The sequence below is a fragment of the Desmodus rotundus genome, chromosome 5 (assembly GCF_022682495.2).
Source record: "Desmodus rotundus isolate HL8 chromosome 5, HLdesRot8A.1, whole genome shotgun sequence".
NCBI classification, from domain to species: Eukaryota; Metazoa; Chordata; class Mammalia; order Chiroptera; family Phyllostomidae; genus Desmodus; species Desmodus rotundus.
In genome coordinates, this window is record NC_071391.1 from 43,098,523 (window position 1) to 43,170,611 (window position 72,089).

Here is a 72,089-nt window from a genome sequence, read left to right on the forward strand (position 1 = left end):
GGTCTGGCGGGAATGTCCGACCTTTTGGCGTCTCTGTGCCACACTGGAAAAAGAAGAGTTATCTTGAGCCGCATGTTAAATGCACAAACACTAATGAATCCTGATGAGCAAAAAAAAAAAAAAAAAAAGATTTTAAGTAAATTTATGATTTTGTGTTGCACTGCATTCATAGCCATCCTGGGCTGCATGTGGCCTGCAGGCTATGGGTTGGATACCCCTGGTATGGTTTTCTGCTTATAACCAGTGAAAAACAACATTTAAGAGTAGATTATCCATTTACACAATAGATTACAGATCAGTAAATCTTGGGTCCTAGTGGTGCCACTTGACACTGAATCCTCTTCTAGAAATATCCTAAGGCAAACTCTCAATTGTCAGGTCTCGATTCTCAGCTCAGTATGAGACCTGTTTGTGACCAGTAGCACCACAGTAGCCCAGGCTTCACCTACCCTCAGTTTCTGGAGCGGCAGAGGAACTCTATAATCCCAAGGTAAGATCAGGTGATAGTATCCTTTGGAGATGTGGAAGTCATGGGATCTGCCACTCCTTTCTATCTAGGTCTTCTAGCTTCCCTTCCCTTCCATCTGAGGCTCCCCAGAATGTCCTTAATGTTCCATAATGCTCTGGGGCATTGGGAATCCCCAATCCCTAGGTTAGTGGATGTTCTGGTACTGAGGTTGTAGACTTAGGAGAGAAATTGTTTTCCTTTTGTATTATAATAGGATCTAGTAGAAGTCAGGTTCTGTTGGCGGTACAAGGTAGATTAGACTGAGTTTTTATCAACTCTTTATAATGTTGCTTGCTCTTATCCTTTTCCTCCTCCTCTGCATCTGGATCATTTGTTTGGACTGACTCCATCTTTGACCACACGTACTCTTGTTGGGATTTTGATAGGATTGCTTTACATGTATAGATCAATTTGGGGATAATTGTTATCTTTCATGTGTTCTGTTTTTTTAATCCATAAACACAGTTTATCTCTCCATTTGTTTAGGTCTTCTTTCATTTTTTAATAGTGTTTATAATAGTTATCATATAGATTCTATGCCCATTTGAGGTTTACATAAGTATTTTGTTATTTGGATGTGATTGTAAATTATATTGTATTTTTATTACTACTTTATTGAGGTGTGATTGAGTTAATAAAAAGCATATTTAGTGTATACAACTCAATGAGTTTGGGTATAAGTATACACTCATGAAACCATCACCACCATCAAGGTCATAAACATGTCATCTCTTCCCAAACTTTCCTCTTATCCTCTTCCTTATTAATATTATTGTTATTATTATTCTTTAGTGATAAGAACATTTCACAGAAGATAGACACTTAGCAAATTTTAAACATAGAAGACAGTAGCTATAGGTACTGTCTTGTATATATTATATATGCTGCGAAGTAGATCTCCAGAATTATTTATTTTTTATAACTGAAACTTTGTATCCTTTGACTGTCTCCTCCCCACTTATCTCCCCCCCAGCCATTGGCAACCACCATTCTACTCTCTGCTTTTATGAATCTGATTAATTTATTTCTAAATTATTTATTTATTTATTTATTTATTTATAGAGAGGGGAAGGGAGGGAAAAAGAGAAGGAGATAAATATCTATGTGCGACAGAAACATTGATTGGTTGCCTCTCGCATGTGCACCAACAGGGGACCTGTCCTACAATACACGTATATGCCCTGACCTGGAATTGAACCCTCGACCTTTCTCTTTGCAGGACAAAGCCCAATCAAGAAGCCATACCACTCTGGGATGAGTTTGATTATTTTAGATTCCACATATACATGAGATCATACAGTGTTTGTCTTTCTGTGGCTGCTTATTTCACATAGCACAATGACCATCCATTTTGCTACAAATATAAGTGTTTCTTTTTAAGGCTCTGTAATAGTCCCTTGTATGTATATACCACATTTTCTTATTCTTCCATCTATTGATGAACATTTAGATTGTTTCCACATTTGGCTATTGTGACTAATGCTGCAATGAATATGGGAATGAAGATATCTCTTTGAGATACTGATTTCAATTTCTTTGCATCAATATCCAGAAGTAGGATTGCTAGATGACATCGTAGATCTAATTTTAATTTTATGAGGAACCTCCATAAAGTTTTCATAATGGCTGTACCAATTTACACTCCTACCAGCAGTGTACCAGGGTTCCCTTTTTTCACATAATTGCCAGCACTTGTTATCTTTTGTTTTTATTTATTTATTTTTTAAAAGATTTTATTTATTTTTTCCATTTTTTAATTTTATTGTTGTTCAGTACAGTTGTCTGCCTTTTCCCCCACTCCTACCCCCTACCCCAGCCATCCCTCCCTCCCTCCCCTGATTCCACCACCCCTTTGGTTTTGTCCATGTGTCCTTTATAATTGTTCCTGAAAACACTTCACCCTTTTCCCCCCATTATCCCTCCCATCTCCCGTCTGGTTACTGTTCATTTGTTCTTAGTTTCAATGTCTCTGGTTATATTTTGCTTGCTTGTTTGCTTTGTTGATTAGGTTCCACTTAAAGGTGAGATCATATGGTATTTGTCTTTTACCACCTGGCTTATTTCACTTAGCACAATGCTCTCCAGTTCCAACCATACTGTCGCAAAGGGTAGGAGCTCCTTCTTTCTTTCTTCTGCATAGTATTCCATTGTGTAAATGTACCATAGTTTTTTGATCCACTCATTGGCACTTAGGTTGCTTCCAGTACTTGGCTATTGTAAATTGTGCTGCTATGAATATTCGGGTGCATAGGTACTTTTGAATTGGTGTTTCAGAGTCTTATGATATAATCCTAGCAGTGGAATTGCTGGGTCAAAAGACAGTTCCATGTTTAGTTTTCTGAGGAAATTCCATATCCATGCTGTTTTCCACAGTGGCTGCACCAGTCTGCATTCCCACCAACAGTGCACTAGCTAGGGTTCCCTTTTCTCCATATCCTCTCCAACACTTGTTGTTTGTTGATTTGTTTATGATGGCCATTCTGACGAGTGTGAGCTGGTATCTCATTGTGGTTTTAATTTGCATCTCTCTGATGGCTGGTGGTGCTGAGCATCTTTTCATATGTCTCTGGACCCTTTGTATGTCCTCCTTGGAGAAGTGTCTGTTCAAGTCCTTTGCCCATTTTTTAATTGGGTTTTTGTTTTCCTGGAGTGGAGTCAGGTGGATTCTTTATAAGTTTTGGAGATCAATCCCTTGTCTGAGGTATCATTGGCAAATATGGTTTCCTATACGGTTGGTTCTCTTTTCATTTTAATACTGTTTTTTTTAGCCATGCAGAAGCTTTTATTTTGATGAGATCCCATTTGTTTATTCTTTCCTTTATGTCCTTTGCTCTAGAGGACATATCAGTGAGAATATTGCTGCATGGAATATCTGAGATTTTCCTGCTGATGTTTTCCTGTAGGACTTTTATGGTGTCATGACTTATATTTAAGTCTTTTATCCACCTTGAATTTATTTTTGTGTATGGTGTAAGTTGGTGATCAAGTTTCATTTTTTTGCATGTAGCTGTCCAGCTCTCCCAACACCATTTGTCGGAAAGGCTATTTTTGCTCGAATTTATGCTTCTGCCTCCTTTATCAAATATTAATTGACCGTAGAGACTTGGGTTTATTTCTGGGCTCTGTATTCTGTTCCATTGGTCTATGTGTCTGTTCTTATGCCAGTACCAGGCTGTTTTGATGACAGTGGCCTTGTAATACAGCTTGATATCAGGTATTGTGATCCCTCCTGCTTTGTTCTTCTTTCTCAAAATTGCTGCAGCTATTCGGGGTCCTTTATGGTTCCATATAAAATTTTTGAAGTGTTTGTTCTATATCTGTGAAATATGCCATTGGTACTTTAATACCAATGGCATATAATAGGGATTGTATTGAATCTATAAATTGCTTTGGGTTGTATGGGCATTTTGAAGATGTTAATTCTTCCAATCTATGAACATGGTATATGCTTCCATTTGTTTATGTCTTCCTCAATTTCTTTCTTCAGTGTTATATAGTTTTCTGAGTACAGGTATTTTACCTCCTTGGTTAGGTTTATTCCTAGGTATTTTATTTTTCTTGTTGCTATATCAAATGGGATTTTTCCTGATTTCTGTTTCTGATATTTCATTGTTTGTAGAGCAGCTCTGGCCTGCAGAGCTCTCCCAGCCACCAAGGATGAGAATGAATCTAGCAAGACATGATCTGCTTGGGGAGGAAATGTTGGCCAATCTCTCAGAGGAGAAGGGCCTTGAGCCTCTTTCTCAATAGGAGTACAGGGCATATATGTAAAGCTGATCAATCATTGTTAGGCAGTAATGATCAAGGAGTACATAACATTCAAAGAACTATAAGGGCTTATTCTGAGTCAGGGTCAGATACGATAGAGTGACAACAAAGGGCCATAAAACTTTGGGAAACAAACTCATTTTATGCTTGGAGCCTTAACATTTAAATTGAGGCCATTCTTAGCAAAGCAGGTTTCACAGATTTTATGCATTCTTTCTTAGGCCTGATCACCAACCCCCACCACCGGACTGCTTGTTTAGGCACAGGGCTGCACAACCCTCTGGCAAGGTTTCTGGCTTGAGTCAGGCAGGGGAAACAAAGCAGCCAAGAGATTAGTAGACTTTTTACAGATAGAATGAGGACTCAGACTATGATGAAGCTGAGGGATGAGGGTCTTTTGTCCCTCCTCCACAATTCCCTAAGTCCTTCCCTGATGGCCCCTTCACAACTCTGCCTGTCTTAGGTTGTTCCTTCCTTGACGAATCTTACCTGTCACTGACTATCTAGCCATCCTCCAGGGGCCAAGCAGGGTGAAGTAAAGGGGGAAGAGGCTGAACCCCTTCCAGGAGGATAAGTTTTGTCTCCTTAGTGGCTTATGGTCCCAAGGTCCCCTAGCCATGGGGCCTTTTCACCTCTCAGTGGGGTACAGCTTCTGAAACTAGGCAGGACAGTTCCCCAAAATTTTTGGTATTAAACAATTAATGGGACAAGAATGAAATCAAGGAAGAAATCAAAAAGTATCTGGAAACAGATGAAAACGAACTCACAACAATCCAAAACTTATGGGACACAGTGAAGGCAGTCCTGAGAGGGAAGTTCATAGCAATCAATACAGGCCTATCTAAAAAAAAAAATAGAAACATCTCAAATACACAACCTAACCCTACACATACAAGAACTGGAGGAACAACAACAAAGATAGCCCAGAGCAAGCAGAAGGAAGGGAATAACCAATATCAGAGCAGAATTAAATGACATAGAGACTAAAAGCACAATTCTAAGGATCAATAAATCCAGGAGCTGGTTCTTTGAAAATATAAACAAAATAGACAAGTCTTTAAGCAGACTCATGAAGAAAAAAAGAGAGAGGACCCAAATAAACACAATCAGAAATGAAAGAGGAGAGATTACAACTGATACCACAGAAACATAAAGGATTGTAAGAAATTACTATGAAGAACTATATGCCAAGAAATTTGAAAAACTAGGTGAAATGGACAAATTTTTATAAAAATGTAATCTTCTAAAACTAAATGAAGAAGCAGAAAGTGTGAACAGACAAATAACACCTGATGAAATTGAAACAGTAATCAAAACAATTCCAACACACAAAAGCCCCGGACTGGACAGTTTCACAGGAGAATTCTACAAAACATTTAAGGAAGAGCTAACCCCTATCCTTCATATATTTTTCCAAAACATCCAAGAAGACGGAAGACTCCCAAACTCTTTTCATGAAACCAGCATTGTCTTAATCCCAAACCAGCTAAAGACATAACAAAGAAAGAAAACTTCAGGCCAACATCACTGATGAACATAGACACTAAAATCCTCAACAAAATATTAGCAAACCTCATCCAGCAATACATTAAAAAGATCATACACCATGATCAATTGGGATTCATCCCAGGGATGCAAGGATGGTACAGTATTTGTAAATAATAAATGTAATACATCACATAAACAAAAGAAAAAGCAAAATCACATGGTCATATCAATAGATGCAGAAAAAGCATTTGATAAGGCACAGCACCCATTTGTGATAAAAGCACTCTGCAAAGTGGGAACAGTGGGAGCATTCCTTAACCTAATAAAGGCCATATACAAGAGACCCACAGCCAACATCATACTCAATGGGCAAAAAATAAAAACTTTCCCACTAAGATTAGGAACAAGACAAAAATATCACTTTCACCACTTCTATTCAACATAGTATTAGAAGTCCTAGCCACAGCAATCAGACAAGAAAAGGAAATAAAAGGCATCCAAATTGGAAAGGAGAAAACAAAACTGTCATTGTTTGCAGATGACATGATAGTGTACATAGAAAATCCTATAGACTCCACTAAAAAACTGCTCCACCTAATTAACGAATTTGGCAAAACAATGGGACACAAAGTTATCTTTTGTTTTTAAAATAATAGCCATCTTAACAGGTGTGAGGTGGTATCTCATTGTGGTTTTGATTTGCATTTCTCTAATGATTAGTGATGTTGAACATCTTTTTCATATACCCATTGGCTGTTTGTATGTCTTCCCTGGAAAAACATCTATTCAGGCCATTTTTAAATTGAGTTTATTCTTTTGTTGTTATTGAGTTGTATGAATTCCTTATATATTTTCTTATAAACCCTTTGTCAGCTACATGGTTTGCAAATATTTTCTTTTCATTGTGTTGATTGTTTCCTTTGCTGTTCAGAAGTCTTTTTTAAATTCTTGTTCAAGTACAGCTGTTTCCATTTACCCCCCATCACTCCTCCCCACACCACCAATCCCCACCTCTCACCCTTGATCCCACGCCCCCATCTCTGTCCATGTGTCCCCTATATATGTTCCCTGATGACCCTTCCTCTGTTTCTCCCCATTATCCCTCTCCCCGCTCCCTTCTGGCTACTGTCAGTTTGTTCTTTATTTCAATGCCTGTGGTTATATTTTATTTGTTTGTTTGTTTTGTTGATTAGGTTGCACTTATAGGTGAGATCATATGGTATTTGTCTTTCACTGTCTGGCTTACTTCACTTAGCATAATGCTCTCCAGTTCCACCCATGCTATTGTGAAAGATAGGAGCTCTTTCTTTCTTTCTGCTGTGTAGTATCCCATTGTGTAAATGTACCATAGTTTTTTGATCTGCTCATTTACTGATGGGTGCTTAGTTTGCTTCCAGCACTTGGCTATTGTAAATTGTGTTGCTCTGAACATTGGGGTGCATAGCTTCTTTGAATTGGTGTTTCAGGATTCTTAAGGTATTCTCCCAGCAGTGGAATTGCCAGATCAGTTCCATGCTGGAACCCTGAGTTGCCCAGTCTGTCTCACTCCCCAGTTGTTCTTCCTGGTTATCTGCACACAAATGTGGGATCTCCCAGTCCACCAACCACCGCCTTGCCCATTCAGGTCTGCCAACCACTGCCTCGTTTGCCCCATCCTCCAGTCTCTGCCTTGCTTCATGTCTTCTCCTCCCCGGCTTCCTGTCTATGCCCCTCCTACCAGTCTGAATGAATGTTTCTTCTTTAACTCCTTGGTTGTCAGACCTCTGTACTGTTTGATTTTCTGGCAGTTCTGGTTATGTTTTGTTTTTAAATATGTTGTTGTTCTTCTTTTGGTTGTGTGAAGAGGCAAAGTGTATCTACCTATGCTTCCATCTTGGCTGGAAGTCTTGTAGTTTTCTTTCTTTGCTTTGTCTTTACCTGGTTTGGGGATTAGGATAGGATGAGCCACATAAAAAGTGTTTGGCAATCTTTCCTCTTCATGAGTTTTTTTGAATAATTTCTGAAGGATTGGTGTTAGTTATTCTTTGAATGTTTGGTAAAATTCACCTGTGAAGTTATCTGATCCAGGCTTTTGTGTGTCAGTAATTTTTTGATTACTGCTTGAATTTTGCTACTTGTTATAAGTCTATTCACGTTTTCTGCTTCTTCCTGATTCAGTTTTGGAAGATTTGTTTCTAAAAATTTACCCATTTCACCCAGGTCGTCTGATTTCTTGGCATGTAGTTCATAGTAATTTCTTACAATCCTTTGTATTTCTGTGGTATCAGTTATTAGTTCACCTCTTTCCTTTCTGATTTCATTTATTTGGGTCCTCTCTATTTTTTCTTGATGAGTCTGGTTAATGGTTTGTCAATTTTGTTTATCTTTACAAAGAATGAGCTCCTGGATTGATTGATCCTTTGAATTATTTTTTTAGTCTCTATGTCATTTAATTCTGCTCCCATCTTGATTATTTCCTTCCTTCTGCTTGCTCTGGGCTTTGTTTGTTGTTGTTCCCTAGTTCTTTTACATGGAGGTTTAGGTTGTTATTTGAGATTTTTCTCTCTTCTATAGGTAGGCCTGTATTGCTATGAGCTTCCCTCTCAGTACTGTCTTCACTGTGTCCCATAGGTTTTGGGTTGTTTTGTGTGTATTCATTTTCATTTGTTTCCAGATACTTTTTGATCTCTTTCTTGATATCATTGTTAACTCTTTCACTGTTTAATAACCTGTTATTCATTCTCCATGAATCTAAATATTTTTGACTTTTTTCCATCTTTTTAAAAAATTGTTGTTCAAGTACAGTTGTCTCCACTTTCCCCCTTGTTGAATTATTTTCTTGAGGTTGGTTTCTAGTTTCAAGCTGTTGTGGTCCAAGAAGGTGCTTGATATGATTTTAATTTTATTGAATTTGTTAAGGGTTCTTTTGTGTCCTACTGTGTGGTGTATCTTAGAGAATGATCCATGTGCAATTGAGAAGAATGTGTATTTTGCTTCTTTGGGTAATTCTTAAGTAATTCTGATATAGAGTCTTGTTCAGTTCTGCAATATTTCTGTTGATTTTTTTGTTTGTTTGGAAGACCTATCCATTGTTGTCAGTAGAGTGTTTAAATCCCTGCGATGATTGTATTACTGTTTCTCACTTTCTTAAAGTCTCCAATATTTTCTTTATATATTTAGGTGCACCTATATTTGGTGCATATATGCTTATAAGAGTTATATCCTCTTGTTGGACTATTCCCTTAAGTATTATGAAATGACCTTCTTTGTCTCTTGTTATGGTCTTTGTTTTGAAGTCTATTTCTTCTGATATAAGTATTGTTACTCCAGCTTTTTTTTCTTGTCCATTTGTGTGGAATATTTTTTTCCATCCCTTCACTTTCAGCTTGTGAATATATTTTGTTCTGAGGTGGGTCTCTTGTTGACAGCATGTACGTGGGTCGTTTCTTTTCTGTTTAGCTGCCCTATGTATTTTGATTGGAGAATTTAATTCATTTACATTTAAGGTTATTATTGATAGTTACTTACTCATTGCCATTATTTTGCTTTGTACCTGTCTTCTTCTCTCTCTCTAAACCTTTTTCTTCTTAAAGCAGTTCCTTTAACATCTCTTGCATTGCCGACTTGGTGGAGATGTACTCTATTAACCTTCTTTTGTCTGAGAAGCTCTTATTTTTTCTTCCATTTTACATGAGAACCTTGCTGGATAGATTAGTCTTGTTTGAAGATCCTTGCTTTTCATTACTTGGCATATTTCTTGCCACTCTCTTCTAGCTTGTATTGTTTCCATTGAGAAATCCACTGATAAACTTATTGGAGCTCCCTCGTATGTTACTATCTGCTTCTCCCTTGTAGCCTTTAAGATTCTCTCTTTGTCTTTAAATTTTTCCATTTTGATTGTAATGTGTCTTAGAGTGGGTTCTTTGGGTTGATCTTGATTGGGACTCTCTGTGCTTCTCGGACTTGCATGAGTTTTTCCCTCACCTAGTTAGGGAAATTTTCTGTCATTATTTCTTCGAACAGGTTTTCTATTCCTTGCTCCTTTTCTTCTCCTTCTAGTATCCCTATGATGTGAATATTATCGCATTTTATGTTGTCCCAAACCTCCCTTGGACTATCCTCATCCTTTTTGAGTCTTTTTTCATTTTGTTGCTCTGACTGTGTGTTGTTTTTTACCTTGTCTTCCAGTTCACTGATTTGATCTTCTACTCCATTCATTTTGTTAATTCCTTCTAGTGTGTTCTTCATTTCAGATATTGCATTCTTCATTTCCAGTTGGTTCTTGTTCATGGTTTCTATGTCCTTTTTCATGCTGATGTAGGTCCCACTAAGTTTCTTGTAGTTCTCACTAAGTTCCTTGAACATCCTTATAACCATTACTTTGAAATCTATGTCTTATATGTTGCTTGCCTCGATTTTGCTTAGCTTTTTTTTTCTGGAGATTCCTCCTTTTCGTTCATTTGGGGGTTATTTCTTTTTATCCCCATTTTCATTGTCTCTTTGTGTTTGTTTCTATGTATCAGATTGATATGCTTTGACTCTCTGTCTTGTGGAGTTGCCTTGTGTGTTAGGAGTCTTTGGGACCAAGTGGTGCAGACTCCTTGATCTCCTGATCTGGATGCTCTTGGAATGAGCTGTGTGTGGGTTTTGTAGACCCTCCGATTGTATTTGAGTCCTGATTATTATTGGTCTTTTTGTTATTCAGGGCTCCCTCCATCTGGCTGGCTAAGAGGCTCAATCCCCTCCATGTATTGTATGTTGTTGTATATGTGCTGGCTGAACAAAGCAAAACAACATCAAAACAACACCAAAACAAGCAAACTTCCATGCCCAACTTGGCAATATCAACAACAAGTGAGCAAAGAATAATAAAAGTGAAAAGAGAATGGAATAGTAGAGAAAGGGGGAAAGGAAAAAGAATATGAGAAAACCAAAGGAAAGAAAAGTGATTGTGAGAGGAGAAAGGGAAAGAGAACTACTACTACTCTTAATGAATTGAAAGAGGAAAACAGGGAAAAGGAACATGGTAAAAGTAACAAAACTAATACATGCAGAGAAGAAAGGAACAGTGGAGTACTCTAAGATAAGAGAAGAATAGGAGATATGCAAGAAAAATTAGAGCACCAAAAATAAAAGAAAAAAATAGATAAAAAATAAAAAAGCTATGAAAAGGAAAATAGCTATGCTATTGAAAAAAGAACCAAGTGGATTTGTCTCAGTGCAGTTTAGATCTTGTCTTCTGGTTTCTCCCTTTGGATACTGCTCTGATGTCTGAGTCTGGTGTAAGCCACTGTCAGGTGCTGTCCACATCTGGTCCCTGGCTGCCTTTTCAAAGTTACAGGTGGTCCACAGTTTATGGCTGATTCTTCTGGGCTTGGCTGCTTCCAGGTTAGGCCAAGCTGCTCTGTAAAACTGGATTTTATCAGCACTGGGTCCAGGGGTATGTCAGCAAATGTCCCAAGTTTTCACAGGATCCACTTCTGCCAGTCTCTGCCTGCTGGCCTGCTGTCAATCTTAGACTAGTCGCAGATCAGACTATTTCTGGAAGGGCTTCTGGTGGAAACAAGGAGCTGTGATTCCTGGTTCTCCCATGGCAGATGCCTTTCAGACTTCAGGGAAGGTGGTGGGTTTGTTTCACTCCCCCAAGCCACTAGTCTGAGTCTGTCCAGGATTATCTTCCTTACTCAGCAGGGTGGGGCCCCTACTAGTGTTCCTGAGCCCAGATTTTGGGTCTGCTTGATGCTGGGAGTGTTTCTGTGGCTCTTCCATGAGAGGGGAGCACCAGTCTGTTTCCCAGAATAATGTATGGATTGACTGCACCCTGCTGCCAGTCTCTGACCACGCCTGAGTCTGTTTATGTTGCTGTCCCCTCAGCAAGGGTTAAAATGCAGGATGGGAGAGAAGGCAGGAAATGCCCCACCCCCCAAAAAATAAAACACAACAAAACAGAACACCAAGACAGAGCAAAACTGAACAAGAACAACAGCAAAAAAAAAAATATGCTTAGAGGAACGAACAAGTTTTCAGAGGTTGTGGTGAGGGGATTTCTGGGGCGTGGGGAGTGGTATCCCAAAGGATAAGTCCAAAAACTTTTTTGACAAATGCAGACACCCATGTAACTCACATTCCTTTCAATATATGAAATACTTCCATCAAAGAAACTCTTTTGCTTCCACCTATGACAGATTAGTTTTTGTCTGTTGTAGACCTTGATGTAAATAGAGTCACACAGTGTGCAGCCTTTTGTATCTGGCCTTTTTCACACATATAATAATTTTGAGTTTCTTCTGTGTTGTTGCATGTTTAGTAGTTTGTTCATTTTAATTGCTAAATTGTATTGCATTGTATGAATATATTACAATTTGTTTATACATTCTTCTTTTGATGGTCATTTGAGTTGTCTCCAGTTTTTTGGCTACTGTGAATTTAATTGCTATAAACTAAGAGTAGAATTGCTGGGTTAATGTCTTTTTTTTCCTTCTTGGGTTCCTAACAACTTCTTTGCTTTAAAAGTTACAAGATGAGTTGGGAAGAATTACTCTCTTCCCAACATTGTTAGAGTACTTTATTTAAGGGCCCATATGAAGTAAAATCTGTTTTCAATGGTGTAAAAAATTTAATCAGCTATTCATTTACTCAGTCCCTTTTTTGTTCTTGAACTTATGTTGAGTGATTGAGCTTGCAGGGTTGCTTCAAAATGATCCCTCCCTTGTGTCCTTTATAGTAGCTCCTATAGACCCCTCTCCCCACTATCCCCTCCCCACTCCCCTGTGGCTATTGTTACAATGTTCTTAATTTCAATGTCTCTGGTTATATTTTGTTTGCTTTTTTCTTCAAGGACAAAATCAAGGGGGAGGATAGAGGTGGGGGAAGGAAGTAGGACTCGCTGGGGTGGGGTGGAGGGAAGGGGAGAAAATGCAGACAATTGTAACTGAATAAAAATAAATAAATAAATTTAAAAAAACAACAACTCCAAAATGATCCCTCCCCCTTAATCAGTGTTTCTGGACTGAGTCTGAACACTTCAACATGCTTACCTGAGGGCTTTTGTTTTCTCTCCTAACCAGCTACTTAGTCTCTAAACTCCTATTTTCTCATCTGCCAATGAAAAGATTAATAGTGCCTTATCTCATTTGGTTTTTCTGAGAATTAAACAAGAGAATTTATGTTAAACCCTAACACAGTGAGAGAGATGTAGTAAAGGCTCAACAAATGTGAGCTGTTTACGTTATTATTTTATTGCTAGGACTTCTGTCACTGCACTCATGCCATGATTTCAAATGCTTTATGTGCATTTTGTCTGCAGCTACTGATTACCTCTAGGGTTAGTGCTCCCTCTTGGCCTTAGAAGGCAGGTTTCATTTCTCCTTTGGTTCAACACTCAGTGATCCCAGGGGTAACTCTGGCACCTGCCTCCAAAAGAAGGAAGCATGTTAGCTTGTCTGTCTCTAAATATAAGCACCACGTATGGGTCAGGAATAGTGACACACCTCATGACAATATGATCAGTCCTGTCCTCCTTCTTCTCATTCCTCTTCTCTCAGAACAAACAAAAGTTTTTAGTCCTTCTCCACCACTTCCTCAATCTTTCAGCTGATTCTGTGATGTAGTAGGTGAGTTTAAGAGCATTGATGGTGGCAAAGGGAGGGATTGGCAGGAGTGTGCATGTGTGTGTGTGTGTGTGTGTGTTTAGGAGTCTGTGTAAAGGACAAAGATTAGAGCTTGGAGAGAGGAAATGCATGTGTGGGAGAAAGACAAAAGGTAGTGAGACAAGGGAGGAGAGAAGGATTGCAGCCTGACAGAGAACAGTGAAGAGTTTGGGCACAGGGGGAGACTCAGTGGGACTAGGAGGATGACGCTGGTTAGAGGTAGCAGTGAAAATGCAGAGGTGGGTCAGGAAAAGCACCAGGAGAATGTGGGGGAAGAGAGACTTTTTAATAAAATGTTTGAGTGCAGTTCAAAGAGCAGTGAGAATGCGATTATACCAGGACAGGGGCTATCGGAGGGGTGTATTCGTAAAAATGGCCCAGGTTTTGATTACTACCTTTTGGAACAAACAAATCTGCTAGTAAAAGGTTAACTTACTAATTCCATGGTTTATTTGTTCAAATATTTGCTAAGTACCTACAGTGGGACAGACTCTGTGCTTAGTGATGTCAACTCCCCAGTCCCAAAGTGGGGACTGTTGTGGAAACTTTCTTTTGGTCATCTGAATCCAGGTGTGTCTAAACTGGAAATCCTCCTGGTTCTGCCTTCCATACTGCATTTTGCAGAACTGGTATAGAGGCTGAGAGAAGGAGAGGTTGTGCCTTGAAGCTGGGGTTCTCTATCATGTTTTGCCATCACACCATAAAAATACGTAAATGATATTCACACATGATACACCACCATATGCTTACTCAAATTTTGGCAAAATCCCCAAAGTGTTTATAGGGAGTGAAACGAATGAGCAGGTGGAAAATATTTTTGAGAGGTTATTTATTAAAAAAGTGAATCACTATTAAGGGTGTGTCAGTGAATTAAGGGTATCTCAGTGCCTCTGCAGTGTGGATAAGACTGGTTTTAGATCATGGAACCATTTCACATGCTGCTCTACATGTATGTGAGCAAGAGTAAGGTTATTAGAGATACAAATCTGAATTTGCTCCAATTTATGAAAGGGTTCATTTGCAAATTTTGATAACTTTTATGTTATTAGAAATAAATTTCTTGTGATACATTTCCCAACAAATCCTCCACATATTGTGCTGCAAACAGAGGCCACCCTTCTAGGCTGGGGTAGAGGGGCAGGCTATTTTACCCATTAGGGACATGGCTGCAGTGTAAGGAGCCTGTGCATTTGTAGATCCCACGAGCAGTGAAAAACAAATCACAAGCACATATACGAGGAAAATGGCAAAATGAAAATAATACTTGTTTAAATAAATGTCTACATAACAAAACTACACAAAAAAGTAACTGACCACTCCTATATAGTTATGTAACAATTATGTTCAATGTGGGTTGTTGGCAAACTTGAATATGTTGTTATGATGTCAGGAGAGTCTTCCAAAATTAAGGTGTGTAAAGATACACAGGCCATTACCCTAAAGAGGGAATGGCCATAACCAAAAAATAGGGTTGGAACTCACAGGAGGGAAAGACACTTGGAAGAAAGAGAGAAAGCAGAAAATTGAAGAAGTGATTCCATTTCTCCTTAGCTTGGACCAAATCTTCCCTATGCTTCCAGCTCTCCTTGGTTGTAGAGCTGAGGCTATGAGTCCCATTGCTTCACCGTGTCCCTGGGAACTCTGTAAATGGAAATACTTTCTTCTTGTTTCTGCTGAGACAGATGGATGTTTTCCAAGCATCTGAGGGATGCCTTCCAGCTAGTTGTGATCAAAACGAAGTTCATCACTGGTGGACTTGCCTGGTACACCACCCAAAGATCTGACCTTTAACGGCTTGGTTCTGAGACACCAGGCCCATTTGAGAGATCTGTTCTTAGGGTATTTTTGTCTTTGGGGGCACTTTTCTCATCCCTCTTCTTTATTCCTAGGAAAGGAATTTCCTTTGATCATATTTGGATGAAGAGTAAGGCTTAAATGTTGCTGAATATTCATTGAGGGTTCATCTATTGGAAAAAATACAATACAGTGATGGCCACACAGTTTTATAACTCATAACAACAGCAATAATAATAACCGACTCTTCTAAAAATGGCAATTCATATGAGTTGACTCATTTAGCCCTCCTAATCATCTTACAGAGTTTACTGTTACCCACATCTAACAATGAAAAGAGGGGGCATGCAGGAGCAGCGTAACTTGCCCAAGATCATCCAAGTAGTCAGGGAAGAACAGGGAAATTAACCCAGGAGGTCTGGCTCCAGAACTGTGTCATCACCAACTGTATGTGTCCTCTCCACTTAGCATGGATCCTTGCCCCTTCTCTACTGTTCTCTTTTTTCTCACTCACCTGGATAGTCTCTCAGGGCTGTGGGAGGTACTCTCTGTGAGACTCCGGATTTACCTCCTCTACATGTGACTTTATTCTCTTCTTATCCCTGACTCTTTCGTAAATGAGTCTGGAAACCTCCTGCTAAGAACCCTCAACAGGGCTGGGATGGAGCCTTCAGGAGCCACTGAATGAAATGAGAGTCCTTCACACAGATAACCTCCTTTCCAGAACCTCATTGACAGCCATCCAGGCCTTGCTGCTGTTAGATGCCTTTGGTGTCTTCACTTTTGAGGTTATAAAATATCATTAGAATTGTAAGAAAAGTCGGATTTGTTTTTATGAGGACTTACATTAGGTATCTTGTATTGAGAAGTGTTATGTAAAAGGAAAACAAATTTTTTTTCTGATGGAGTTTTGTTTATATAAATTTGGGGCAGAGCAATACTACCAGTGGCCCTTCTTCTCAGTGCTCATGTCAGTAAAGCCCAGTATCTTGTATAAATAGAAGATAAAGTGAATATTTAAAAAATACTGTCTGGAAGGGTGTCAAATTATTAGTCACCTGGGACCCTTACTTGTCTGAATCTGGGCCTATCACTTTCCCTATATACCTGGAGACATGTTGCTCACTCCCCACAGCCCATCATGCTCTAAGCAAGTGCATCAGCATTGAGGCAGAAAATGGACTCATAACTTGGGGTTTTCATTCCTTTAGATGCCTTTCTCCATGGGGTCCTCTGGACACCACTATCAGTAGATCCATCTAGTATTTATTTGGTACCTTTATACTTCCAATTCTCTCCTTATTCTCTCCTTGGTCCCTTTTCTCCACGTTCCCTTCCAGATTCTTTTTTTTTTCCCTTCCAGATTCTTAATCACTGATTCTTTCCCTAGTCCTGAAAGCTGACAGATATTCTGGAGCTTCAGAAGCAGACAAATATTACCTGAGTGGTGGGAAGAGCCAAGGCCAGATGGCCTCTAGGATTAATTCTTCATAGCAGTAGGGAAACCTAAATCTTTTTGAGGGTTAAGGAATAAACAGGGACAAAAAGGGGCTTATATTAATGAAGCCAGAAGGGAATGGATTGATTTTATTGATTTCCCATACTCAGAATAGTTTTCCTGGGTGGTTCTTAAGGGTAAGGAGATCTAAACACAAACTTTACAGAACCATCTTGGGAGGAGCATGAGAAATTCATGAAGAGCAGGCAATGAATATGGTTCTTCTCCACTTCCCCAGCTGCCCCATTCCTCACGGCCTTTAGAGAAGATGTGAATCTGGATCAGTGTGGAGAAACATATCCCTTAGGCTCCTTCTGGATTTCTACTTGGTGCTGCGCTTTCGTGCACAGGGAGCCACAGGTGCCAAGATATTAGGCAAGTCTCGTGTGAAATGTTCAAGGAGATAGCCAGATAAATTTAATGTAATTAAATGGAATCAAGTTAAAATATAGTTTAGCTAATAGGTCTTCAGGAGGGAGATATGTTGTTTTGGACTCGGGCCATTACAAAGTTGTTTGTCTTAAGGAAGTATTTTAAGGTTAAAATTGGAATATGCTGAAATGGAAGAGAAGGGAAATTCATATAAACACAGAAGGAGGAGAGTCTTAGAGGGAGGCAAAAGTATAATATGGGTAGGGGTGCCAATGCTGTTTGTGTGGCAATGGTAGAATGAGGTCAGAAAGGTAGGGTGGGGCCAAACTTTGGGGGCAGAGTGACTGAGGCCAGGGTGAAGCATGAGGGGCCAGAGGTCATTTCTACATGCAAGTGAACATTCTCTGGAAGGACTTTCCCCTGGAGAATTGCACAATTTAGAAATACATGCTACCTTTTGTGATCTCAGCACACAATCGAGACATGCTTTTTGTTCCTATCATTTTCAGCAGACTCATCAACTTCTGAGTCATTACAGAGAGACCCTAAAGGTCATCATGACTCACACGAACCTTACCATCTTCCATCCTGCAGTTTTTGTCTTACTCGGCATTCCTGGGTTGGAGGCCTATCACAAATGGCTGTCTGTACCCCTCTGCCTCATGTATATCACCGCAGTCCTGGGAAACAGCATCCTGATAGTGGTCATCATCAAGACCATTAACCTTCATGAGCCCATGTATTTTTTCCTTTCCATGTTGGCTATCACGGACATCATGCTGTCTACCACTACTGTACCCAAAGCCCTAGCCATCTTTTGGTTCCATGACCATGATATTGCCTTTGATGCCTGTGTTACTCAAGTTTTTTTTGTCCATGTGATGTTTGTGGGGGAGTCAGCCATCCTATTAGCTATGGCCTTTGATCGCTTTGTGGCCATCTGTGCTCCTCTGCATTATTCAACAGTGTTAACATGGACTGTTGTGGGAAGAATTGCTCTGGCCATCGTGACCCGAAGCTTCTGCATCATCTTCCCAGTGATTTTCTTGCTGAAGCGGCTGCCTTTCTGTCGGACCAACATCATCCCCCATTCCTACTGTGAGCATATTGGAGTGGCCCGCTTAGCCTGTGCTGACATCACCGTTAATATCTGGTATGGCTTCTCAGTGCCCATCGTCATGGTCATTTTGGATGTAATCCTCATCACTGTGTCTTACTCACTGATCCTCCGAGCAGTGTTTCGTTTACCCTCCCAGGATGCCCGCCACAAGGCTCTGAGCACTTGTGGCTCCCATCTCTGTGTTATCCTCATGTTTTATGTTCCATCCTTCTTTACCTTACTGACCCACCGCTTTGGACATAACATTCCTCGACATGTGCATATCCTGCTGGCCAATCTTTATGTGGTGGTGCCACCAATGCTCAACCCCATTGTCTATGGTGTAAAGACTAAGCAGATCCGGGAGGGTGTAGCCCACCAGTTCTTTGACATCAAGGCTCGGTGTTGTGCTTCACCTCTAGGCTAATGGCTCCCCATGAATCCTCCCCTTCCAAGTTTACCAAGGAAACTGATGTGAGATACAGAGATTTCCTGAACTGAGAGCGATTTTCCTTCTCTTCCTCATTTTTTTCCTTCTTCTTCATCTTCCTCCTCCTCCAATTTTCTTTGTTTTCCTCTTATGGCTCTTCCTCTTTGTCTTTTTTTCTGTTTCTGTGTTTTTTCTATCCTTTTTTCTTCTCATATCCATCCCTCCTCAACAACCTGCAAGTAACAACTAAGTGTTCATGCCTCTGATATGAACATTTGGTATACCCAGGAGGCCAGATGTACTCCAGAACAAAAGGAACTGAACAACATAGAGTAAAATATACACAAATGGATTAAAATAACTGTATATTTAACATCTGAAGGGGTTCCAGTTTTTTATCACCAAATGTGCACTTATTATTTGTACAGATTCAAGTAACTCTCCATGTATTTCTACAATGGCAGGTGTGTTTGAAAAACAGCCAAGCATGCATGCCATTTAGCCATCTGGGAAAGTCCCGTTTTTTCTTAAAATTTCAGTTGAAGAATTGCCTTCCCTGAGAAGTTTTTCTTATTTTTTTCTAGGCAATCCAAAGCTTCCCTGTTTGTCTATTGCATCTTGTACAAATCTCAAAACATATGTTCTGAGTTATAAGGGGCTGTTTATTAATTATTACCTCCAATTGACTATAAGCTCTTAGAAACAAGAATAGTGTGTGTCATTCATATTTGTACTCTTGTTGTGTTATAAAATACTTGGTACATAATAGATGTTTGAGAGATGAATGAGATGACAATTACCTCCTTGAAGTTAAAATATGCATCTCTATCATGCACTGAAATAATCAGCTACCTTTTTCCACACACCTAGTGATTAGTAAACCAGTTCTTCTTAAAGACAGTGTAATATGATGGAAGCAAACACACTGCTGATTACAGTGTGGTTTACTCCAGGGAATAGACTAGAGTGGTAGGAACACAGGGTATTCATGATTTTCTCTTCTACTTGGCTTCTGCACATCCAGAATAGTAAGAATTATAGCATGTTGTTCTTGGCCAGATTAGCAAAATTGCAGCAGGCTCTTAGATTTCACAGTCTTGATCCTCAATTTTTCATGCTTTTTTAGAAAAGGTTATGTACACTCATTTCCTCAACCATCACTTATAACTAAGGAGTTCTACATCTCTCTTTCCATCTTAGGACTCTTGAGTTCTAAATGCATAAACCCACCTGGCTACTGAGTATCTCCTCCAGAATATAGAACTACCAATCATGCTAGCATTTCTTGCTATTCCTGTTCTTTTCCTTGGAAAATAGATCATGAGGATCCCATCATCTTCACTGAACAGGAAAACCTGGGGAAACTCTCAACTTCTTCCTTTCTGGAATGTTCCTCAATAAGTTATTGGCTGTTACTCATATCGATTGTACCACTAAATATTTATTTATCTGGATAGTATTTGGAGTCATATTGAGATTCAAGTCCTGCCCGCATTGTTTTCTAGCTCTGTAAACTTGTGAAATTTATTTAATGTATTTATCCCCACCTGTAAAATGGGGGATAGCAATAGTATACTCCTCATAGGGTTGTTGAGAATATTTGAGGGAACAAACCATATAGAGAGCACGTAATGCAATCCTTAGCTCAAAGTAAGTATGTAAAAATATTTAATGCTAAGTTGTTGGTATTGTTAATTTTATTCTTAACATGGCCTCTATAATTACTTTTGTCCCTTCTCATCTTTCACTTCAGGTATTTCCTTAGTTTCTTAGTTGACTTCAATGTTTTTAATCTTTTACATTGTAACTTAAACCATAAATTAATTGACTTGATGTTAAGCATTCTAAAACAAAAAGCTGATCATACTACTTTCTGTCAGGTACTTTTGAGTATTCTTTATTACTTACAGAAGTGTTTTCCACAGAACATTCTGTAGAAATAAATACCAGCTATCATAATGGATGCTTTCTAAAAAAGTTTCAATGTCAAATAAGCATGAAAAGTGCTGACACTCTGGGAGTCGCACCTGTGGCTGTGCAAAAGAAGGCTAGACTTTGTGGTATTTCCTATACTTATTTGACCATATATATTTGGATCCATGTCCATGTAAACTTTTCGATGGGATATCAACTTCCATCCCTAAAATGACCTTAGGGTGTTCCCTTAGCCGCAGTTTAGAAATCACAGGACTATAGGGTAATTTCTAAGTTGAGCATTAATTTAATAATCTGGTCCTAACTTACTTTTCCATCATTATCTGCAAACACTTCATCATATAGTAATGCATTAACATATAATAATACTAATGATAATATAATAATTATGACAACAGCTAATGTTTATTAAGAGATTATGCTGGGAACCATGTTAGGAGCCTTGCCACATTAGCTTATTTAATTGTCACAAAACCTCATGAAATTATACCTTTGCTATCTCTGTTTTATACATGGGAGCACCCCAGGCTCAGAGAGAATAACTAATCAGGGCCACAGAGCTGGCAAATGGTAGAGTACTGATGTGAACTCCTCTTTGAAGCCTTTGCCAACCTCCCTAAGTCAGAGGTGATCACCTTGTTCTCTGGGTCTCCATAGCAATGACCTTATAGTTTCAACTGATTATAATTAATCCGTGAAACCACCAGAAGTTGAGCTCTGTGAGGGCAGAGAATATATGGCATTTATCATTACTGTTCCAGCATGTAGCATAGGGTTCAATATGTATTCTTCTGGACAGACTAATTTGAAATGTTGGTATTGTGGTTGGTCTCCGGACCCTTCACTACTAAACATTATCTAATTTTATGGCTGAAAACTCATACGGACACATACCACATACACACATATACACAACACTAAGCTCCCTCTGACCTACTATTTCTTCTATATCTCCGCAGGTTGCTATGTACACTGAAGTCTAGCAGGTGTATAGGCAGGGTTTTAATATTCTACTCATTGACCAGCAGCAACCCAAATCCACTCTACATGTGGAGTCATACCACAAGCAGCATGTATGGACTGCTGAAGGTAGGATATAGATTACCCACCCTCTGGTTTCTGAGTCAGTCACCTCTGGAGAGTGGTCCTGCTGGGGTCTGCTTCTAATTAAACCAGATGCTCCCTAAAGACCCAGTGGGGTAGAAGTGTCCCAGAACAGACCTGGGGGGAGGGGATATACTATTACCAAAAGGATCCCCCTTTCTCTGTGGGGGTCCCCCCACACCTACTAGGTTCACCTTGCCCACCACCAGAGGAAAGACATCTCACAATGCCAGAGAATGGTGAAAATGAAAGAAATTATTTATTTAAAAGTTATACAGACTTAGAGTAATGACTTAATGTCTTCATTAAAATACTGAAGTCCTTTAGAATACCCACAGATGCACACAGTCCCCTCTGCCCAGTCTGGAATACTGTATCTCAGGAAAAGAAGTAGAAGTCTGTGATTCAGGCTCCAGGCACCATCAGCTGTGTTGCAGCCACAGGGTCCCCACTCTGCCAAGGCTGCGTGGTCCTTTCTCTTCTCCCCGAAAACCATGTGGTCCTCTCTATTCACTCTGCCAAAGCTGCATGATCCTCTCCCTCTTCTCTGCCAAAGCCAGACAGTCTTCTCTCTGGTTTGGCTGGTGCTCCTGGGTTTAAATCCCAGCACCAGTCTTCCTCTGCAGCCCCATTTCTGACTCCTCCTACAACCAGTCACACCTGCCAGCACTCTCGTATTCTTCCAGCTTTACTGGGCTGCCATAGTCAGTCTGGGCAGGTGTGGCCCCATGGCATGGAGTCAGTCTTCTCCAAGCTCTCAGGCAGGTGCTGTAACCAGGGGGAGTTGCTTCCCAGTTACATCTTGGGTGGAAGTCACTCCCATCTCCCTGGCTCAAAGCCTGGCCACAGCTATTTAACATATCCATGAAACCAGTTAAAGGTTATGGATATGTTAAATGACCATGCCAGAGGTTAGCTGCACAGCTGTTGCTATGCAAAACAGCTCTGAATGGCCCTGCTCCATGTGTCCCCCCAGCTCAGGCTTGTGGGGTAAGGACATCCTATATATACTTTTCTAATATTTCCTGGACACCTTGAGTTCTGGACCCCACTACAAATCCCTATTTGGGGCCCCACTCTTGGCTGAACCCTGTTACAGAAGGTCTCTTCTCACCCAAGGGTTTTCTGCAGATGAGGCACAAACACTGCCCTAATTTTTTCAGAGTCTGCAACTGACAGATTTTTTTAATATAAAAAAAAAGGTTTTTAGTACATTCATAGAATCATGCAATACTTACCATTGTCTCGTTCCAGAATATTTTCATTCCCACTAAATGGATGTTACCCATTAGCAGGCATCATCATTCCCTCACACCCAACATCTCTAGTGCCTGACAAACACTACCAGTCTATTTTTTGTTTTTCTACAGACTTATCTATTATGCAGATTTGATATAAGTGGAATTATACATGACCATCTTTGTCTGGCTTCAAAAATTAGCATAATGTTTTTAATTTTTTAATATTTTTAATGTTGTTCAAGTACAGTTTTCTCCATTTTCTCCCCTCCCAACCGCACCTCCCCCACTTGTCCCTTCCCTCCTTTGGCTTTGTCCATGTATCCTTTCAACATGTTCCTTGACAACCCTTCCCTCTTTCCCCCTATAATCCCCCTACACCCTCCCATGTTGTTATTGTCAGTTAGTTCTTTATTTCAATGTGTCTGGTTATATTTTGCTTACTCATTTGTTTTGTTGATTAGATTGCACTTAAAGGTGAGATCATATGGTATTTGTCCCTCACCGTCTGCCTTTTTCACTTAGCATAATGCTCTACAGTTCCATCCATGCTGTCTCAAAGGGTAGGAGCTCCTTCTTTCTTTTTCTACATAGTATTCCATTGTGTAAATGTACCACAGTGTTTTGATCCACTCATTTACTGAGGGGGACTTAGGTTGCTTCCAACACTTGGCTATTGTTAGCATAGTGTTTTTGAGGTTCATCCATGTTATAGCATGTGTTAGTACTTCATTCCTTTTTATCACTGAATAATATTCCAGTATATGGATCTATCTGATGTTGTTCATACATTCATCAGCTGATGGATGTCTGAGTTATTTCCATGCTTGAAACTTGTAAATGCATTGATATATTGCTCCCATAGAAACAATGTCTATAATTCTACTTAGGCAGGAATTACCTGTTCTCTTTTTTTTCATTTACATTGTTTTTATTTTTAGAGAGTGTGAATTTTTGTTTATGTGATAGCTAATAAATTGTATTTCTTAATGAAAGAGGGAAATCAAATCCCATCTGGGGTGTATTTGGTTTCAAAACCTGTGCTCTTTTGCAGCAGCACATATTCCATTCCTTGAGTTTGTGTCACTTCTGGAACACATTCTCATCTAATCTAAGCACCCTCTGGAAACCCACTCTGAGCTCCTGTGCCCTAAGAGCATATACCATGGGGTAAGGGCCGGGGGGATGACAACAAATGTTAAGCATATTGAGAAGAACAGGAAAGATAGGAAGTGCTTTTGCTGCCAGATGGGCTATAGACACTACAACAATGGTTGTGTAGAAGAAGAAGATGAGGATGAGATGGGAACTGCAGGTGCTCAGAGCCTTGACTATTGCCTCAGCAGAGTTCAGCCTCATCACAGAGCGAAAGATCAGAACATAGGAAATAAGGACTAGAGCCATGTCACTTCCACCAATGACCCAGGCTAAAGCCAACTGATAAAACCTATTAATGGTGGTGTCATCACAGGCCAAACCAGTGACCCCAGGGTTAGAGCACATGCAGTGCTCCATTTCATTGTGGGAGCAATAGTGTCTCTGGGCAGCCAGTACAGGCACTGGGATGGTCAACAGGGCATTCCTAAGCACCATGAATATCATGGCTTTGACTACAAAAGCTTGCGTAACTATGAAGGAGTATTGAAGTGGGTGGCAGATGGCTACATATCTGTCCACAGCCATACAAAGGAAGATACCAGACTCCATGCTAATAAAACAGTGAACAGCATAGATTTGAGCAAAGCACTCAGGAAGGCTGATGGCCTTGGCATCCAACCAGAAGATGGCCAGAATCCTGGGCATGATGGTAGTAGCCAAGCCAATGTCCACTATAGCCAGGATACTAAGGAATTGGTACATGGGCTGGTGCAGGTTAAGCTCATGGTGAATGGTGATGACGACGAGGAGATTGGCACCAAGAGCTAAGATGTAGAGCAGAGCCCGGGGCAGGGAGAGCCAGTGCTGCCACCTGTGAATGCCTGGGAGCCCCATCAGGATGAATTCAGACACTTGAAACCTTGAACTATTGATTATATTCAGGGTGGTATCCATATCTCAGGGCATCTTAATCCTTACTGTATGTCTGTAGACAAAGGGAAACAAGAAGGAAGCTTGGTTAAGTGTTCAGCTGAGATTCAGATTTAAAGATATAAGATTCACTCATAGATTATGATATTCCCCATGTCTCTTTTGTCTGGGAAATGTTCTGAAAAGAGCACTAAAATGGCAAAGGCGGCCTTAAGAGGAAGATTACAGCAGAAACAAAGAGAGAAAGGAATCATTTACTGGCTTCATGCGACTCTATGCTGTTTTGATACATGAAGCAAGGGGACGTGGACACGAAACAGGAGACATGTCCAGTCATCGTGGATGGACTGATTCCTTAGGAGGTAAATACGAAGGACAGAATAGTTATATTGTTTTATGGAGGTCTTCCAGGGAAGAACAAAAGTAGAACAAGAATGACCATAATGGCTTTGTTTTGTATAGGACCTTTGAAGGGTGTTTTTTCATATTTGAGGAATTGAGATTCACAGGAGTTGAATGATTTATCTGAGTTTAGAGTTTTAAATAATAAATGAGCTGGAGCTAAAAATCTTAGCAGTCTGTGCTTAGTTACTGTATATTTTCTGTTAAACTATTGCTGATGGCTTAATACAAGTGGTTCTTTTAAGGTGTAAGCTTTTGCCCCCTTCTGATTACCAAAGTTAAATTGAAAACATATTAAGACCAATGCTGTCTCCCTTTATTGATTTTAAACCTGCAGATTTTAGCAAGACTTCCCTAAGGATATTATTTTAAAAATACATAATACTGTATTTTTTAAAAAGAATTTTAGCATGTGTTAGATTTAATTCCCATAATTGCCATGGAGATTTTGACATTTACATATTTAGATATTTATACATAAGTGAAACCAATGTTCACCATGTATCTTTTCTTTTTTAAAAATATATTTTAATGATTATGCTATTACAGTTGTTCCAATTTTTTCTCCCCTATATTCCCCTCCCCCCTATACCCCACCCTCTGACCTCACTCCCTCACTTTAGCTCATGTCCATGGATCATACATATAGTTCTTGGGCTTCTCCATTTCCCATACTGTTCTTAACCTCCCCCTGTCTATTTTATACCTACCATTTATGCTTCTTATTCCCTGTACCTTTTCCCCATTATCCCTGCCCCCCCACCCCCCAAGTGATAACCTTTCATGTGATCCCTATTTCTGTGAATCTGTTCGTGTTCTCACTGTTTGCTTAGTTCATTTTTGGTTTTGTTTTTTTTAGGTTCAGTTGTTGATAGTTTTCAGTTTGTTGTCATTTTACTGTTTGCATTTTTGTTCTTTTTCTTAGATAAGTCCCTTTAACATTTCATATAATAAGGGCTTGGTGACAGAAAGACTCTTTCATAACAGTCCTTCTCCATTTGTGAAGTCTCTACTTGGATTCAAATCTTGCATGCTGCCCTGGCTCAGTTTGTTGAAGCTTTGTCCCTGTACACCAAAAGGTTGTGGGTTCCATGCCCGGTGAGGACACATACCGAGGCTGTGGTTTGATCCCTGATCTGGATGTGTATGGGAGGCAACTGATGTTCTGCTCTCACACTGATGTTTTTTCCCTCGCTCTCTCCCTTTCTCTTTCTAAAAAATCAATAAACATATCTTCAGGTGAGAATTAAAAAAATCTTGCATGGTGTAGAACATTTTCATGTGATTTCTTCGGAAAGAACAAATGGGCAATAGACTCAATGAATTAGAAAATCATCTTCAACTTGGAATTTTGATTAATATTCATTTCTCATTACTTTTTTCTGTTGTAATGGTTAATTACAGAAATGTAACTCATTTATCTTTGGTCTATAGAGGGGAGAATGTATTTGTATTGTTTTTTTAAATAAATAATAAAATAATAGTGTTAGTTTCCTTTTCTCTTAACTGTTGATGCTTCCTTTCATATACAGTAAGTTCTTATATGCACCAGCCCTAATTTATCATTTTTCTGTCTGTGCATTGTGATGAGAGTACTGTAGTGAGTAAAACATTTCTAGATTTTTAAGGGATTTACTACACAAGAGATCTTTTATCCACTTAATATTTTACACTTTAAATTTTAAAGCTTTTACTAACATTTAGACTGCCAAGATCATCTTAACTATTTTTGTTAATTTCCAAAATATCTCAATTTAATTGTGGTCTTATGAAATATAAAAATTAATTATACAAATAATATCTTAAAATATTTTTCCTCCGTACTCTGCAATTTGATGCATCTCTTTCATGACTTAAGTTTTCTCTTATATCTGTCACTAAAGAACATACTTTATATGTGTCAGCATTCCTCATTATTTTTTTGTTTACTATATTTGAAGTTTTTTGAGTGGAATTTTTTTCAGAGTAAAATTTCTAATTAAATGTTGCTAGTACCTAGAGAACCTGCCGATTTCTGTTATTTTGCTTTGGATTCACTTTAGTATTTTATTGTCAGTTACAATTATTTTTTAGTTCATTTTTTCTGATTTTCTAGTATGGCCTCATTATGTTGTAAAAATGACAATTTGAAACTCTTTTCTAAATATTATATCTCTTATTTATGTATTTTATTTTAATGAGAACAATATGAAACAATAATCATAACATTCATTTAATTTCTATGTTGGTAGATTTAATACAAGTCTATTAAATTTCACATGAAGAATGTTGTTGGCTTTTGTGTTTTACAAGTAAACCATTAACAATGTATTTTATAAACTATAAGAGTTCTAAATCGTGAAAGAATTGAACTTCATGATTCATAAAATCCTTTCATTTTGGAATCTTTGCTTTATAATTCATCATGCACAAACCACTTAGTTTGGTCATTTAGTCACAAAATTTTTAGTAAGAGCCTCCTGTGTGGCTGACACTGTGAGAGCCAAGAGGGTTTCTCCACATATTTCTTTAGCTGGAGAGCCCCATGTTTTCCAATGTGGCCATATCAGAGCTCAGCCTCATGTCTTTGGCCTCTTTCCCAGATACAGCTCTTAACCCCTGCACAGGTGAAGAGAGTCTGATGGAAAGTGAAGAAAGGCAGGTTGAGAAATCCACAGATAGTGTGCCAGATTCATAGAACGGACAGAATCCAAGGAGGTGGACTGCCTCCACTGATTCTCCCCAGTGTCCGCGATGTTGGCTGGTTTACTTACTACTATGGGAGGAGACACGAGGCTGATGCTTCCTTCTGGGATGCTTTTCTTCTCCTGGCTTTTGCTATGTGTGTTAGGCCTTTGGTTGCTAAAAGCAGATCTAGCTGTCTCCTTACCTCTCCTGGGTTTTTGGTAATAAATCACATCTGTGAAATGACCTGGTTGAGGTCTGACCCTCCCTGGGCCCATCCCATGTCAATCCTCTCTCTCATCCAACTACCTCTAGGGCAGGTTGTTGTCTCACTCCAGCAGGAAAGGTCCCCAGTGACTTTGGAGGCTTGTCTTAGTCCCTTCTGGGGACAGTCCTAATCACACCTAGCCCCAGGGGTGGCCCACCAGTTGGACAGCTCTGCCAGGTTAAAACACTGGGTGAAGGTATGTTCTCCCTTCTGTCTAAGCTTGATTTCTTCCCCACTCACTCTAGCAAGTATAGTGAGTTCTTTTATGTGACACATGAGTTCTTAAAAGTCACCATGCTATGCAACATCCCACATGTAAAACCACAGGATTTATGGAAAAATGGCGTTAGGAGCACAGCATTCAATAAGTTTGTCAATGATACATGAAAAAAGATAGAAAACTAGTATAAACAGTAGCAGAGTTTTACAATGTTAAATGGTTAAGAAAAAGACAAATACTTCAATGCATATAACACTTTAAAGAAGATAGTAGTTTTCTGTGGAAACACAGAGGAGTTGCAGCTTGTGAATTATTTTGCAGTGGTAGAAGGAGCTCCATCTGAAACCATAGTGCAAGTTGTGAAGAGAAGGAAGGTAGCTGATTGGTGTCTGGAGAGTGGGTGTGTGTATTCCTGTGCAGCTTGTGTTGAGCTTGGTGCAGTTTTCTGCATTCAATCAGTGTTTCTAGTGCACAAAAGTACACTAGAGCAAATGTGAAATTCAGTTGTGCTCAAATTGTTTCCTAATATATCAGTGGTGCTGGAATATGTTTATGTTGAAATCAAGTGATATGGCACAACTATCTACTTTTTTCTTACATCACCAGTCTTCCTCTCTGTGTTAACAATGTACCTCAATATATCAGGATTCCAAGGACTGTCAACTTCTAAAACTCCCTGTACTCCACATACTTCTGCCTAAGTCTTGCCACAGCTCTTCCCAGTTTCGCTCCTATATCCTCAGTCTCTGCTTTTCACTGACCCATCCTCTTGTAAGAGTTATCTTTCAATGTTATCTTTACTTCCTCACCTTTTTAATCTATGGCCCTCTGAAGATTGGTTTTATGAGGATGTTGAAACTGCTCTTGCTAATGACTTCCATACTACCTAACCGAATGAACATTGCAGTAGCTGGAGTACCAATAGGGAACAGGTGGCCCATTCAGATTAGAATAATTTAACAAGTTCTTTTTATTGAAGTATAATTGACAAGTAATGTTCTATTGGTTTCAGGTGCACAACATAATGATTCAATATTTGTACATATTGCAAAATGATCACCACAATAAGTCTAGTAAACATCCCTCAACCACCACACATAGTTACACATTATTTTTTGTATGTGGTGACAACTACTGAGAGTTACCCTCTCTCAGCACCTTTCAAATATGCAAAATACAGTACAGTTGAGCATAGAACGATGTGGGGGTTAAGGGTGCCAACTTCTGTGAAGTTGAAAGTCTGTGTGTAACTTTTTGACACCCCTCAAATTTAACTATAGTCATGCTTCTGTATCCATGAGGAATGGTTCTAGGACCCCTCCTCTCCTACCAAAACTCTGTGGCTGCTCAAGTGTCTTATAGAAAATGGAATAAAATGATAGATATGGTCAACCCTCTGCATCTGCAAATTTCCAACTGTGGATAAAAATTATTATTTTTTATCCACAGTTGGTTGAATCTGTGGATGGGAAACCTGGTGATACAGGGAAGACACTATATTTATTGAAAAAAAGCCAGTTCAAAACTGTGAACCTGCCCAGTTCAAATACTGTGTTGTCCAAGGATCAACTGTATTCTTAATTATAGTCACTGTGCTGTACAGTACATCCCATGACTTATTTATTTTATAACTGGAAAGTTGTACCTTTTGGCTTCCTCATTTCCACTCTTGCCCCTGCCACTGACAACCACCAATCTGTTCTCTGTATCCATAAACATGCCTTTAAGAAATTCCACATATAAATGGGATCATATGGTATTTGTTTTTATCTGCCTGACTTACTTTGCTTAGCACAATGCCCTCAAGGCCCATCTGTATTGTCATAAATGGCAAGGTTTCATTCTTTTTAATGGTTGAATATTATTCCATTATATATATAATATCTCACATTTTCTATATCCATTCATCTTGTGGTAGACAGTTCAGTTGTTTCCATTTCTTGGCCATTATAAATAATCCTACAATGAACATGGGGGTACATGTATCTTTTCAAATTAGTGTTTTGTTTTCATTGGAAAAATACTTGGAAGTGGAATCACTTGGTCACATGGTAGTTCTATTTTTAATTTTTGTGAGGAACTTCCATGCTGTTTTTCACAGTGGCTACACCAATTTCCATTTCCACCAACATTGCACAAGAGTTCCCTTTCTCAACATCCTTGCCAACATGAGTTATTTCTCAAATTAGAATAATTTGAGAAAAAATTACTTACGAAGAACCTATTTATAAGGATACGGTCAGTAAGAGATCTAAAGTGATAGTGCAGTTGCCTAGGGTGAATAATGGTATTTGTCATCACCTCTAGACCTGAGAGGAGAGTGACTTTGACATCCTGATGTAGAGAGCTGGCATAGAGAGGGTTACCTTGAGAAGAGCTTTTAGAATTTATTCTACCTCTTTGGGTGTGAGTTGTGCTTATTAACTTCAGTGCCACTCTTTGTCTTCTTCTTTTTTTTAATGAATTACTTTATTGTTGTTCAATTACAGTTGTCTGCATTTTCTCCCCACCACTCCCCCCTACCCCAGCCAAACCCACCTCCCTCCCTTGCTTCCACCATCCCCCTTGGTGTGGTCCATGTGTCCTTTAAAAATAGATAGTTGTTTTTAGTGTTAATGAAAAATTGTATTAAACTGAATGAGCAAATGGAAGATGACTTTGATACTATTGTCAGAAATGGGGAAGAGAACACAGACCAAGTCTGGATACCCAGTTCTGCTAAAACAAAAGTCCGGACTGGGTTGAGGTAAGGTGTCATATGCCATGGGTGAGCTAGTGGAAAAGTCCTGAAGTATTTTAGTGGGAGGTTGATCAATGAGATGTGTCAAGCACATTGAGTTATTCCTGAGATTCAACATTTGTCTGTGATGAAGCCATCTGCATTTGCTAATTGGCACCTGGGGAAGTTAGGCTCCTACTCTCCACAGAGACTGAGAGATGGGGTATCTCCTTCAATGTTTGAATTTCAGGAGACAGTTCCCAGGTCCTTGAGAAAGACATTTCCTGGGTTGTATAACTGGAAAAAGTTTAGAAGATGATTCATATGCACTCAAAGGGGCAGAGAAAGAATTTACAATTACAAATTTTCTTAAGCAAATGTTATAAGAAAAAAGAGCCCAGCAGCCTATAGTCAGAAAGAAACCTGTCTTAGATCAAGCCATTTTGGACATTGGTTTGTTGATTTCTTTTGTCGTAGGCAATATTGGGATGCTGCTGTATTTGTTTGATGCAACCTGTTGTAGGGGAAGTGTGAGGTGCGAATAGCTTGATTCATTTTGAATCTTGTTTGCCACTTTGTGGTTGTTTATAGCCATGGGGGTCACTGCCCTTCTTTCTGACCCAGTCTCCAATATTCTGGGAATAACTGCAGATATTGCTTGACATTTAGCCCACGTCTTGGTCCAAGAGTGTGTGTTCAGGAGGCTAGACATGCTTGACTATCCATTAATCACCAGGTTGGTTTTCTAACAGTCCTCTGCTTCTCAGTAATAGACATTTCTCTGTCTGAATCTACATTATATTGTAACAGTCCTTCTTGCTGCTTCTTTTGGGTTTCTAGTCTTCCATAATTCCATCACTGTTATCTTGCATCTTTGGAGATTCCCCAATTTTCTTCTGTTCCCTCAATGGCTCTCTATTCGTTTTGCATCATGCTATTTATGTATTTATTTATGAATATGTTAGTGTTGCTGGGTTTTGTAGTGGGAGGAGGAAGCTTATTTTCACATTACTAGAGCCATATCTCACCCAGGGGAAGGATATTTCTGTGACTCCAGTATGTCAGTTAGCCCTGTCACTTCAGTTCTGTGATGGGTATAGGAAAAGTGCTTGATTTCACCTTTTTCTGCCTTTTCTTGATGTAAGGATAGGGCTAACTTCTAAGTTCTTTACGCATTGAAGCTGAAAGTCTCTCTGAGTGTGGGTTTTTTTTTTTTTTGCACTCAGATTTTAGCCACATAATTTTTTTACAAATTTTTGTTACTTTTCCAGTCTCTCTATACACATTTAAAGCTGAAATTAGTAGGTACAAACTAGACAGGAGGAGGTTAAGAAGAGTATAAGAAATGGAGAAGCCAAAAAACTCATATATATGACCCATGGACATGAAATAAGGGTGGTGGATGCTGGAGGGAGCGGGATACATGGCAGAGGGGGATAAAGGGGAGAAAAAATGGGACAACTGTAATAGCATGATCAACAAAATATACTTAAAAATAAAAAACAACGTGAAAACATAAAGCTGTTTTGTCTATCTTTTTTACATGTCTCACTGGGAAGCTTTATCTGAATCATCTTCTGCCATTGGCAGAATCGGAAATCCAATCTCTTCAATGGCCAGATTAGAAAAAAATCCAGTGTCTTTGTTTTAGGACTTATTTTTTCCCCTTGAAATGCCAAAGAGTCTTGGGGACTTTGTCCAAATAGCATATGGAAATGGGAACAGGCTACTTGACCCATCCTCTAATGGACTACTCTTTATCACCTGCCGATGTTTCTGTTCTTGGTACCTGGGATCCTTGTTAAAAAAGATGAAAGCACATGGTCCAGTTCTGCATTATCAATAGATGTAATAGAGCCTTTGGTACTTAACTTACTCTGCCAAAGGAAAGATGATTCATTTGCATAAATTTTGATGGCCCTCACTGTTGGGCTTCCAAGTTTATTGGCACAGTTAAGCTTTTCTTCCCAAAGTTTGCCATAATGTCATGTGTTTGGGTCAGGAGAGCCTCTTAAACTAATCCACACATCCTGGAGCCAACATTTCACCCTTGCCGATCTATACTTTGACATTCAAATAAGTTAAAAAAAACCAATTTTACTTACTTCCCTTTTTCTTATCCACTTACGTTGTTTCTCTTACAGGGAACATTCCGCTTCAGAGAATTTTGATGTCCTTTATAGTGCCAATAAACCATAAGACCTCATTGGAATTTTCTTAAGTTATTAGAGAAATTCAAGTAATGTTGAAAGTAAAAAAAAAGTAGTTGAAATATTCTCCTTAGTGTTGAATGCAAATTAACACATAAATAGGCAAAGAGTTTGTAAAGTGACAAAAACAATTCCTGTCAAATTCCTCGTTTATATAACTAAGAGTATCCTCTGGAGTGATTCTTTCTAGAGGATTTTAAATCTGCTGTATTTATCATCAGACAGGAAAATCACTGGCAATTTTAAATGAATTTTTTGTATTAATTGAGAAGTGATATATAACTTCACTTAGATATAATTTCTTTTAATTGTCATCTTAATTGACATTTTTAAAAATTAGTAGTGAGTTGGAATAGAGAGAAAGGGTTAAGAGCAGAGACTCTGGAGCCTGACTGGTTGGTTTCTAATCTCACTCTGCAACTTCCTCCCACTTGACTTTGGGCAAGTTTCTCAACTTTCTTGCCTCATGTGCAAAATGTGTAAGTAACAACTGTAATTGTTTCATAAAGCTATTATGGCAATTAGATGCATTTACAACAGTGCCTTGCAAGTATGCTATACAACATAGATGAATTAATCTGACTCAACATTCCTAGCAATTAAAAGACATGAAATTTTAATCCCAGACTCGTATGCTCTGAAGCCTGTGCTTTGTCTGTAATACCAATTATAGAATTACATCATTTAAAGTTGGCTCACTTCCTGGACACATTCTCTTCCAAACCCAGCAGCCTCTGGAAGCCCACTCTCAGCTCCCGGGTCCTAAGAGCATACACCATAGGGTTCAAGGCCGGAGGAATGACACTGTGCATCACATTGAGGAGAACAGGGATAAAGGGAAACCTTCCTCTAGCCAGATGGGTGACAGATACCACAACAATGGCTGTGTAGAAAAAGAGAATGAGGATGAGATGGGAGCTGCAGGTGTTCAGGGCCTTAGATACTGCTTCAGAAGAGTTCAACCTCATCACTGAGCGAATAATCAAAGCATAAGAAGTAAAGACCAAACCCATGTCACTCCCAACCATAACCCAGGCCAAGGCCAACTGATAAAACCTATTAATAGTAATGTCATCACAGGCAAGACTGATGACGCTCAAGTTAGAGCACAAGCAATTATCAATCTCATTTCTGGAGCAGTAGTGTCGCTGGGCAGCCAATATAGGCAGTGGACTGGTCAACAGAACATTTCTGAGCATCATAGATACTGTGACTTTGATCACAAAAACCTCAGTGACTATGGAGGAGTACTGAAGGGGATAGCAGATAGCTACATATCTATCCACAGCCATGCAGAGAAAAATGCCTGACTCCATGCCCATAAAAGAGTTGATAGCATAAATCTGAGCAAAACACTGAGGAAAGCTGATGACTTTGGCATCAAACCAGAAGATGGCCAGGATCTTGGGCATGATGGTGGTGGCCAGGCCAATGTCCACTACAGCCAGGATACCAAGGAAATGGTACATGGGCTGGTGGAGAGAAGGCTCACGTTGGATGGTGATCAAGATGAGCAGATTGGCACCAAGAGCTAATGTGTAGATCAGAGCCAGGGGCAGGGAGAGCCAGTGCTGCCACTCGTGAATGCCTGGGAGCCCCATCAGGATGAACTCAGACACTTGAAACCTTGAACTATTGATTATACTCAGGGTGGTGTCCATCTCGTGTGATGTCTTCTTCTCAGCATCTACCTGAAAATTAAGGGGAAACAAAAATAGATGTTGGTTTGCTCAGCTGAGGGTCAACATTTGTCTCAGAGGTATAAGATTCATCCATAACAAGTCAGTCGTTTTAACGCAATGGGTCCTCAACTTACTTGAAACCTTTAAGAAAAATTCAGAGAAGAACAACAGAAAAAGATAAAGGGAGTAAGCAAAAAAACTCTCACTAAAATCAAAATAACAAACAAACAAACCTACAAACAAACTCATGGACACAGATAACAGTATGGTGATTACCACAGGGAATGGCGGGTGGGAGAAGGTAAAAGAGAGTAAAGGGGGATAAATAGTGATGGAAGGAGACCTGACTTTGGGTAGTGAACACACAGTACAGTGTACAGCTGATGTATTATAGAATTGTACATTTAAAACCAATATAATGTTATTAACCAATGCCACTCTAATAAATTCATTAAAAATAAAAAGAACAACAGAAAAAATAAAATAGTTTTTCTGATAAAAATTTTAGGAGAATAAAAGTGAAGATTTATTGGCTGTTTTGACATTCTAGGTAGATTTTTTTTTAATGTGTGGGGAACACAAACACAAAGCAGAAAACATGTATCTTATAAAAACCCCAAGTTTTCAAGAGGTAAAGTTAGAGAGCAGAGAAACTTTTCCCACTGATGAGTATCTTCAGGAAGACAATAAGTAGCCACAGTGACAACCCTGGGCACACTGTTCTTTTAAAAAGTGCCTGTGGTAGGGAAATGGTTTCTGCCCAAACCGATCTTACTTAATCTTCACCAAACAGGTATTATTGACATTAAGGATACAGAGGTGAATGATTTGTCTAGATAAGAATCACATTGAAAACAGTAAAAGTTGAGAAATCTTCAGCAAAATTTTAATCTTTTGCATTAATACCAGCACTCTTTCCATAAAATAGCCCCCCCCAAAAAAATCAGTTCCCTTTCAGAATACCATTTACTCCATCTTCTGATTATAAAAGTAATCATAAAGTCATACTGGAAGCTAAATTATAAATGGTTAATTTTATTAATAAAATATACAAGGAAAAAAATTACCCCCAAACTTCCGACCACTTCCAGATTTTTGTGTGGCATAGGTTGAAAATACATCAGGCATTTATCACACACATTTAGCTTTTTTTGCGTAAGTAATTTCTTGGATCCTTCTTGGCCCTTTAATACTGGTTTTTCTTTTTCTCCCATTCTTCCATTCTTGATTTTGTTCATTCTTGAATTATTGTAGAACATTTTCAAGTATTTGAATCATAAAGTGTCTATGGGCAAAAATATATACATGTGGACTTTTTTCTTTTGGAATCCTTCAATATCTGAGAATTCTCTTTGTTACCTTTATTTGTGAAAAATACCTTAGTCTGTCAAATGTTTAGGAATCAGTAGAATTCCTTATTCTGTGCTTTTTGTAACATAGTGCAATTCATTTGGAAACTCTTCTAAAGATATTTTAAGTTCTTACAACCTTTATTTTCAACAGTCACTAAATGTTATCATATAGTTTTATAACATTTTCCCAATTTTTGTTTTGTTTATATGATGCTGCTATATAATTTTGGATATATGTTTTACCTTTAAAAATCATACTTACATTATTTTTCTTTTATGTGCTTTCTATGTCTTTTAAGCTTAAATGGAACTCTAACCAAGAATTTATGAATGGTCTCTGTGGAAGTCTGTAAACTTCCTAAATTGACATGGGAAATTTTTGTCTGTATTTTCATCATTCTGGGGAAGAATCTGTTTAGCCATCATCAAACTCTCCAAGCATTCCATTATCCAAACAGGAGATATTAAAAATCATTCTTTACTCAAAATTTGGGTGAATATTCACTTACATATGACTTTTATTTTTAATGATGGACTTGTGGGTTTTGTGAGACAATTTATTTTCATGTAATTAATTTTGCTGTTCATGAGAGGTATGTAAGTGAATTTATTTCAAATAATTAAACAATGGCTCCTATATATCTCCCCAAATGATTATTGTGCTTTTTTTTGGTCACACAGTGAATTTTTATGTAAATACATTTTATTTTTGGGCAATCTACCGTTTCTATTTCCTTCTGATTAATTTTGTGCTGATATCAAACTAAAAAGTTTTAATATTTATAAGGAAATTAATGGATTTTTATATTTTTATTCCTTTATTCCCTTTAATTTTAAAGCGACTTTTATGTGTTTATTTTTTATATTAATCTTAGAATTTCTAAGTTGAGTTTTAAACTTACATTTTGATTGGGAATGTGTTATATTTGTAGATTAAATTTGAAAAAAAAGTTGACAGATTTACTATAAAGTTTCTGATTTGTAAATGTGGACCCCCTATTCCTTTTTTTCAGTCCTAAATAAAATTTCATTAAAATTTTGTACCTCTGTTCTGTTCGTGTTATGATGGTTAATATTTTCAGCAAACATGGGATTTTTTGTATTACCAATATAAAATAAGTATGATGGCGAACATTTTTTATTTGGGGGTTGAATTAAATGGGAGTTCAGCTACAAGTTACATTAAATATGCTGCCTTTTTAAATATCTTTTTTCCTGCCCAGATGTAATAAAAGCAGTCTTGTTTGCAGTTGCTTTTTGTTCTGAGAGTCTTGGATATAGAATTTATTATTTTATTTTGTTATTTTTTAAATTTTTATTTTATTTATTTTTTATTGTATTATTCTAGAATTTATTATTTTAGATCCGTTGGCTTATTATTTATTCACTGACAATCTTAAAAATCAGCCTCATTTCTGTCCTGTCTCCTAATCACAGGTTTTAGTCCCTGATAAAGTGAAGAGCCCTAGAGAAGAGAGGTCATAAAAGTCAACTAAGAAAGTCAACTGTGGAAGCCAAATATAAGCCCTATAATCAAACTCAGAAATCAGGACAGAATCTTGGGAACATGGGACACATCCACCTCTTCACCTCTCAAGAAGCAGATCATTGCCTGGTTCACTTACTACTTTAGGAGGGCTTTGAAGGGGCTCTCAGGCTGCAATGCATTTTGTAGATGCTTCTGCTCTCCTGGAGTCAGCTGCCTGAGTTCAGTTTTTTGTTCCTCTCCTAGCTTGCCACCCCAGGAGTCTGGGGTTCTCTATGAAAGAGATTCCTGATATGCCCGCTGTGCTGCTCTTTGGGCCCTCCTTGATCTGTTCCAAGCATCCTCCGGGGTATTTTTTTCATGGAGTGGGGATAGTACCTAAATGCTCTTAGGGATTAGCTAAGTATACCTGGGAGCAGATCCGTTGAGTTTTAGTCCCAGGTGAGCCCACCAGATGGGCTGCTCCAGCATCTTGAGGGAGGAATTCAGCCTTATTTGATGAATAGTGCCTCTCCTCATAGGAAGATTTTGAAGTCTCCCTATCTCAACATATATCTTCACTCCATATGCTTTATAAAGATTGAAAGGGAGAGAAAAAGTTTGCCTTTATCTATTTCTTGCTTCACGAATGTTGGGAGCAACCCTTTATGTTGCTTCTTCATCCTCACCTTGTACATACATCTTATTGCTCTGCAATTTAATTTTTGTCTCAACATCACATAGAAATTGCTAATGACCTCAAATTGCCAAAAATAATAGATGTTTTTTAGAAGTTAATCTTACCTGGGTCCTCTCCATATTGGTCCGTGTCTATCAGTTTCTTCTAGAACCACTTGCCTTTTATGTGTTTATATATTTTATTTTTAGTGTTAATTTAATAGCATAAAAAAGTAATATTGAAGTTGTATTCTGATTAAATGCTCTTGAATGAGAGATGCGCCCTCTGATCATTTGATTTAATACAGCAGCACTTCACTCCATTATGCTCTGTTTCATTTATTGCCATGGCACATATCATGACATGCCACATATGAAGTCACTTATTTGTTTTTTTTCTTTCTCTCATAGTAAAATGTAAGCTCCCTGAGAGCATGCTCTTGTGTCATTTTTGTTCACAGTGCCAAGGCTAGTTCTGAGTATGTAGCAGTAATTTAATGAACATTTATCAAATAGGTGAATAAACATTGAGGAGATTGAGTTGTGGAGAAGTCTAGACTAATTTCAAAATGTGATGCTGGTATTCATATCCAATGATTTTTTTGCCCTTCTCTCTTGAATGTTATTGTGTTTCTAGTAATGTTTGCTATTAGAATTTCTGGTGTCACTTTTTAAGCAACATAAAAGTAAGTGGGAGATGTTTTGAGAGCTAATTTCAAAAAAATTAAAATAAAAATGAAAGTCCTATTAATAATAATTTTTGGAAATAGAACACTTTGTACATTTTGATCAATATGTAAAATGCATTATTTTTGCCACAGCTAATATACTTGATGTTTTAGCAATTTTGTTAAACAGAATATTAAGTTGGTAAATTTTATTAAACTGAATATTAAGTTAATGTAAGATGATGCAAGGTGAGCTTCAGCGTACTAAAATTAAGATATATTAAGTCATAAATTATTGCCAAGTATAGCCAAGGAAAGTCACTGATTTGTGAGAACATTTGGGAAATTTTCTTCTTGACTGTCAAAGAACATGGTTGGCAAGAAAGCAGTTCTGTTTGAACTATAGTAACTTACATTCTTAAGTTGGGTAACAAAACATTATATGTTGATAAAAGTGTGAAGTCACAACCAAGAAGGATTTGGGAATAATAATGTGTTGTTCAGTGTTGGGAACTGCCCTGCCTGCTTTCAGAAGCTGTAAACCCCCATGGCTAAGGTTGAGTGAGAGACATTGGGACCATAAGCCATTAAGGAGACAAGGCCTATCTCCCTGGCAGGGGCACCACCTCTGCCCACTTTTACTTCACCCTGCTTGGCCCTGAGCCTGACCAGTTAGCCAATGACGGGTAAGATTCCTTAAGGGAGGGATGACCTAAGCCAGGCATGGTCACGAAGAGGCCCTCAGGGAAGGACTTGGGGGGCTATAGAAAAAGGGGGTGTTGGACGCTTGCCCCTTGGTTTTGACATAACCTGAGTTCTCATTCTGTCTGCAAGAGGTCTCCTAATCTCTTGGCTGCCTGACTTGCCCTGCCTGACTTAAGCCTGAAACAATGAGGGTGGTGCAGTCTTGTGCTGGAAAGGGTGGATTCCCCAGGATGATCAGGCCTAAGAAGGAATACATAAAACCCTGTGAAACCTGCTTTGCTAAGAATGCCTTCAATTTTCTGATAATGGTCCAAGCATGAAATGAGTTTGTTTCCCAAAGTTTTATAGCCCTTTAGGTATCTGACCCTGACTCAGAATAAGCCCTCAGAGTTCTTTATTTGTTATCTATTGTTTGACACTTACTGCCTGACAATGATTGATGAGCTTCACCTGTATTCCTGTGCAAACTGAACCCAATAAAAGCCCATTGAGGAAAAGGCTCTTGGCCCTTCTCCTTTGAGAGATTGGCAACCTTTCCTCCTCAAGCAGATCATGTCTTGGTAGACTTATTCTCATCCATGGTGGCCAGGAGAGGTGGGCCCTGCAAGTGGAGCCCCCCCCCACAGTTCAGGACAGTGTAGAAAATTCTATGGGGAGAAGTGATATAGATATCCAAAGGAAGAACACTGGCAAGCATTTCTCAGGTAGGCTTATTCTCTACAGCTGAAATCACATGGTATTTCAGAAAAATCTATAAATACCAAAAATTACCATCTCTGATACAATGTCATGTGCTCTGAGAAAGTCTGTTTTCTGTGATAGTTTTCACCAGTGAACTTGCTGAAAGGAAGGGTGAATCTGCTCTATGGGTTTTTCAGGACATTAGATGAACTTAGTTATAGTGACAGAATTACATGTATGATTTTGAATGGAATGGTGATGTAGTCTAAAATGGATGACAATAATAAGAGGAATCTCATTATTGTGTGCAAGATTATGGAATATTATGACTTTAGAAAAGGAGACTTTTAGAGGAGCTCAGCAGAAAAACCGTCTTCTGAATTCAGAAGTGGAATAGAATCAACAGGTGGATGCTCTAACCCACTTTTTGGAGGATTCTTCCTGAATAGGTGAGATGAGTGGCCATGAGGCCATTCTAGTGATGCTCTGACAGCCAATAAATAAGTAGATGGATGAGTAGTCAGTGTCATCCACTGACTCCCTCTGTAGCTCAAAATTGTTCTGTTTGTCAAAAGGGACATCCAGTAAGTTAAGATCATTTGGGGCCACTGTCTGGACTGCCGTGAAGCTGCAAGTGGATTTCATTGGCCCCAGGAGGGTATTGATGAGCCCTGACTGGGATAGGCACGTATTCTGAATTTCAATTTCCTTTTTTTGTAATGGAAAGAAAATGCTTCAAATATCATCAGAGGATAGAACAGAAAAGATATGAATTTGCAACCTGTATTTATGTACCTTCACATCAAGGGGCCAACTTTACTGTATTACACCATGAATCCAAAGAAGAGAAGAGATTGATCTATTATCTGGAGTGATGAATTTGAACTACCAAAATGGAAATTAGGTTGCTTCTGGACTGTGGAGACAAGTAGACTGTTTGGGAAACCCAGGGCATTCTCTGAGGTACCTCCCTGTACTTCCATGCCCAATAGGATGGGTTAATAGAAAAATATGCTAATGATTAAAGAGGCTAAACCTTTAGCAGGATGACTGAGAATTCAGATCATTAAGGAATAAAAATTTTAGTTACTCTACCAGGTGTGGACAGAGTTGGGGGAAATATAATACATATCAATTGTGATGTGAACTATTATAAAAATTAGAAGTGTAGTAGCTTTGAATACTCTCTATTTGGTTTTTATGTGCAAACTCTTATTTCTAATGCTAGCCATTTTCTTCTCTCTCATTTACATTTGTATTTTATACATGTTATTAGAAATTAACTTTACAGTTTTGTCTTTAAGCAAAAAGACATTCAGTGTGACTATGACTCCATTTGTGGAATAAGTAATACATATGCAGCATTGCTTACAATGACTGCTGGACTGTGCATCTTGGTTATTTTGGGAAAAAGGTGAGAATTCTTTTTGTGAAGAATAGCTGTATCTTTTAAAATAGAACCGTCAAGATGTTTGGTTGTCGTATGGGAACTTGAATGTGCATAAAAGGGTGTGTATGGAAATTGACTAATCAGAGGTGTATACCATGCTGGCAGTGAACTTTTTGTGACTAAGTTATAAACTCATACGTTTTGGCTTGCTCTGTGTGAGTGGATCTGAGCCCTTTAAACACCTTTGTCAGCTGGAATGATGGTAAACTTTTTTAGTAGAAAAGACTGGAGAGACATTTCAAGAAGAAACTTTGGCTTTTAAAAAAACTAAGATGCAATTTACATGACATACCATTCAGCATTTTCACCATTATAAAGTGTTTAATTCAGTAGATTCCAATACACGCACAATGTGGTGCAGCTATCACTTCTTTTTTAAAATATATTTATTGATTATGCTTTTACAGTTGTCCCATTTCCCACCCCCTCATTCCACTCCATCCTGCCCACTCCCTCCCTCCCACATTCCCCCCCAATAGTTCTTGTCCATGGGTCATACTTATAAGTTCTTTGGCTTCTGCATTTCCTACACTATTCTTACCCTCCCCCTGTCTATTTTCTACCTACCATTTATGCTACTTATTCTCTGTACCTTTTCCCCCTCTCTCCCTCTCCCACTCCCCTGTTGATAAACCTCATGTGATCTCCATCTCTATGGTTCTGTTCCTGTTCTAGTTGTTTGCCTAGTTTGCTCTTGTTTTTGTTTTAGGTGTGGTCATTAATAACTGTGAGTTTGCTGTCATTTTTACTGTTCCTATTTTTGATCTTCTTTTTCTTAGGTAACTCCCTTTAACATTTCATATAATAAGGGCTTGGTGATGATGAACTTCTTTAACTTGACCTTGTCTGAGAAGCACTTTATCTTCCCTTCCATTCTAAAGGATAGCTTTGGTGGATACAGTAATCTTGGATGTAGGCCCTTGCATTTCATGACTTGGAATACTTCTTGCCAGCCCCTTCTTGCCTGTAAGGTCTCTTTTGAGAAATCAGCTGACAGTCTTATGGGAAGTCCTTTGTAGGTAACTGTCCTTTTCTCTTGCTGCTTCTAAGATTCTCTCCTTCTGTTTCATCTTGGGTAACGCGATTACGATGTGCCTTGGTGTGTTCCTCCTTGGGTCCAGCTTCTTTGGGACTCTCTGAGCTTCCTGGACTTCCTGGAAGTCTATTTCCTTTGCCAGACTGGGGAAGTTCTCCTTCATTATTTGTTCAAATAAGTTTTCAATTTTTTGTTCTTCCTCTTCTCCTTCTGGCACCCCTATAATTCGGATGTTGGAACGTTTCAAGATGTCCTGGAGGTTCCTAAGCCTCTCCTCATTTTTCCGAATTCTTGTTTCTTCATTCTTTTCTGGTTGGATGTTTCTTTCTTCCTTCTGCTCCACACCATTGATTTGAGTCCCAGTTTCCTTCGCATCACTATTGGTTCCCTGTACATTTTCCTTTGTTTCTCTTAGCATAGGCTTCATTTTTTCATCTGGTTTTCGAACAAATTCAACCAATTCTGTGAGCGTCTTGATAACCAGTGTTTTGAACCGTGCATCCATCAGGTTGGCTCTCTCTTCCTCACTTAGTTGTATTTTTTTTTGGAGCTTTGAAGTGTTCTGTCATTTGGGCCTTTTTTTTTTTTTGTCTTGGCTTGTCTGTTACGTAAAGAGGCGGAGCCTTAGGTGTTCAAAGGGGCTGGGTAATGCTGGTCCTGTGCTGTGATGCTGTATGTGGGGGAGGGACCGAGAGGGAGCAATGGTACCTGCTCCACTCTGCACTGGATCTCAGTCTTTCACTCTGCTACCCACAACCAAACTGGGCCCCTCTGGTGCTGGTTCCCGAGTGGGTGGGCTTGTGCACACTCTAGGCCCCTGTGGGTCTCTCCAACGACCTCTCCTGTGAGGCTAGGAGTCTCTCCTGCTGCCACCCCAACACCCACGGGTGCTTTCAATCAGAGGTTTGAGGCTTTATTTCCCCGAGCTGGAGCCCTGGGTTACGTGGTCTGCTTTGCTCCCCTCCGTTCATCCCAGTTTATCTGTGCGCAAGTGTGGGGCCGCGGGGGTACTATCCGCCGCTCTGCCTGCCCCATTCTCTGCCACTCTGAGTCCGGCCCTCCTGGTTTATCTGTGCGGGAATGTGGGGCCACAGGGTCTGGTAGTGGTCAGACTGCCTGCCCCGTTCATCCCACACTCCGCCAGGCTCGGTCCCACCACAGCAATGCAAGTCCTCTCCGCCAAGCTGCCCGTCTCCACCTCTCCTACCCATCTGGATGAATGTTTATTTTTTATTTCATTGGTGTCGGACGTCCTTGCCCTTCGATTTTCTGTCAGTTCTTGTTGTGCAAGGAGGCGCAGTGTCTCTACCTACGCCGCCACCTTGGTTCCAGTCCCTCTATCACTTCTAATTATAGACATTTTCAACACCCTCAAAGCCCGTGTACCCTTTAAGTAGTTGTGCCATTTTTCCTTCCTTTAGCCCATGGCAATCACTTATCTGCTTTTAGTCCTCATGGATTTCCCTATTTTGGACATTTCATGTAAATAGAATCACAAAATATATCTCTTTTCTGTCTGGCTTCTGTCAATTAGCATAATATTTTCCAGGTTCATCCATGTTGTAGCATGTGTCAGTACTTTTTTACTTTTTCTGCCTGGATACTATTCCATTGTGTGGATATATCACATTTTGTTTATCCACTTGTCTGGTGAGGCGCATATGGGTTGTTTTCAGTTTTTGGCTATTCTGATGTCTCTATGAACATTCACGTACAAAATTTTGTGTGGACATATGTTTCCAATTTATCTTAGTAGGTCCCTAAGAATGGAATTGCTGGGTTACATGGTAACTCCTGTTCAACCACTCAAGAAGGTACCAGACTTTTGTGTAGAACACCTGCACCAGGTTACATTCCCAGCAGCTCTGTATGAGCTCATGGTTTCTGACATTGCTTCTGTCCCAGTGCTGCTTCTAAGAGGTTGTTGTCCAAGGAGAAATCACATGCAGACTTCCTGAGGTCATTCTCCAGACCATGGTCCAGGATACTTCCTGTGACATACCGGATTCAGCAGACCTGTGCCTCCTGACAGACTGTATCAGGAATGAATTGCTTATGAAGTATCTACCCATATTAAGGGCAAAGTTGTGTAACGAGGTCAGGGAAGATGCAACATGAATGTAATCCAGAATCCTTGTTTTCAGAAGCATGCATTTCTGTTACATTTACAAATGTTAAAATTTAATTTACTTTGAAATAATTGGAACTACTTTTTAAGGGCATTTTCTAAGACCATTTTCTTCTTTCCCTAAGGAGAAAACTTTACCACACAGTAAAATGAATTTTTCCATGTGTATCTCATATCTCAAAGCATGGTAGCTGTATAAGTGTGTCAATCCCTGAGTGGCAACACTGCTCTAGAAGGTTTCACTTTTTACTCTTACTTATTTCCAGTGATAGGAAATTTCATCATAATTTTCATATGCTTTTTTTGATTAGTGAGGCTGAAAGGCTTCCTGATGTTATTGGCCATCGTTCCTCATGTTTACCATCCAGGCCTCTTCAGAGCTGCAACCTGTTCCTTCCTAACCCCTGTATGGTGTTCCAGTGAGGTTACTTTGTGGACACATCCTCACCCATCAAGCAGCCTCTGGAAGCCCTGTCTGAGCTCATGCATCCTGAGGGCATAGACCATGGGGTTGAGAGCAGGGGGGATGACATTGTGTAGCACATTTAGGAGTACAGGGATAAGGGGAATCTTTTCCTCTACAAGGTATGTGACAGACAGCACAATAATACCTGTATAGAAGAAGAGGATGAGGATGAGGTGTGAGCTACAGGTGTTCAGAGCCTTGGAGATTGCTTTTGCTGAGTTCAGCCTCAGCACAGTGTGAAGGATTAGAGCATAGGAAGAAAAAACCAGAGCCATATCACTTCCAACCAGGATCCAAGCTAACATCAGCTGGCAAAATTTGTTCACAGTGATGCCACCACAAGCCGGGCTGATAACACCCAAGTTAGAGCACAGGCAGTGGTCAATTTCATTCTTGGAGCAGTAGAGCCTTTGGGCAGCCAGGATAGGCACTGGCATGGGAACAGGCTATTTCTGAGCACCATGAATCCTATAACTTTAACCATAAAAGCTTCAGTGACTATGGTGGGGTATCGCAGTGGGTGACAGATGGCTATGTATCTGTACACTGCCATGCAGAGGAAGATACCAGATTCCATGAAAAAGAAACAGTGGACAACATACAACTGAACAAAACATTCAGGGAGGCTGATGGCCTTGGCATCAAACCAGAAGATGGCCAGGATCTTGGGCATAATAGTGCTGGCCAAGCCAATGTCCACAACTGCCAATATGCTCAGGAGATGGTACATGGGCTCATGGAGTGTTGACTCATGTTGGATGGAGATCAAGATGAGGAGATAGGCAGCAAGAGCTAAAAGATGGAGCAGAGCCAGGGGCATGGAGAGCCAGTGCTGCCACTCATGAATGCCTGGGAGCCCCATGAGGATGAAGTGGGAAATCTGGAGGCTGGAGCTGTTGGCAACCCTGGTGGAGGTATCCATGGCACTGATGCCCCCTTCTCAGGGGCTGTCCATGAAACTGGAATAGGAGAGGGGTTGCATTGGAAAGTTCAGCTAAGGGTCTTGATTAGAGACTTGCAACAATGACCCAGTTTATTTAATTGTGTATTATAGTGACCCATTTTTTTTTTTTTTTGGTTCTGGGAGTTATTCGACAGAGTAACAATAAGGAAAGCCAAAATTAGTCCTAAATAGAAAGGTTGGAATAGCTAATTATCATCACCACTCGCATGTCTAATAAGCATGTCCAAATACATCAACAAGAATCTTATCACCAACAGATAACAAATTCTAATATTTGGTTTACTCACTTCCTCTTTTCTGTGTTATGTTTAAGCACTTTACATCATATGGAGGATATTTTGTATCTTGTCTTTGTCTTTCAGCAATGTGTTCTGAGGCTTAAAATAGGTGCTCAGTAAAAAATTACTGCATGAATACAAATGAACCACCCTTCAGTATCATTAAAGCAATGTAGACTCTTAATTTTAATGCCCACTTTAGGTTGTTATATTTGACTATTTCATACATTGCTAACCACTATTTTATTTTCAGATTATTTCCTAGAATGGAATTTCAGAAATAAACAAAAGTGTTATGTGCAAGGTACATAGCCATCTTAAAACAGTAATTTTTTTTGACAAGAGACTTAAAGTGTTATTTGGAGAAGGTCACTTTGTTCAAAAATACTGTCTTCAATACCATAATATGAACTAGATTGACAGTTATCAAACAGGGAAAAATGTGACAAGGGAGTGTCAAATAAAACAGAAAAGTTTTATGGTATAGAAGAAAAAAGTATAAAACATCATGAGTACTTTTTATTTTGATGAGATCCCATTTGTTTATTCTTTCCTCCATGTCCCTTGCTCTAGGGGACATATCAGTAAAAATACTTCTGGGTGAAATATCTGAGACTTTCCTGCCTAGGTGCCCACGAGTAAATGAATGGATCAAAAAACTATGGTACAATTACAGAATGGAATTCTATGCAGGAGACAGAAAGAAGGAGCTCCTACTCTCTGTGACAGCATGGATGGAACTGGAGAGCATTATGGTAAGTAAAATAAGCCAGGTGTTGAAAGACAAACACCATATGATCTCACCTTTAACAGGAACCTAATCAAGAAAACTAAGAAACAAAATATAACCAAAGACACTGAAATTGATAATAGGCTGACAGCAACCAAAGGGGAGAGAGGAGCGAATTTCAGGAGAAAAGGGTGAAGGGTTTGTAGGAACAATTATAAAGGACACATGGACAATAACGGGGGTGGGGGAGTGGGTGTGGAAATGGGAGGGAGGTTGGGAGGATTGGGTGTTTAGTCTAGGGTGGGGGGAAAAAGGTAGAGAAGTGTACTTGAACAATAATAAAATTAGGAAAGAAAAAAAAAGATCATGGTACTGAACCTGGGAGAAAAGCCAGACGTAGTTTTCCCAGTTGGGATGTCTAGAAAGATAGAGAAGCTGAGATTGTTACTAAAGGAAGGACTAGAGCATCTCATTGGGGAGTATTTGGAAGATTTGCCTAAAATCTGGTTTGGCAATAAGAAACCAGAAATCTTGTTTGGTTACAAGCCAATCCCAAATTATAAATTGTTAATTTAAAAGGTATAAGTCGTATTTAAAAAAAACAACAACTGTAGTTTCTTTTGCAAAAGGATTTGCACAGAGTTACCACATCCATTTATAGAGGCTGCACATTGCAGGACACATAACAATTCATGTGGAAGGTGCCCCCTGGAATCATATACGGACAGTCCTCACACTGTATGCAGCTGCCCTGCCCTTACAATTAATGTACTTCTAAAATTTCAGACTTTTTCTCCTTTTATTAAAATATTAATTTTAACAGCATTTTGATATTCTGAATGCCATACATACACATGTAAAAACATAGCATAATAAAAACATTAAATCCATGCTTGGGATTCCCAAATTCCTTTCTTTTCATCATTGGCAGTCAGTAGTAACTTCTTGAGAATCCTTCCAGAGATAGTTTTTGCATGGAGAAAAATATATGTACTAACTATTTTCACATCAAAAACAAAAACAAATCTAAACGTACTAATCACTCCTTTCATATCTTTTGTTTCCTTGACTTTTCGTTTTTAGCAGTTATTATCTTGAAGACTGATCCACGTTGCCATATAGAGATACCTTATTGTTGTGAAGTTGCATGATTTTCTACCACATGAATGTCCGATATGTTCTTGAGAAATGTTGATGAACATTGGTATTTCCAGTATTTTGCCACTGTAAATAAAATGATTATAAATGTGCTTGTTCTTATATCTGTAAGTTTATGTATAAATTTATCCATAATTTCTAAGAAGTGAATTCCTGAGTGCAATGGGTAAAAATTATTTTGATTGATATTGCCAAATTGTCTTTGGAAGAGGCATTTCTGGTTGTGTAAAACAGTAGTGCACTTTTAATACTCCTGACCTACACTGAAAGGTTGCTTCATAGATACATCGTAGTAGTTTACACACCCAGAATTTGTTCATGAGTGTGTCTATTTCCTCACACCCAACTATAACTGGAAATTTTAACTTAAAAACCTTTATTAATAGAATAAGTAAAAATTGAAATTTTAGTTTTGGTTCACCTTTCTCTTCATTATTTAGTGATCTTTGACATTTTCAAAGGGCATTTTTGTCCCATTAGAATACTTAGTCATTCTTCTCTTTTAGCTTTATGTGCAACTCATTTGTAGTATTAAATGAAGTAATGTTTTTCAAGTGCTTGGCATGGAGTCTGGCAGCAAATCCGATTAATATGTATGAATTTCATTATATCTTAAAAAATGATCTCTGTTGAATTTTTGGAAATAATTCCTCTTACTCATTTTCTATTAAAATCTGTCCTTTAAAAATGGTTTTATTTATTGATTTTTAGATAGAGGGAAAGCAAGCAGGAGAGGGAAACAGCAACTTGTTGCTCCACCCATTTATACAGTCACCAGTTGATTCAAGTTACCCCTGTGCATACACTTAAACTTCCATGTGTTCACAAGTGCACTTTGAATTCATTGTTTTAGGCTTTTAATAATGCAAAATACAACATCTTAAAAAGAATTAACTCTCATTTCTTTATAAACATTTATTTTGAAATTAATTTTGTAACCAATTGAGATATGACATGGAGTGCCAAAGTACCTAAATTAATTTCACTGAGAATTAGCTAAACCATTGTTCCAGCACCCATGAGTAAAGAAGCCTTCCTCTCCCTACTAATTAACAATGTGCTTTTTTGTGAAATATAAATTCAGACATATATTTAAGGGTCATTGGTGGACTGGACAGTAGTCTCTGTTTTTAGTTACAGTACTAGTTGAATTAGTCTCTTTACATATGGAAGAGTCTTACTAACAATTTCAGATACATTTTTAAATAAAAAGCTGATTGTGGTACTTTTGAATAAAAAACTAAAACACAAATTAAATGTGGAAGAAATGTTTTTACCCCTCTGAATAGTTCTTTCCCCTCCTTTCCTTTCCCTTCCCTTCCCTTCCCTTCCCTTCCCTTCCTGTCCCTTCCCTTCCCTTCCCTTCCCTTCCCTTCCCTTCCCTTCCCTTCCCTTCCCTTCCCTTCCCTTCCCTTCCCTTCCCTTTCCTTCCCTTCCCTTTCCTTTCCTTTCCTTCTTTATTTCACTCTAAGAGTACTTTATTTTTAATGACATTTTACTAAGTCAAAGAATCTTTTCTTTAGCACTAACCTAATTTTTTTTTCTTTTTTCTGTTGTTCAGTTACAGTTATCCTGCCTTTTTCACCCCATTGTTCACCCTACCCCCATTTGCCCCATTCTTACAGTCAATGTTCCCCTACATCCTCCACAAATGTGAGCTGTTTACGTTATTATTTTATTGCTAGGATTTCCGTCACTGCTCTCATGCCATGATTTCAAATGCTTTATGTGCATTTTGTCTGCAGCTACTGATTACCTCTAGAGTTAGTGCTCCCTCTTGGCCTTAGAGGGCGGGATTCATTTCTCCCTTGGTTCAACACTCAGTGATCCCAGGGGCAACTCTGGCACCTGCCTCCAAAAGAAGGAAGCAGATAGCTTGTCTATCTCTAAATATAAGCACCACATATGGGTCAGGAAGAGTGACACGCCTCATGCCAATATGATCAGAACCATCCTCCTTCTTCTCATTCCTCTTCTCTCAGGACAAACAAAAGTTTTTAGTCCTTCTCCACCACTTCAATCTTTCAGCTGATTTAGTGATGCAGTAGGTGAGTTTAAGAGCATTGATGGTGGCAAAGGGAAGGATTGGCAGGAGTGTGCATGTGTGTGTGTGTGTGTGTTTAGGAGTCTGTGTAAAGGACAAAGATTAGAGCTTGGAGAGAGGAAATGCATGTGTGGGAGAAAGACAAAAGGTAGTGAGACAAGGGAGGAGAGAAGGATTGCAGCCTGACAGAGAACAGTGAAGAGTTTGGGCACAGGGGGAGACTCAGTGGGACTAGGAGGATGACGCTGGTTAGAGGTAGCAGTAAAAATGCAGAGGTGGGTCAGGAAAAGCACCAGGAGAATGTGGGGGAAGAGAGACTTTTTAATAAAATGTTTGAGTGCAGTTCAAAGAGCAGTGAGAATCCGATTATACCAGGACAGGGGCTATCGGAGGGATGTATTCGTAAAAATGGCCCAGGCTCTGATTACTACCTTTTGCACAAACAAATCTGCTAGTAAAAGGTTAATTTACTAATTCCATGGTTTATTTGTTCAAATATTTGCTAAGTACCTACAGTGGGACAGACTCTGTGCTTAGTGATGTCAACTCCCCAGTCCCAAAGTGGGGACTGTTGGGGAAACTTTCTTTTGGTCATCTGAATCTCAGGTGTGTCTAAACTGGAAATCCTCCTGGTTCTGCCTTCCATACTGCATTTTGCAGAACTGGTATAGAGGCTGAGAGAAGGAGAGGTTGTGCCTTGAAGCTGGGGTTCTCTATCATGTTTTGCCATCACACCATAAAAATACGTAAATGATATTCACACATGATACACCACCATATGCTTACTCAAATTTTGGCAAAATCCCCAAAATGTTTATAGGGAGTGAAACGAATGAGCAGGTGGAAAATATTTTTGAGAGGTTATTTATTAAAAAAGTGAATCACTATTAAGGGTGTGTCAGTGAATTAAGGGTATCTCAGTGCCTCTGCAGTGTGGATAAGACTGGTTTTAGATCATGGAACCATTTCACATGCTGCTCTACATGTATGTGAGCAAGAGTAAGGTTATTAGAGATACAAATCTGAATTTGCTCCAATGTATTAAAGGGTTCATTTGCAAATTTTGATAACTTTTATGTTATTAGAAATAAATTTCTTGTGATACATTTCCCAACAAATCCTTCCACATATTGTGCTGCAAACAGAGGCCACCCTTCTAGGCTGGGGTAGAGGGGCAGGCTATTTTACCCATTAGGGACATGGCTGCAGTGTAAGGAGCCTGTGCATTTGTAGATCCCACGAGCAGTGAAAAACAAATCACAAGCACATATACGAGGAAAATGGCAAAATGAAAATAATACTTGTTTAAATAAATGTCTAAATAACACAACTACACAAAAAAGTAACTGACCACTCCTATATAGTTATGTAACAATTATGTTCAATGTGGGTTGTTGGCACACTTGAATATGTTGTTATGATGTCAGGAGAGTCTTCCAAAATTAAGGTGTGTAAAGATACACAGGGCATTTCCCCAAAGAGGGAATGGCCATAACCAAAAAATAGGGTTGGAACTCATAGGAGGAAAAGACACCTGGAAGAAAAAGAGAAAGCAGAAAATTGAAGAAGTGATTCCATTTCTCCTTAGCTTGGACCAAATCTTCCCTATGCTTCCAGCTCTCCTTGGTTGTAGAGCTGAGGCTATGAGTCCCATTGCTTCACCATGTCCCTGGGAAGTCTGTAAATGGAAATACTTTCTCCTTGTTTCTGCTGAGACAGATGGATGTTTTCCAAGCATCTGAGGGATGCCTTCCAGCTAGTTGTGATCAAAACGAAGTTCATCACTGGTGGACTTGCCTGGTGCACCATCCAAAGATCTGACCTTTAAGGCCTTGGTTCTGAGACACCAGGCCCATTTGAGAGATCTGTTCTTAGGGTATTTTTGTCTTTGGGGGCACTTTTCTCATCCCTCTTCTTTATTCCTAGGAAAGGAATTTCCTTTGATCATATTTGGATGAAGAGTAAGGCTTAAATGTTGCTGAATATTCATTGAGGGTTCATCTATTGGAAAAAATACAATACAGTGATGGCCACACAGGTTTATAAATCATAACAACAGCAATAATAATAACCAACTCTTCTAAAAATGGCAATTCATATGAATTGACTCATTTAGCCCTCCTAATCATCTTACAGAGTTTACTGTTACCCACATCTAACAATGAAAAGAGGGGGCATGCAGGAGCAGCGTAACTTGCCCAAGATCATCCAAGTAGTCAGGGAAGAACAGGGGAATTAACCCAGGAGGTCTGGCTCCAGAACTGTGTCATCACCAACTGTATGTGTCCTCTCCACTTAGTATGGATCCTTGCCCCTTCTGTATTGTTCCCTTATTTTTCACTCACCTGGATAGTCTCTCAGGGCTGTGGGAGGTACTCTCTGTGAGACTCCGGATTTACCTCCTCTACCTGTGACTTTATTCTCTTCTAGACTCTTTCCTAAATGAGTCTAGAAACCTCCTGCTGAGAACCCTCAACAGGGCTGGGATGGAGCCTTCAGGAGCCACTGAATGAAATGAGAGTCCTTCACACAGATAACCTCCTTTCCAGAACCTCATTGACAGCCTTCCAGGTCTTGCTGCTGTTAGATGCCTTTGGTGTCTTCACTTTTGAGGTTGTAAAATATCATTAGAATAGTAAGAAAAGTCGGATTTGTTTTTATGAGGACTTACATTAGGTGTCTTGTATTGAGAAGTGTTATGTAAAAGGAAGCAAAATTTTTTCCTTTTTCTTTTTTTAAAAAAATTTATTTATTTATTTTTATGGGGGAGAAAATGCAGACAAATCTTTTTTCTGATGGAGTTTTGTTTATATAAATTTGGGGCAGAGCAATACTACCAGTGGCGCTTCTTCTCAGTGCTCATGTCATTAAAGCCCAGCATCTTCTATAAATAGAAAATAAAGTGAATATTTAAAATATACTGTCTGGAAGGGTGTCAAATTATTAGTCACCTGGGACCCTTACTTGTCTGAATCTGGGCCTATCACTTTCCCTATATACCTGGAGAGATGTTGCTCACTCCCCACAGCCCATCATGCTCTGAGCAAGTGCATCAGCATTGAGGCAGAAGGATGGACTCATAAGTTGGGGTTTTCAATCCTTTAGATGCCTTTCTCCATGGGGTCCTCTGGACACCACTATCAGTAGATCCATCTAGTATTTATTTGGTACCTTTATACTTCCAATTCTCTCCTTTGTCCCTTTTCTGCATGTTCCCTTCCAGATTCTTAATCACTCATCCTTTCCCTACTCCTGATAGCTGACAGATATTCTAGAGCTTCAGAAGCAGACAAATATTACCTGAGTGGTGGGAAGAGCCAAGGCCAGATGGCCTCTAGGATTAATTCTTCATAGCAGTAGGGAAACCTAAATCTTTTTGAGGGTTAAGGAACAAACAGGGAGGAAATGGGGCTTATATTAATGAAGCCAGAAGGGAATGGATTGATTTATTGATTTCCCATACTCAGAATAGTTTTCCTGAGTGATTCTTAAGGGTAAGGAGATCTAAACACAAACTTTACAGAACCATCTTGGGAGGAGCATGAGAAATTCATGAAGACTGGGCAATGAATATGGTTCTTCTCCATTTCCGCAGCTGCCCCATTCCTCACGGCCTTTAGAGAAGATGTGAATCTGGATCAGTGTGGAGAAACATATCCCTTAGGCTCCTTCTGGATTTCTACTTGGTGCTGCGCTTTCGTGCACAGGGAGCCACAAGTGCCAAGATATTAGGCAAGTCTCGTGTGAAATGTTCAAGGAGATAGCCAGATAAATTTAATGTAATTAAATGGAATCAAGTTAAAATATAGTTTAGCTAATAGGTCTTCAGGAGGGAGATATGTTGTTTTGGACTCGGGCCATTACAAAGTTGTTTGTCTTAAGGAAGTATTTTAAGGTTAAAATTGGAATATGCTGAAATGGAAGAGAAGGGAAATTCATATAAACACAGAAGGAGGAGAGTCTTAGAGGGAGGCAAAAGTATAATATGGGTAGGGGTGCCAATGCTGTTTGTGTGGCAATGGTAGAATGAGGTCAGAAAGGTAGGGTGGGGCCAAACTTTGGGGGCAGAGTGACTGAGGCCAGGGTGAAGCATGAGGGGCCAGAGGTCATTTCTACATGCAAGTGAACATTCTCTGGAAGGACTTTCCCCTGGAGAATTGCACAATTTAGAAATACATGCTACCTTTTGTGATCTCAGCACACAATCGAGACATGCTTTTTGTTCCTATCATTTTCAGCAGACTCATCAACTTCTGAGTCATTACAGAGAGACCCTAAAGGTCATCATGACTCACACGAACCTTACCATCTTCCATCCTGCAGTTTTTGTCTTACTCGGCATTCCTGGGTTGGAGGCCTATCACAAATGGCTGTCTGTACCCCTCTGCCTCATGTATATCACCGCAGTCCTGGGAAACAGCATCCTGATAGTGGTCATCATCAAGACCATTAACCTTCATGAGCCCATGTATTTTTTCCTTTCCATGTTGGCCATCACGGACATCATGCTGTCTACCACTACTGTACCCAAAGCCCTAGCCATCTTTTGGTTTCATGACCATGATATTGCCTTTGATGCCTGTGTTACTCAAGTTTTTTTTGTCCATGTGATATTTGCGGTGGAGTCAGCCATCCTATTAGCTATGGCCTTTGATCGCTTTGTGGCCATCTGTGCTCCTCTGCATTATTCAACAATGCTAACATGGACTGTTGTGGGAAGAATTGCTCTGGCCATCGTGACCCGAAGCTTCTGCATCATCTTCCCAGTGATTTTCTTGCTGAAGCGGCTGCCTTTCTGTCGGACCAACATCATCCCCCATTCCTACTGTGAGCATATTGGAGTGGCCCGCTTAGCCTGTGCTGACATCACCGTTAATATCTGGTATGGCTTCTCACTGCCCATTGTCACGGTAATCTCGGATGTAATCCTCATCACTGTGTCTTACTCACTGATCCTCCGAGCAGTGTTTCGTTTACCCTCCCAGGATGCCCGCCACAAGGCTCTCAGCACTTGTGGCTCCCATCTCTGTGTTATCCTCATGTTTTATGTTCCATCCTTCTTTACCTTACTGACCCACCGCTTTGGACATAACATTCCTCGACATGTGCATATCATGCTGGCCAATCTTTATGTGGTGGTGCCACCAATGCTCAACCCCATTGTCTATGGTGTAAAGACTAAGCAGATCCGGGAGGGTGTAGCCCACCAGTTCTTTGACATCAAGGCTCGGTGTTGTGCTTCACCTCTGAGCTGATGGCTCCCATGAATCCTCCCCTTCCAAGTTTACCAAGGAAACTGATGTGAGATACAGAGATTTCCTGAACTGAGAGCGATTTTCCTTCTCTTCCTCATTTTTTTCCTTCTTCTTCATCTTCCTCCTCCTCCAATTTTCTTTGTTTTCCTCTTATGGCTCTTCCTCTTTGTCTTTTTTTCTGTTTCTGTGGTTTTTCTATCCTTTTTTCTTCTCATATCCATCCCTCCTCAACAACCTGCAAGTAACAACTAAGTGTTCATGCCTCTGATATGAACATTTGGTATACTCAGGAGGCCAGATGTACTCCAGAACAAAAGGAACTGAACAATATGTAAAATAAATGATATACAAATGTGTTAAAATAACTGTATATTTAACATCTGAAGGGGTTCCGGTTTTTTGTCCCCAAATGTGCACTTATTATTTGTACAGATTCAAGTAACTCTCCATGTATTTCTACAATGGCAGGTGTGTTTGAAAAACAGCTAAGCACGCATGCCATTTAGCCACCTGGGAAAGTCCTGTTCTTTCTTCAAATTTCAGTTGAAGAACTGCCTTCCCTGAGAAGTTTTTCTTATTTTTTCCTAGGGAATCCAAGGCTTCTATGTTTGTCTATTGCATCTTGTACAAATCTAAAAAATATACATTCTGAGTTATATTGGGCTGTTTATTTATTTGTACCTCCAATTGACTATAAGCTCTTAGGAACTAGAATAGTGTATGTCACTGATATTTGTATTCTTGTTGTGTTATAAAATACTTGGTACATAATAGATCTTTGAGAGATGAATGAGATGACAATTACCTCCTTGAAGTTAAAATATGCATCTCTATCATGCACTGAAATAATCAGCTACCTTTTTCCACACACCTAGTGATTAGTAAACCAGTTCTTCTTAAAGACAGTGTAGTATGATGGAAGCAAACGCACTGCTGATTACAGTGTGGTTTACTCCAGGGAATAGACTAGAGTGGTAGGAACACAGGGTATTCATGATTTTCTCTTCTACTTGGCTTCTGCACATCCACATTATTAAGAATTATAGCATGTTGTTCCTGGCCAGATTAGCAAAATTGGAGCAGGCTCTTAGATTTCACAGTCTTGATCCTCAATTTTTCATGCTTTTTTAGAAAAGGTTATGTACACTCATTTCCTCAACCATCACTTATAACTAAGGAGTTCTACATCTCTCTTTCCATCTTAGGACTCTTGAGTTCTAAATGCATAAACCCACCTGGCTACTGAGTATCTCCTCCAGAATATAGAACTACCAATCATGCTAGCATTTCTTGCTATTCCTGTTCTTTTCCTTGGAAAATAGATCATGAGGATCCCATCATCTTCACTGAACAGGAAAACCTGGGGAAACTCTCAACTTCTTCCTTTCTGGAATGTTCCTCAATAAGTTATTGGCTGTTACTCATATCGATTGTACCACTAAATATTTATTTATCTGGATAGTATTTGGAGTCATATTGAGATTCAAGTCCTGCCCGCATTGTTTTCTAGCTCTGTAAACTTGTGAAATTTATTTAATGTATTTATCCCCACCTGTAAAATGGGGGATAGCAATAGTATACTCCTCATAGGGTTGTTGAGAATATTTGAGGGAACAAACCATATAGAGAGCATGTAATGCAATCCTTAGCTCAAAGTAAGTATGTAAAAATATTTAATGCTAAGTTGTTGGTATTGTTAGTTTTATTCTTAACATGGCCTCTATAAATTATTTATGTCCCTTGTCATCTTTCACCAGAGGTATTTCCTTAGTTTCTTAGTTGACTTCAATATTTTCAATCTTTTACATTGTAACTTAAACCATAAATTAATTGACTTGATGTTAAGCATTCTAAAACAAAAAGCTGATCATACTACTTTCTGTCAAGTACTTTTGAGTATTCTTTATTACTTACAGAAGTGTTTTCCACAGAACATTCTGTAGAAATAAATACCAGCTATCATAATGAATGCTTTCTAAAAAAAGTTTCAAGGTCGAATAAGCATGAAAAGTGCTGACACTCTGGGAGTTGCACACATGGCTGTGCAAAAGAAGGCTAGACTTTGTGGTATTTCCTATACTTATTTGACCATATATATTTGGATCCATGTCCACGTAAATTTTTCTATAGCATATCAACTTCCATCCCTAAAATGACCTTAGGGTGTTCCCTTAGCCACAGTTTAGAAATCACAGGACTATAGGGTAATTTCTAAGCTGAGCATTAATTTAATAATCTGGTCCTCACTTACTTTTCCATCATTATCTCCAAACACTTCACCATATAGTAATGCATTAACATATAATATAATAATATCAATGATAATATAATAATTATGACAACAGCTAATGTTTATTAAGAGATTATGCTGGGAACCATGTTAGGAGCCTTGCCACATTAGCTTATTCAATTGTCACAAAACCTCATGAAATTTTACCTTTGCTATCTCTGTTTTATACATGGGGGCACCCCAGGCTCAGAGAGAATAACTAATCAGGGCCACAGAGCTGGCAAATGGTAGAGTACTGATGTGAACTCCTCTTTGAAGCCTTTGCCAACCTCCCTAAGTCAGAGGTGATCACCTTGTTCTCTGGGTCTCCATAGCAATGACCTTTATAGTTTCAACTGATTATAATTAATCTGTGAAACCACCAGAAGTTGAGCTCTGTGAGGGCAGAGAATATATGGCATTTATCATTACTGTTCCAGCATGTAGCATAGGGTTCAATATATATTCTTCTGGACAGACTAATTTGAAATGTTGGTGATGTGGTTGATCTCTGGACCCTTCACTGCTAAACATTATCTAATTTTATGACTGAAAACTCATACGGACACATACCACATACACACATACACACAACACTTAGCTCCCTCTGACCTACTATTTCTTCTATATCTCCGCAGGTTTCTATGTACACTGAAGTCTAGCAGGTGTATAGGCAGGGTTTTAATATTCTACTCATTGACCAGCAGCAACCCAAATCCACTCTACATGTGGAGTCATACCACAAGCAGCACGTATGGACTGCTGAAGGTAGGATATAGATTACCCACCCTCTGGTTTCTGAGTCAGTCACCTCTGGAGAGTGGTCCTGCTGGGGTCTGCTTCTAATTAAACCAGATGCTCCCTAAAGACCCAGTGGGGTAGAAGTGTTCCAGAACAGACCTGAGTGGGGAGGGGATGATATACTATTACCAAAAGGATCCCCCTTTCTCTGTGGGGGTCCCCCTGAAGCAGGGTGCAGCCAAGAGGAGGGCCCCAAGAAGGGATTTGTAATGGGGTCCAGGACTCGGGGTGTCCAGGAAATATTAGAAAAATGTATATAGGATGTCTTCACCCCCACAGGCCTGAGCCAATGGGGATGGGACACATGGAACAGGGCCATTCAGAGCTGTTTTGGGTAGCAAGAGCTTTGCAGCTAACCCCTGGCACAGTCATTTAACATATCTATAATCTTTAACTGGTTTCGTGGATGTGTTAAGTAGCTGTGGCCCTGCTTTGAGCCAGGGGGATGGGACCAAATTCCACCCAGGATGGGACTGGGAAGTAACTCCCCCTGGTTACAGGGCCTGTGGGAGAGCTTGGAGATGATTGGCTCCATGCCATGGGGCCACACCTGCCCAGACTTACTATGGCAGCCCAGTAAAGCTGGAAGAATACAAGGATGCTGGCAGGTGTAGCTGACGGTAGGAGGAGTCAGAAATGGGGCTGCAAAGGAAGATGGGCACTGGGATTTAAACCTAGGCCCGGCAGCCATAGAGAAGAGGAGACCACGCGGCTCCAAAGTAAATAGGGAGTAGACCACGCGGCTCTGAAGTAAATGGGAGAACCACGAGGCTCTGAAGCAAGTAGATAGATAGAGGTCCATGTGGTTCTGAAGTGGGGAAAAGGACCACACAGTTCTGAAGGAGAGTAGAGAGGACCACGTGGTTTTGGAGTGCTTCTTTTTGCCACGTGGCTTAGACAGCAGGAGAGACTTTGCAGCCATAGAGAAAGGGGAGAGAGGACTCTTGCTGGTGGGCCATGAGAAGGTGCCACATGGCTTTGGATTAACTGGAGATTGCAGCAGCCACACAGCTGATGGTGCCGGGAGCCTGAATCACGGACTTCTACTTCTTTTCCTGAGACACGGTACCCCAGACTGGGCACAGGGAGAGGGAAGGACTGTGCATCTGTGGGTATTCTAAAGGACTTTAGTATCTTATTGAAGACATTAGGTCATTATTCTAAGTGTGTGTAACTTTTAAATAAATAATTCCTTTCCTTTTCACCAGTCTCTGGCATTGAGAGACGTCTTTCCTCTGGCGGCGGGCATTTCGAACCTAGCAGGTGGGCGTGGGGAAAGGAACCTCCAGAGACAGAAAGGGGGAATCCTTTCTGTAATAATTTATCGTGAACCACCCCCTGCCTTGCTCTGTAACACCCCCACACCTACTAGGTTCACCTTGCCCACCACCAGAGGAAAGACATCTCTCAATACCAGAGAATGGTGAAAAGGAAAGAAATTATTTATTTAAAAGTTATACAGACTTAGAGTAATGACTTAATGTCTTCATTAAAATACTAAAGTCCTTCAGAATATCCACAGATGCACACAGTCCTTCCTTCTCCCCTTTGCCCAGTCCGGGGTACCTTATGTCAGGAAAAGAAGTAGGAGTCTGTGATTCAGGCTCCCGGCACCATCAGCTGTGTTGGAGCCACGGGGTCCCCACTCTGCCAAAGCCACATGTTCCTCTCTCTTCTCCCCCCAAACCATATGGTTCTCTCTCTTCTCCCCGAAAACTGCGTGGTCCTCTCTCTTCTCCCCCAAAACCTCGTGGTCCTCTCTCTTCACTCTGCCAAAGCTGCATGATCCTCTCCCTCTTCTCTGCCAAAGCCAGAGAGTCCTCTCTCTGGTTTGGCTGATGCTCCTGGGTTTAAATCCCAGCACCAGTCTTCCTCTGCAGCCCCATTTCTGATTCCTCCTACAATGAGTTACACCTGCCAGCACTCCCGTATTCTTTCACCTTTACTGGGCTGCCATAGTCAGTCTGGGCAGGTGTGGCCCAATGGCATGGAGCCAGTCTTCTCCAAGCTCTCAGGCAGGCGCTGTAACCAGGGGAAGTTGCTTGTCAGTTACATCTTGGGTGGAAGTCCCTCCCATTTCCCTGGCTCAAAGCCTGGCCCCAGCTATTTAACATATCCATGAAACCAGTTAAAGATTATAGATATGTTAAATGACCATGCCAGAGGTTAGCTGCACAGCTGTTGCTATGCAAAACAGCTCTGAATGGCCCTGCTCCACGTGTCCCTTCCCCCAGCTCAGGCTTGTAGGGGTGACGACATCGTATATATACTTTTCTAATATTTCCTGGGCACCTTGAGTTCTGGACCCCATTACAAATCCCTATTTGGGGCCCCCCTCTTGGCTGCACCCTGGTACCGAAGGTCTCTTCTCACCCAAGGGGTTTGTGCAGACGAGGTGCAAATACTGTCCTAATTTTTTCCAGAGTCTGCATCTGACAGCTTGTTTTCACGTGTCGGGAAAAATCTTTCTCTTGAGTTGGGGTAAGTTTTGGGGAACAAAATAAATATTTGTTTCCTGGGATTGTTAGGTTTTCTTGAGAGAAACCCAATAAACTGCTCATTCAAATGAGATCTCATTTCCTCTGGGTGATGTAGTGTAAGTAGCCACTATCAAGAGTGTTCATCTTTTTTTTTTCTGATTTCACTCATTTTTAGAAAATAAAACTGAAAGCAACAAGTGAACAAACAGGAAAAATAAACAAATAAAAAATCACAGACACATATAACAATATAGTGGTTACCAGAGGAAAAGGAGATTTGACTTTGGATGGTAAACATATAATGCAATACACAGATGATTTATTATAGAATTGTACACTTGAAACCTACATAGTTTTTTAACCAATGTCACCATCTTGACATCTTGAACTGATAGACATTTTTTGCTATGCAGGACTGGGACTAGGGTCAGTTTTTTTCAAGAATATTAAAAGTGGCTTAAAATATAACATTGAATAATAGGTATGTTAAATCTCACAACATTAGTTTAAGTTTAAATACAATATTTCTGTGAAAATTAGACTTTATTATAATTTACTGGCTTTAATGAAAGAAACTCTAAATAATATTTTCAAAATAAAATTATGAAAAAAATTTAACCCTTAAAAACACACAAAAACATGTATACAAGGGCTCCCTTTTTTCCTTTTCCTTCTGGCTCCAATATGACTCAGTATAGTACCATCAGTCCTAGCTTTATTTAAAATGTTGATACTTTGTTCATTGTGGATGTTTTGCATAAATTTTAATTTTAAAAAGATCGCATTAAAATATTATTTATCTTGTGTACTACATTTTTTAGTACTCACTTAAATTTGCACCTGAGCTAAGTGCCTCACTCTTCTCACCTTAGTGCTGGCCTGGTCTGGAAGAGTCAACACCTGGAGGGCAGAGCTGAGAGTCACAGACAAATGGAGTCCCTGATGATGTCTTGAATTTTTAGATAAACCTGATACTAGGAACTCAGTTTTCAGTTTCAGGAACAAGGCCATTTCCCTTTTTTGTGCAAGGCAAATGGGGTTGTATTTTCTGTTACAGATAATGTAAATTGTCCTGAAACACCCACTGAGAGAATATTGAAAAAGCCATCTATGCATTTGAATCTTCAATTTGTTTTTTCATATAATTATATCCTATGGTTGATACGCCTTTTTAAAATGGAAACAAAACACTCCATTTTAGTATAGGTGCCATAATTTATTTATTACCCGATTGACAGCTATGGAAGTAGTAAAAATTTCTTTTATTATTGCGACAGTATAGAAGTGAATATTCCTACAGATATATTTATACGTTCTCATGCTGTGCCACCAGCACTGGGGGCCAGTGGTTTTCTCATGTTTTTCAATATGATAAGAAAACTACGATATTTCCATATGATACTGATTTTTATTTCTTCAAATTCTGTGCATGTATTCACATGTAGTAGGCCATATTTTTGTAGCATGAATTGCCAATTTTGATTTTTTGCACATTTTCTAGTTTTTCTCATTCATTTATACCAACGTTTAGTATTCAAGGATAATATCCTTTATGTCTATTACATGTTTTATAGTTTTTTTTTCCTAGAACTTTCTTTATTCTTGTGTACATTTTTTACATAATTATATCATTTAATTATTAGTGTCCATGAAATATGGTTTTCTTATCTTAGAAATATCTTTCCAATCACAGAAATATTATTCTATGTTTTCTCCTAAGAACTTCTTTTAAAATTTAAATATTTTTGTGGTTTTATTTTTTAAAATATACATCTTTAATTTATCTGGAATTTCTATTTCTTTACTGAGTGAGGTAAGAACTCATTTTATTCTTTTAGAAAAGCAACTTTGTCCTATATCCCAATGCCATTAATTGAAGTAGCCTTCTTTTCCCCACTAAACTGAAATGCTACTTGATCACACTTTAATTTGAAATATACTTACATGAGTTTCTAGGCTCTGTATTTAGTTGTGTTGATTCACTGAAAAACAACAATTAGCATTTATTTAGTGTTTTTATACCAGGCATTATACTAGGCAGTTTAAAGAAAGTATTTAATTTAATCCTTGCAAGATGAATCTGAATAGTTCATTTTCACAGACCAGGCTAAATTTCTGAGATGTGCAAAACTTGCTTATTGTTAATAATCAGAAAGTTGGAGGCCCAGAGTGTGAACCTAGAGAAGGCTTCCGCATGATAAATATTGAAGCTATGAATTAGAAGATCAGTAGGTTTAATAAATACCGTGGGTAGAAAAGTATGTTCCAAATTAAGAGAGAATGTTAGAAAAGTCATAAAGTTTTAAGAAGTGTATGGGGAATGTGTCATAATTTAATTTAGCTTTGCCAGAATTCCTAAAGGCAATCAAAGCTAGAGCAGAGAGTAACAGTGGCTTTGTGGAAGTATTTGCATGTTCAAGAAATTCAGGCTTTATTTTGTAATAGATAAATCACTATAAAAAGTTATAAGAGAAAACACAATAAGATTTTTGTTTTGGACATTCCATAGAGGCTGCAACACAGCTGGGGTGAATATGGAGGGGTTGAGAATAAGAAGCTGGGAGATGGGAAGACAGGATTTGTTAGGATGCTATTGCAATAGAATAAGGGAAGGATGACCAAAACCTGAGTAGGAGCGTGTAAGTGAGAATGGGGAGGCACGAATGGACTCTAGGCATCGCTGAGGTGTGACCAGGAACTTTTGTTTGTATTTATGTTTGTAATGATAACTTAGGAAGTGAAAGCATAACATTATCTTCGCTGAGCCAAGGCATTAGTGATTGATTCCATTATGTAATGTTCAACTTTTAGTGAAACCTAGAGCTGGTTGTGCCCAGAGACTCCAAAAGCAGGCATGTTTGGTGCTAACCTCACCACCTTCCACCCCACTGTGTTCGTCCTAACTGGCATCCCAGGACTAGAGCACTACCATACCTGGCTTTCCATCCCCTTCTGCCTCATGTGCATCACTGCAGTCTTGGCAAATGGGGCCCTCATCCTTGTTGTCTTCAATGAACGCACCCTCCATGAACCCATGTATGTCTTCCTATCCATGCTTGCTGGCACTGACATCTTGCTGTCCACCGCCACTGTGCCCAAGGCCCTGACTACCTTCTGGTTTCCTGCTGGGGAGATTGCCTTTGATGCCTGCATTACTCAGATGTTTTTCATCCATGTTGCCTTTGTGGCTGAGTCAGGAATCCTGCTGGCCATGGCATTTGACCACTCTGGCCATTTGTACTCCCTTGAGATACACCTCTATCTTAACTCCCATGGCAATTGGAAAAATGACCCTGGCAATCTGGGGATGGAGCATTGGGACCATTTTCCCTGTCATATTCCTGCTGAAGAGGCTGCCATGCTGTCGGGCCAATATCATCCCACACTCATACTGTGAGCACACTGGGGTGGCTCGATTGGCCTGTGCTGACATCACTGTCAACATCTGGTATGGCTTCTCAGTGCCCATGGTATCAGTTTTGGTAGATGTTGCACTCATTGGTATTTCCTACACTTTGATCCTCCAAGCTGTGTTTAGTCTTCCTTCCCAGGATGCCTGGCACAAGGCTTTAGATACCTGTGGTTCCCACACTGGAGTCATTCTCCTCTTCTTCATCCCATCCTTCCTCACTTTCCTGACCCATCGCTTTGGCAAGAATATCCCCCACCATGTCCACATCCTTCTGGCAAGTCTCTATGTGTTAATCCTTCCCATGCTTAATCCCATCATCTATGGAGCAAAGACCAAGCAAATCAGGGACAGTATGGCTCACATGTTATCTATTGTGGGAAAGTATTGAGAAAGCTCTTATTTCCTTCAGTGTTTCCTCCTACCAGCAGGTGAAAAGAGAACTTACCAATCAAGTTCCCAGCTTAGCCACTATAGTGTGTTGCAGCAGAAAGCACATGGGGCTTTGAAATACAATGCATCTGGATTCAAATCCTGACTTCTTTAATTTCTGATTTTTGACCATGGATAGTTTCAAATTATTTTGAAATTTAGTTCTAACCTATGAAACAAAACCACTCATGCTTAGGCTCTAAGGTTTACGTAAGGATTAAATTAAATATATAAATTGCTTGGTACATTACTTAGCGTTTAGTGGACTCTCAGTGTTAGTTATAATTCCAATTTGAAGTTCGTGCCTGAAGATGTTTTAGATTTGATGTATGAGACTTCCAATATTCTGAGAGGCTCCTATGCCTACTCCTGCTTTCCTTCCAAGATTGTATGATGGCTATTATCACTTCCAACACCAGTGCCATCCTAACAACAAGTTTGCTGCACAAATCAAATTAGGTAATGAATATGAAAGAGTGTTTTAAAAAAGATCAAACTGTTCAAAAAGACTATGGTTGATACTGATTACATTTTATATCTAAGCAGCTCTCACCATTATAATATTAAAAAATCTCTTTATTCATTCAGGAAATGAGTTGAGTGACACAGACACAGGCATTGCCCTTAGAGAGCTGGTTGTCTGAGGTGGACACATGAGCAAAGAAGAAGTTATTGGGACATATTTATAATAAAAATATAATATATTACAGACATATCTGGCTATTAAAAGTAAGGCAAGCTAATACTCTATGATTCTATGTTCTCTTCTCTGTCTCTAATTTTTCCTAACTACAGACAATTGCATGGCTTTCAAATTCCATTTCTAAATTAGGATGACTTCTAAACTGATATGTTTAGCCTAGACTTTTCCCTTGAGTTCACATCCTTATATACAACTCTTTCTTGACACCTCCAGTTGTATGGCCAGTAGGCACGTGAAAATAAAACATGTATATCAGAATTGCTTAAGCTATGCTTCATTTCAGCAAATTAATAAAACAAGTTTGTATCTCTTTTGTTAAATGTTTAGTGTATCAGGATGTCGACAGCACTTATTTATTCTCCATTTAGTGACTTAGAAATCCTGGATCCTCTCATCTCATGACGTCCTACCAAAATGCACTTTTCAGAGTTACAAGAAAAAAAAAGAGGGAAGGGTGAAGCACTCCAACTATTAATTGCTTTGGTCTTGAAGCGATTTATCACTTGTTCACATTTTCACTGGTGAGTATGTTGCCTTAGCATGGCCCCAACTCAACTGCAAGGGAAAGTGGGAGATGTAGGAGTGTTCATGTATTTCACGGATTTGCAGTGAATGCTAAGTTTTCTGCCACCACCTGTGTGTCAGTCACTTAATATTTCTTATTACCTTTCCCAGGTATAGAACACATTCACATCCTCTCCACAGGACAGACCCCAAATTTGTCCCCAGATATTTCACCCAGTTCAAAGTGTAGGATTTCAGGTGCTATACAAGAACTTCTCCATCATATTTGGTTGGGGCTCTTCTTCATCCGGAGACCTGTGATTTAAAAGGAAATTTATCTGCTCACTTAGCACCCTCTTATTAAAGATATAATAAAGTAACAGAGACATTTAACAGTAATAACTTCTGCTGGGAAAGATAAAGAATATGAGACATGAGACAGTCATCAATTCATAGCAATTTTGAAATCCCCAATTGGGTCTCTCTTGCAGGAACTCTGTGTCCATTCCTTTTGTGGCCCATGAGAGTTTCTCTGTGGAAGAATTATTTCTTTTCCATTATCTTCTTAGGCTATATCTGAAATGGGTCCTGTGGAATGTGTCCTTCTTGGGGACAGCACAGCTTTCTGGTGCTGAAAGGTTGGGTCCCAAAGAGTTATGTTAGCACTTGAATAGACAAAGTCTTTCTTAGCTAAGTTCTTGGTTTCTTTGGCAATATATGTTTATTAAAACTTTAGTAAGCTTCTTATCCATTTGGTTTCACTTATGTGCCAGTAAACACACCCCAAAATCTTTTAAAGCTATAATTCTGAAGTGTTCTCTATTTTTCCTGTTATCACTTCCATGTGCACCTCTCTGAACCAAATGAAGGCTAATTTGGGACTCTCACGCTTTGGTGGGAAGGTACTTTGCCCTCAGTTGTTTGTTTCATCTGAGGTGTTTACTGGTTAGCACATCCATAACAAGATCTTCATCTGTAGGCCCTTAAAGTAACTGAAACATTTTCTGGAAAGTTCGCTTGAAGCTTTTAAAAACCAGTTTTTACTGTATGGTGTTTCGAAGTAGTTCATTTTTCCATCTCTCCAAGGTTCTGAGTCTTTTTTAAACTCTCTATAGTATGCATAATAATGGCCCCCGAATGTATCTATGTCTTAATCCCTAGGACCTGTGAATATGTTAGGATACATGGCAAAGGAAATTAAGAGTGAAGATGAAACTAAGATTGCTAATCAGTAGACATTCTGAATTATGTGGATGGGGCCAGGGTAATCACAAGGGTCCTTGTAAGTGAATGAGGGAGGCAGAAAAGTGAAGAGTTAGAGTGAAATAAGTTAGAAGGATAAAGAAATACTGGATGGTCACTTATATGTGGAGTCTGGAAAAGCCAAACTCATAGAAACAAAGAGTGGAATGGGAATTACCAGGAGCTGAGGGGTGGGGGAAATGGGGAGATGTTATTCAAAGGGCACAAACTTTCAGTTATGATACAAGTAAGTTCTGGAGATCTAATGTGTAGCATGGCGATTATAGCTCATCCTACTGTATTAGATGCTAGACAGTTGCTAAAAGAGTAGATCTTAAATGTTCTTATCACATAAAAAATATTATGTGATATAATGGAGGTGTTATCTAATGATATGGTGCTTATCATGTCGTAATATGTAAGTACATAAAATAAACACGCTGTACACCTTAATCTTGCACAGTGTTATATGTCAACGATTCCTATAAAAGGCTGGGAAAGTGAACATTTGAAGGACAGCCTTCGGTAGAGTCATTCAACCTGCAACATCATTTTTTCTTCAGTTTAAAAGCAAATAATGTTTCTTTGTGTTAACTAACTGAAAATTTGAAGGTATATATATTTTTAAAAGCTTTCATTTATTAAAAACATTAATATCATCTCATTAGTTATGAGTTATTAAAGTTATTAACATAAGTTATTAAACTATTAATAACATATTTGTGAGGGACTTCACAATTTTACATGGATTCCTATTAATTTTCTAATTTCATTTTATTTTATTTCTTATTTTTTCATTTAAAAAATTTATTCATTTATTTTTATTTAGTTACAATTGTCTGCATTTTCTATTTCTTATTACATTTTTTAATTTAAATTGTTTATTGTTGTTTGAGTACAACTGTCTCCCTGTTCACCCCACCTTCCCCCCACAACCCCACCAATCCCCGCTCCCACCCTCAAACCCACCTCCTTTGGCTTTACTAATACAGTCAGTCACTGAATTAGTCTGATCCTCAGAATTAAAAAAAAAAAATTCTTTCTTGTATTTTTTCCATTACCATTGAGTCCCCTTATACCCTCTCCCCCCAGCAATCCCCATATGGTTGTCCATGTCTATGAGTCCTTTTTCCTTTTTGCTCAGTCCTTCTACCTCCTCACCTCGCCCTCTCCACTAGCTGTATCCTGCTCTCCATCTATGAGTCTGTCCCCATTTTCCTTGTTAGTTCAGTTTGTTCATTAGATTCTACATATGAGTGATATCATATGGTATTTGTGTTTCTCTGACTGTCTTATTTCACTTAGCCTAATGTCCTCCAGGTCCATCCACAAAAGGGTAAAATTGTCTTTTTTATGGCTGAGTGGATCTGATATGTAAATGTCCCATAGTTGTTTTATCCACTCATCTACTGATGGACACTTGGGCCCCAGAATTTTTTAAAAAAATATTTTATTTATTCATTTTTAGAGAGAGGGAAAGGGAGGGAGAAAGAGAGGGAAACATCAGTGTGTGGTTGCCTCTCACATGCCCCCTGCCAGGGACCTGGCCCACAAGCCAGGCATGTGCCCTGACTGGGAATCGAAATGTGACCCTTTGGTTCACAGGCTGGCACTCAATCCAATGAGCTACACTAGCCAGGGCTGAGCCCCAGAATTTTTGAATGTTAAACAACATGTTTAACTAAGAGGATTTTATGAGGATTAAGTGAGATTGTGTTTGGGGCAATTTTTAAACTGCCAAGTACCTCTATAGGACATTATTTCAGTGACTGCCCATCCGATTGTATACTTTCTGTTAATTTATTTTCATGTTCATTGATTCTTTCCTCTGTCATCTCAGACCTGCTGTTGAGTCTCTGTGATGAGTTTCTTTTGTTATGATATCTTTCAATGCAAGAAATTCCATTTGATTCTTTTGCATAGTTTGTTTTAAATTTTTTTTATTGAAGTATAGTTGGCATACAATATTATATTAGTTTCACATGAACAACATAGTGATTTGACATTTATATCCCTTACAATGCGACCCTCACACTAAGTTTAGTAACCATGTGTGACTGTGCAAAGTTATCACAATATTATTGAATATATTCCCCTTCATCTTTTTCACTCATGCTTTCTGGGACCCATCAGTTTGTTCTCTGTTTCTATGAGTCTGCTTCTGCTTTGTTCTGTTTGTTCATTTTTTAAAGATCCCACATATAAAGAAAATCATACCTTATTTGTCTTTCTCTGTCAGACATATTTGACCTAGCATGGACCCTCTGAGTCCATCCATGTTGTCACAAATGGCAAGATTTCATTCTTTTTTAAAAATTGCCAATATTTCATTGTGTATATATACAAAATCTTCTTTATACATTCATTGATTGATGGACAGCTAGGTTGCTTCCATATCTTTGCTTTTATAAATAATGCTGCAATAAACATAAGGATGCATATCATATACCTCTTTGAATTAGTTCAAAGCACCCAGAAGTGAATAAACACTCAGAAGTCAAAATGCTGGATTGTAGGATAGTTTTGTTTTTAATTTTTGAGGAATCTCTATACTGTTTTCCATAGTGGCTGCACCAATTTATAATCCTACCACAGTGTGTGACTTGTTATTTGTTGATATTTTTGTTGATAGCCACTTTTTATTATAGCCCGGTGTGAGGTGGTATATCATTATGGTTTTGATTTACATTTCTCTGATGATTAGTGATGTTGAGCATCTTTTCATATATCTGTTGGCCATCTGTATGTCTTTTTTGGAAAATGGCTATACATGTTCTCTGTACAATTTTGATCAGTTTTTTTGTTATTAAGTTATGAGTCCCTTATGTATTTTGGATATTAACCCATTATTGGATATATCATGTGAATATCTCCTCCCATTCAGTAGGCTGTCCTTCCATTTTGTTGATGGTTTCCTTCACTGTAAGGAAGCATTTCAGTTTGAGGTAGTCTTATTTGTTTATTTTTGCTTTGGTTTCCCTTGCTCAAGGACACATATCCAAAAAGCTATTACTAAGACAGATGTCAACGATTTACTGCCTATGTTTTCTTCCATGATTTTTATGAATTCATGTCTTACATTTAAGTCTTTAATCCATTTTGAGTTTTCTTTAGTATATGGTGTAAGAGAGTTGTACAGTTTCTTTCTTTGTTTCTTTTTTTTTTTTTGCATGTATCTGCACTGTTTTATTTTTAATAGTTTTCTATTTGTTTATTGAGATTCTCTGTGTTTTCCTTTAATTCTTCACATGATTCCCTTTAATTATTTGAACACATTTACAATAGCAGGTCTGAAGTCTGTTTTTGATAAACCCAACATCTGGCCCAAGGAGAGACAATTTTGATGACTGCTTCCCCCTATTCCCCATAGGGTGGGATTTCCTTTGCATGTCTCAGAATTAAATTTGTTTGTAAACTAAGAATTTCAAAGAACTTTTCCCCTTAAGAGTGTTGTTGCTGTTTTGTTTTGTTTTTCACTTTCCGTGGAGTTTGTAGAAACTGTGTGTTCCACAGTGCTCACCTAATGTGCTGCTCAGATATATTTTCATTTTTATTGTTTTTTATTCTTTAAAATACTAACTAGGGGAGATGTCCATTGATTTTAGAGAAAGAGGAAGGGAGGGATGGAAGGGGTGGTGGGGGAGAGAGAGAGAGCAAGAGAGGGAGAGAGAGAGAGGGAGAGAGAGAGAGAAACATTGATGTGAAAGAGAAACTTTCTTTCACATAATGGCCCAGCAAATGAACCTGCAACCTAAGTACACGCCCTGATAGGGAATAGCACCCACAAGCCCTTGGTGTGCAGGACAATGCTGCAAGCAACTGAGCCACTGGCCAAAACTTAAGCTTGAATTTTTATGGGTTACCTTGTGTCCGCTTAGCTTAGTGAACTATCAATGATTTGTCAGATTTTGCTTCCAAATAACCTGAGCCAGTTAATGCTTCTGTCCTCTACTAAAGGGCCTGTGTATGGCTTGGGCAGCCCCTTTGAAGTTCAGGCAGTTTTCAAGTCTGCCCCAACTTTTATTTTTTCTTTAGACTCCTTGAGTCTCTTCTGCATATGTGCTCAGTTTCCTGGCAGTGGATGTGTGGAGAGTTTTGGCTCTGTTCTCTCCAAATGTATGTACAACCTTCCAGTC

General features: G+C 39.1%; 4 protein-coding genes and 2 pseudogenes across 7 annotated transcripts; 3 read left to right on the forward strand and 3 right to left on the reverse strand.

The window, feature by feature from the left end:
* Positions 1 to 13,252: 13,252 nt before the first annotated feature.
* On the forward strand, positions 13,253 to 20,492 carry LOC128781144 (olfactory receptor 52B2). 4 transcript variants are annotated; one of them, XR_008427033.1, is made up of 2 exons: positions 13,253 to 13,356; positions 16,923 to 17,556. XR_008427033.1 is itself a non-coding variant. In XM_053925896.1 (2 exons), the coding sequence occupies exon 2, from the start codon at positions 17,614 to 17,616 to the stop codon at positions 18,580 to 18,582; it is 969 nt and encodes a 322-aa protein (XP_053781871.1). In that variant the 5' UTR covers positions 13,253 to 13,356; positions 17,566 to 17,613; the 3' UTR covers positions 18,583 to 20,492. The 4 variants fall into 4 exon arrangements, 2 of the variants coding, with proteins under 2 accessions (XP_053781871.1, XP_053781872.1); XR_008427032.2 differs by lacking the exon at positions 16,923 to 17,556 and adding an exon at positions 15,282 to 15,427; XM_053925896.1 differs by lacking the exon at positions 16,923 to 17,556 and adding an exon at positions 17,566 to 20,492.
* A 3,453-nt stretch (positions 20,493 to 23,945) lies between these two features.
* On the reverse strand, positions 23,946 to 24,914 carry LOC128781074 (olfactory receptor 56B34-like). The gene has a single exon (XM_053925387.1). It carries the CDS (start codon positions 24,912 to 24,914, stop codon positions 23,946 to 23,948), a length of 969 nt encoding a protein of 322 aa, XP_053781362.1.
* A 6,204-nt stretch (positions 24,915 to 31,118) lies between these two features.
* Positions 31,119 to 35,041, reverse strand: LOC128780969 (olfactory receptor 56B34-like). The gene has a single exon (XM_053924767.2). The coding sequence runs from the start codon at positions 35,032 to 35,034 to the stop codon at positions 34,069 to 34,071; it is 966 nt and encodes a 321-aa protein (XP_053780742.1). The 5' UTR covers positions 35,035 to 35,041; the 3' UTR covers positions 31,119 to 34,068.
* A 10,621-nt stretch (positions 35,042 to 45,662) lies between these two features.
* LOC128780874 (olfactory receptor 56B4-like) lies at positions 45,663 to 46,609 on the reverse strand (annotated as a pseudogene).
* A 4,137-nt stretch (positions 46,610 to 50,746) lies between these two features.
* On the forward strand, positions 50,747 to 56,113 carry LOC128780875 (olfactory receptor 52B2). The gene is made up of 2 exons (XM_053924425.1): positions 50,747 to 50,862; positions 54,454 to 56,113. The coding sequence occupies exon 2, from the start codon at positions 54,950 to 54,952 to the stop codon at positions 56,111 to 56,113; it is 1,164 nt and encodes a 387-aa protein (XP_053780400.1). The 5' UTR covers positions 50,747 to 50,862; positions 54,454 to 54,949.
* Positions 56,114 to 64,517: 8,404 nt separating this feature from the next.
* On the forward strand, positions 64,518 to 65,463 carry LOC112308149 (olfactory receptor 52B2-like; annotated as a pseudogene).
* The last annotated feature ends 6,626 nt before the right edge of the window (positions 65,464 to 72,089 follow it).

Excerpts from the sequence above, each read along its gene's own strand:
- LOC128781074 (XM_053925387.1), bottom strand. The coding sequence starts at position 24,914 with ATGGATACCACCCTGAATATAATCAATAGTTCAAGGTTTCAAGTGTCT.
- LOC128781144 (XM_053925896.1), top strand. The coding sequence starts at position 17,614 with ATGACTCACACGAACCTTACCATCTTCCATCCTGCAGTTTTTGTCTTA.
- LOC128780969 (XM_053924767.2), bottom strand. The coding sequence starts at position 35,034 with ATGGACACCACCCTGAGTATAATCAATAGTTCAAGGTTTCAAGTGTCT.
- LOC128780875 (XM_053924425.1), top strand. The coding sequence starts at position 54,950 with ATGAGGGGCCAGAGGTCATTTCTACATGCAAGTGAACATTCTCTGGAA.